At 33.7% G+C, this 60,948-nt stretch overlaps 1 protein-coding gene and 2 long non-coding RNA genes across 3 annotated transcripts; 2 read left to right on the forward strand and 1 right to left on the reverse strand.

Moving 5' to 3' along the window:
* The first annotated feature begins 24,017 nt into the window (after positions 1-24,017).
* Positions 24,018-25,193, forward strand: LOC115993010. The gene is made up of 2 exons (XR_004092746.1): positions 24,018-24,552; positions 24,725-25,193. It is a non-coding gene; the product is annotated as an uncharacterized LOC115993010 (long non-coding RNA).
* A 1,258-nt stretch (positions 25,194-26,451) lies between these two features.
* LOC115991350 lies at positions 26,452-26,820 on the reverse strand. The gene has a single exon (XM_031115053.1). The coding sequence runs from the start codon at positions 26,818-26,820 to the stop codon at positions 26,452-26,454; it is 369 nt and encodes a 122-aa protein (XP_030970913.1).
* Positions 26,821-38,270: 11,450 nt separating this feature from the next.
* On the forward strand, positions 38,271-38,850 carry LOC115989272. Its single transcript, XR_004091858.1, has 3 exons — positions 38,271-38,373; positions 38,541-38,655; positions 38,804-38,850. It is a non-coding gene; the product is annotated as an uncharacterized LOC115989272 (long non-coding RNA).
* The last annotated feature ends 22,098 nt before the right edge of the window (positions 38,851-60,948 follow it).

The raw sequence follows: 60,948 nt of genomic DNA on the forward strand, positions 1-60,948 counted from the left end.
GAAAAACCCAATGGAAATCAGTTAGATCTACTGTCATTGCTGTCGCCAGATCTACCTTGCTGCTGCTGCTGCATCTGCCTTGCTGCCGCCGCCGCATCTGCCTTGCTACCATCGCTAGATCCAACCCAAATGGACTTAGATTGACATGGGTTTGTGTTGAAGTGAAGTTTTTTGGTTTGTTTATGGAGTTTTTATGGTTTATTAATGGAGTTTTCCGATGAAGAAAGGGGCAAAAGAAGAAAACTTGACCGGTGAAGAAAGATGAGAGAAAGAAGAAAAAGAAAGAAAATTCACAGAGAGAGAGAGAGAATAGTGTTCAGAAAAGAAAAGAGAGAAAGTGGGATTGATCATGGAGGATGTTGAAATAATAAAAAAAAAAAGAATATAAAATGATTATTTAAAGAAAATAATGTGTATAATAGACAAACTAATGTGGGTGTTTTATAAAAATGGGAGTGTAAACTAGAAAAAGTAGGTTTTAGATGTGCAAATTTACAAAATTTTTGCATCTACTAATGCGGATACTCTAATTGTACTAATGGAATCCCTCCCCCCCCCCACACACACACACACACACACACACACACACACATACATAAAGTTGAATTAACTTATAAGCCAGATTTTTGCTTTTTAGCTTTTATATACGGCTTTTTTTAAAATCTCAATTTTTCTTACTTTTTTTCACTTTTTCAAAATATAAAATATAATTTAGCACTTTTTCAATAAAAAAATTTTAACAAAAAGTTAAAATGAACTATTTTCAAACAAACACTAAAAACATTCATGTAATGTATAACATAAGTGGTAAATTTTACAAATTTAATTAAAAAAATTATCCTCATCGATCAACTTATATAACTTTGTGTAAATTTGAATTGTTGTTATAGTAACAATATAAATATATGTGGTTACTATTCATATGTAAATCAATTTTCTAATACTTATTTGCTAGCATACTAAAGAGAGAAATGCTTTGAGAGAGTAATAAAAAAATTGAAAAAGAAATAATAATTTAATTAAATAAAGTATAAAATAAATAATATGAAATATGTGTTTAGAAAAGTGATTATATAAAATAAAAAAGTTTAAACAAAATAATGCAAAAAAAAAAAAAAAATTACTGAATTATGTCTTTAAAGAAAAATTTTAAGAAAAAGTGAATAACTTCTTAAATAGAATTTTCAATTTTTCATTTAAAAAATTCTTAAAATTGATGATTAATGTATGCCCTAAATAATTTTCTAATACCATACATTAATCTAACCAAAAAAAATATTAGATCATCTGTTTATCAGTTACACAGCAGGTACGAAACAAATATTGGATCATCTATTTATCAGTTGTTGAATGATCTACCTTTAACGAAAAGGTCTTAATTGAATAAATCTGAAATTTAAAGGACTGAAATGAAAGAAAGTAAAGTTAGAGGACAGAAATGAAATCTAAGAAAAGTTAAATGGTCAATTTTGCATTTTAGCGTAATAATAAATATGTTAGTTAAAAGTAGTTGGCCGAAGATGAATAGATCCAGATGGATGTAAAAGGGCACAAAATCACAAGCTGTTTTTTTTTTTTTTTTTTGGTAAACAAAAAAAGTTTAGATTGGAACAAGTGAAAAGGATTGGAACAATATAAATAATGATATGAAGACACAATAAATTTGTGAGATTTGTTTTAGAATCTCTGCAATGATTTCAGAGCTGAAATACAATTAGGAATTGAAAAACCTGCGACAATTTTTTCAACTTTCAATAAAATTTTTCCAAAAATAATTTATTAACATGTGGCATACATTAAAACCCTATAAATAATGATACGAAGTCTCTGTTTGGATACCAATAAAAAATGAAAATTATTTCAATATTCATCTTATTTTCGCTGCTATTTATAGGCCCACTGCACTTTTTGGTACTATTTGTAGGCTCCACTGTATTATTTCAATTAACTTTTACTTTTATCTACAATACTTTAAACAATAAGTTTTCAGTTTTAGCAAAATAAGCGGTATCTCAACAGACTTGAAGACACAATAAATTTGTGAAATTTGTTTTAGAACCCCTGCAACGATTTCAGAACTGAAGTACAATTGTCAATTGGTTATGTGTCAGTCATCCATTTGTAGCTTTCTTTAATAGCTTGCCATTTTTACATTTTTATCTTCACTGATATCTTACTTTCAGCTTCATTTAATTCACTTGCAGCATATTACTAATACTGATGGAACAAGTGGAAAAACAAAAAAAAAAAAAAAAAAAAAAAAAACAGCCAAGATCACTAAATTTGGATTCTCTTTAATGGGTAGTAAAGTTTTCTGCATAAAATGATGTAATACTTGTTGTCATAACTGTCAGTATCGTACGATACGTGATACGTATCGTATCGTGTACAAAAAGTTTCGTATCGTAAGTACTCATAAATCGTCCGATACATAGGTGTGTATCATATGAATCATATCGTATCAGTGAATCATACGTATTATACGATATATAGACATGTGGGTTTAAAATGGGTTTTTTTGTTAAAATATGTGGTTTTATTTGATTTAAACAAGTTGTTAGACTTTTTTAACACAAATTTATTGGGAAACTTAGTTGATTCTAATTCCCATGAGTTTTTTTTTTTTTTCCTCCCTTCTCTTTCTCCTATAAAATTTAGACTATACTTATAACACTCACTTTCATATATGCAAATATATTTTCTATGCTATTAATAATAAAATGAAAATATAAATTTTTTTTTTTCTTATTATTATGAGTCTAAAAAGTTAGAATGCCAAGAAAAAATAAATAGAATAAATTGTTAGAATAAAAAAACAAAACAAAAATAGTAAATGTTGGTAATAATGAAGAAAATGTCTATGAAAAAATAATTTTGCAAGATACTGAACATGATGATAACATTAACTTAGATGAAGTTGATTAAATAAGATGATGAAAAGATATTATATTTTGGTTCATATATCATATATTTTCACTTCAAAGTTTAATCAATTTGAATGTGCATGTTGCTAATATAAGTTACTTTGATTTATTTAGTTAGCTTTGTTAAATTTTATTGCATAAGTAATGATTAAATTGGTATTTAATTGAATATATTTTGAATTTATAATGAGTATATATATATATATATATATATATAATTATTTTATAATTTCATTAGATGTTTGTGTATCTTATGATACACGATTCGATATGATATATGATACATAAAAATTAAAAATCAATTCACAATACGATTCACGATTTGACAACTATGCTTGTTGTTATTAAAAGTGGCAGAGTGAGATCATGTATTCATGTGTGACCTTAAAGTACTTAAATCAGTTTATTTTTATATGTAATGTAAGGATCTTTTTATCTTACAGTAGTACTTGTCTTGGCTTGTGGAATTTATTAGGTCTTGTCACTGTTTTAACTTTTAACACCAGCATTCACATCCCGTTTTTTATATGCCATATATCGGTATATTTTAGCATCAAAGGCATAAAAACAATCCATTACCCAGTCTTTCACTATTAAATATTTTTACAATTGTACTATAGTATCATCATAAATTTATGATGCTCATCTCTCCGTCTCTCTCTTTCTCCTCTCTTGTTCTGCTCTCTTCTTTCTTCAAAACCACCATGGCCAGACCACCGTCACCACTGAGAAAGTAACAATCACAAGGACCGGGGGGTGGTGCGTGAAACTGATGGGTCAATATCAGAAAGATGTGAATTAAAAGACGAGGAGAGGGTTGGGGGAGCATTTTACTTTCAGCTTCAATTAATTCACTTGCAATCCTACTGAAGGTACACGTGAAAGAAGCCAAACTGCCAAGATCAGTTCTCCCCAACTTTACTATGCTGCAGTGTTCCCAACCACTAGGATTTCCATTCTATTATTACAAAGAGATTCCTAGAGAGGATGTGTCAGAGTACTGAAATAACAACGCAAAAATGGCGAAATACTTTGAACTTTTTGATTCTTTGGCTTTAGAAAATCACCAGTATTAGTTGAACACACCAATTGTCCATTTTGACTTGTAATTAATCCAGTGGACAATGCTCATCTCTCTCCAAAATGGCATAGATGTCAACTAATTTTAAAGCCAAACTTTACGTTTTACTCCTTTCACATTCACAATTCTCAAGCTAGTATGCCTTTTGCTTTTTCTCCTCAATGTTACTGCCATGCCAGCCCACATTGTCTAGTTGTTATCAAATATCAATACAACAAAGCTCATCTCAACACAACCAAACAAAACCCTCGAAATCAGTAAAATATATATATAATTTTTTTTTTCCAATCTGACAATCTCCTTGCTGCTAAAATAGTCAGTGAAGCTGCAACTGTGTGAGGATGTTTTGAGATTTTTGCTTTTTAACTTTTATATCCGGCTTTTTAAAATCTCAAGTTTTCTTACTTTTTAAAATATAAATATATTTTAACATACTTTCAGTAAACAAATTTGAACAAAAAGCCAATTGTAAATTTTATATTATTAAATGAATTATAAATATTTAAGATAGTAATTAATATTTAGCCTACATAATTATACAATCCTCGATAAATATTTATAGATTAATACATATTACTCTTAAATATAGTCACTCTAAGATTTTAATGTGTTCTAATAGTATTTTAGAACTTAACAATTTGATAAGTTATCTCTTTTCAAGAAAAATAAAATAAATAAAAAGTTGAGTTTGAAATGAGTTTGGCCTCATTAATAAATATATATGAAAAAAAAATTGAGATTAAATTGCTAAAATTTAATATAATTTGGAACAAGATTGAGATTTTTTTTTTTTAATAAATTCAAATTTAAAATTGGGTAAATTACAACTTACCAACTTATAGTTTGGTCGAAATTTAAATTACCTACTTGTGGTTTAAAATTTGACACTTTACCCACCTAAGGTTATCGTTATCTTTTTTCTTTTTTCTTTTTTTTTGGTATGGTACTTTATTTTCAAGAAACAAGTATTGAGTAATTATTTTTCACTTTTTTTTTTTTTTGTAAATTTTATATTATTAAGTAGATTATAAATATTTAAGATAGTAATTAATATTTAGCCTACATAATTATAGAATCTTCAACAAATATTTATAGATTAATATATATTAACACATTAAACATCGCATGGAAAACGCTGTAACAAAGTGCAAAAAATTTGATTCGGCTTCAGCTACGTAACTGTGTTCATGAGGAGATGAAAACTAGTTGCAATGGTGCAAAAGTTTTCCCAAAGTTTTATGAAGAAGCTGTAGATTGCCAGGGAAAAGCTCTAACAAATTGCAAAAAACCCTTTCAATATGCTTATTAAATGGATCTGTGTGGTGTCGCATGATCAGCTCTTGCTTCTGCTTGTCCTTGGTGTCGCTGTTAGCCTCTTTAGGGGCTCTTAATGTTTTGAGTGTGGCATTGTTGCCTAACTAGCTAGTGTTGTTTCTCTTTAGGGGCTCTTCTTGTTTTGAGTCTGGCCTTGTTGCCTAACTGTTGTTGCTGCTGCTGCTAGCCTCTTTAGGAGCTCTTCTTGTTTTGAGCTTGGCCTTGCTGCCTAACTGTTGTTGTTGTTTTCAATAAAGGTTTCTTGAGTATTGTTTTTTTGGTAAGACCTACCAAACCAACGAAAATTTATAGTTGCATGAACGTAACCTTCTAATGATCAGTAATGCAGTTGTTGCTACGTTTGTTTTACTATGCTTCTAAAATCACCACTTATGTAAATTGCAATAGGAAAAGGTGATCTTAATTCTTAAAGCACCCGAAATGTTTTATTTTCGTTCAAATATAGCTATATCCATGCTCCTTTCTTTGAATTGAACATATCAGGAAAAAAAAAAAAAACTGTAATGAAGTTTGTGTAATTCGCAACTCTAGCTTTCTGTATGAGACAAGAAGGTTTGTTTTTGTACATGGCCCCGACAGTGCCCGAGGGTTAGTAAATAACTAGAATTTGTAACGAAACAAATTTGTACGGTCTTGGACTGTGCCACGTACTCTCTCTCTCTCTCTCTCTCAAACAATTTTGGCTGATGAGAGTGAGAGACACGCAAAGAGAAACAGAAAGACAACCTTTGTTATAGACTTGTGTTTAGTCAAGCCAACTAGTCACTAGCCAGCCTATGCGAAACAGGTCATTCTGATTTCCACATTTGCCCCTCATGTTGAGGTTAGGTTAGTATCCAAATCTCAAACCATAATTAGCAATTAGAATTTGGTTGGGCTCCTCCCTATTTCAGGGTAAGGCTCTAATTTATTTACTTATTTAGAGAGAAGATTCCAAAAATACTCTCATATAATTTTGACTGACTCTCTTAGCAGGGACGGAGGCCCCCCCTGGATTTTGGGGAAAAAATTTTTATAGGTATATTTAATGTTCAATTAGCCTCAAAAAAATAAAAATTAAACTTGGTCATTATTAGTCTCTTCTTACTCGATGATGAAGATGATAAAAAAAATTTCTCATTAAATGAATAGGAAAAGTACAGCTTTGCTTATACAAGGAACGGAATGAAAAAAAAAAACAAGCCTTTTAATTTTAACCCAAATCAATTTCTCGTACTGCATTTTTTGGATTCTCAATATCAAAATTAGCCTAAATTCTATTTCTTAATGACCAAAATATTAGATAAAAATCCTCCCATCCCCACACGTAGGCTACTCCTCAACTCTGCACAAAGGTTACTCTTATGCTAGATGTTTATTCTTTGACTACCTTGATATTCATTGAATCCATTGATGACCATAGTGGAGGAATGTTAGTTTGTAACATTATCAGTGATGTTTATTGTCTTTATGAGTTACGAAAGTCAATTAATGATATTAGAGAGATTGTAAAGTGGATGGAATTTGTCAAACCAAGTGTCAATAGCATTCAAAAAAAAAAAAAAAAAGTGTCAATTGGGCTTTAAAATGCCTAGCTAATGTGGCAAGAGAAGAGACTATGATAGAACTTGAAGCTAGATAACGTGGTCTTCAAAAACATACCCAATCTCAACAATTCAATTTGAATTGTTGACCCAAATAGATGATAAAATATTAAATTGACCAGAAAATTTTTTTATTCTTGAAGTTGCAATTTTTTTTTTTTTTAAGTACAAACTTTGCCCCCCCAAACCTTTGGCTCTAGCTCTGTTCCTGTCTCTTAGGTTTTTATTTTTAGGCCTAGCAAATGGATTGGGTCAAGTTGAGTTTGGGTCAATTTGATCGAGTTATTTCAGATTATACGTATAATTAAATAAATAAATATATATATATATATATATATATATATTAAATGTTAAAAATAACAAAATAGTGAATACTAAAAAAAAATATTATGTAAATTCTTATGGTTTCACAAGTCAAAATTCATTACCGTAAAATTTAGGTGATTTTATTGTAAAATACTAAAAAATGACGTAATTTTTGGTTTTTCAAAGATTTCTTTGATTAAAAATCAATAAAATTAAAAAATAGATATTTTAAGAAAAAATATATATAAAAAATTATATAGTAGGTTCTCATAACTCTAGCGTCATTATCAAGCAACACCATGGCATTCTCTCAATTCTCATCATCTCAAATACCAAATTTGTTCTACTTAAAGAAACTAATAGAGATGTATGTTCACTTGTAGCATATGAGACTAACAATGGCATTTTATTGCACATTTTGGACCAATGCTTTGAGCTTTTTATCACATCAAAAGATGTAGAGATGTTGTTTTAATTTAATCTACTTGATGCTCTGAAATTTTGCTTTGCAAATGTCATGTGAAGACTCTTAGTGAACGGTTGTGTTCACCTAATTCCTCACTCGACTTTGTTAGAGTAGTTGATGGTTGTCAAAGTTATAACAGTGGATACTTCATTGTTTTCAATTTGTTATGAATTTTGGGGTTATAAATTTGATCATTTTGAAATTATTTTAGGATGTATATAGGAGTCTAATTTTCTCCCTATTAATAAAGTGCATGTTTGGTCAGAGCTTCTTGGGTCAAAATCGCATTGGCAGTTTGAAAATGTGACTGTAAGGCATTTGGTTGACTTTTGAAATTGCGTTTTTTAGTCTTATAAACATAAAAAAAAGTGCATTTTTGTGTTGCATCCTCTGAGCAGGAATTGTAAAACTTTTTCAAAAATCCCAAAATAAAAAAACTGATGAATTGTCAATGCTGAAATATTGTAATGACATTCTGGCTGATTATATTTTTGGCATTTAGTTACGCTATGTTAAATTCTTGAAAGATAGTATACCAAAACCATAGGCTTCAATTTGCTGTCATATAGGCATTAATAACGTTATATGAAAAGTAATGTATCTAAACCTTTGAATTGAGTTCGAGTCATTGCATGCTACACTCCTTTTTGGGATATTTGTATTAATGCATAGTATTTAGTTTATGTTAAGTTCATCATATAGCATTTTGTTGGCATAAACGTACACCATGTGTTAGTTCTATGGTACATAAGGTGTCTTACAACTTTGATCGGCTCACTCATATGAGTTCTCGCATTTTTTTTTGCTAAAGAGTTCTCGCATTTGTAGCTTATGTGACAAGCACATTGTATCCCTTATGTTGGTGTAGCAATTAGAGTTAGTTGACACAAATTTATCTTGCCTTAGATGAGGTAATATGAGTTATGTATTTTGGTAAGACTGTGCATATATATTAGAGAGGCCACAATTCATGTATCTTATGATTACCAAACGTGACACCTTAATTTCGCATTCAACATGACAATAGGCAGCTTTGAATTAGCACTCACGGACAACTACTAGACTGTACCAAGAGTTGAGTGACTGAATAGATTTTTCTGCTTCTTTGGTGTATTAAGCCCATGGATTATTGTTAGCAGCCCAATTTATGCCTTTTTGGTGACTTTTGAGTATGGCAGCCCAATTTATGCCTTTTTGGTGACTTTTGAGTATGGCAGCCCAATTATGCCTATGACACATTATTTTGGTAGCCAGGTCAAGCAAGCTTTTGAGTTGCTATACTTAAAAGGGGGACTAGAGATGATTGATTCATTATGACTTATGATGTTGGTTTAGTAATCCCAATTTTTCTTCATTTTTGTTAGGTGGTCACACAAATTATTTACTAGTATGATTATAAGAGGATGGTTTGAGAGATGTATGGTTAGATCATGACTATTTCGTGTTCATCAAACTGTTCCACAGGATCAAAACGGCCAGTTATTAATGGAATTTCTTGTCGATTTTGTAAAATACTCGTTTGGATGAGAGCTTCCACATATTCTTGTACAATTAAAAGGAGATCGATTCTATCAATTTACCTTATAAAAGGAAGATATTGATGAGCTTTTATGAAATGATTTCGTGGGATTTGACCAATCGCCTTCATTGTGGGATATTATTGAAAAATAGAAATTTTTGTTATCAAAAGATTTCCTATGATTATTTCTAGTATTAGTGGCTCTCTCTCTCTCTCTCTCTCTCTCAATGAAGATAAAAGAAATTTAAGCCAAGTACCCTAGTGACAACACTGGACTCACATTGCACATGAATACTAAGATTTGATATTTATACCACAACGAGCATTGTTACCGCAAAGGAAAATCTGAAATGGGGATCATCGGTTAACTGGCTGGACATGGTGGGTTGGGCTACCAATTATCTTAAAGGAAATGGTGATTTGCAAGCTAGCTTGGTGGGCTGCTGTGTATCCTGATGAATTGTCAATTCTAGTTGTACACTACAATAATGTATGCTCTTCAGGGACTAAACAAAATATTTTGAGATGATTAATATCCTAAATGTGGTTTTGTAGGCATTTTAGTGTATCCAAATGGAAAAGTAAGAACAGAAATCAATACGTAGAGTACTGCCAAAAATCAAATGATGCAGCTAAAACAACATTAACTGGAAAAGATGACCAGAAAAGGGATCCCTGGATTGAAAGATGACTATAAAAATAGCCACACAAAATCTTAGCTTGATCTTCAACCAAGGAAATGAATTTATCGCATGTATCTTAATTCTGAACCCAATAAGGTTTATATACAAGTCAAAGCCAACAATAACAAGATCCACTTGCCTGCACCTTCAGAAATCGGCTCAGACCAAGAGTTGAAGCACGTAAGCTCCTTTTATTGAAGACCCACAGGCAGTAAGATGGAGGCAAAAATTGTGGGGGGGGGGGGGGGGGGGAGGACACATCAAAAGGACTAATCATTTTAATTCAGCCTTTGCCCTTTCTTGATGCAATTTTCAAAAGTTTCACTCCTTGCTATTCCTTTAAGCTGTACTATTCCCAAAATAATGTCATTTCCTTGCTCTATATCAAGCTCAATCATATCTAAAATACAGTCAGGCTCAACAATCTAAACTCAGCCAAAATATTAAAATCCATTGCTTGTTAACAGAATGCAAGTTTCCATGCATACTAGGCTAGCAGCTAAACTTGCAATAACATAAGTATGAAAGAAGAAAATAGTGAAGAGAAAAAGAAAAACTATCTATGTTTTCAACAATAACAAAACAAAGCACCATTTACACATGCCTCAATGTTCTTTGCCTTCAAAACATAGACAGCTCTAAAGCAATACATGGAAGACTATATTAAAATAATTTTGCCAGAAATTTTAAGCTTAAGAAAAGAAATTAAATTTAATTAAGAGCCCATTTAAGAACTAGATAAAATAAATAAAGTTTCATAATAGAGACACCTAACATGTAATTAGTTGAAGATGACAAAAAATCACTAGCTCACCTTATGTTCTGAAATTTTATCTCCAAATCATAACACATTACACCAACATTGTCCTCACAACTAATACGAAAAAAATGAACTGTTCAAATAAAAACATTCAATTTAAGTGGGTCAATCAACATGAATGACCATTCTCTGATATAAATAACATAAAAAGGGGGAAAAATAAAGAAACAATTGCAAAAGTATGCTCACACCACCTTCTAGGTGACTTACACTAAGCTATTACATTGGAGCGCAACATCAGAATTAGCACAACATGCACAACTCTCTGTCCTTAGAGGCCTTAGACCACATACTACTCTTAAGGATCTGCAAATATTAGGCTATGTTGCTTCAGAATTTCCAGGTGGATTGAAAGTCATCATTCTACAACCTCGTAGGTATTGATCTCTAGGTGCAACCATTGTCAGAGCCTACTAAACCTTCAAAAACTTCCTAACCTTTGACTTCTCTCTTAAGACAGATTGAAATAGTTGCATATATTAAGTCTTGGTATGACTATAAATGATAGTGTGGCTACAGGGTTTCCATTCCTAAATACAATTTTGATTACAGATATGCCTAATTTAAGACTTTGAAATGGACTAAGTGAAGGTTATTATCCTAAGTTGCGGGTGATTAGCATTTATGATTGCGTTGAATTCAATATTCTTTTTCAATTCAATTTGTTTATTTTACTTCAGTACTTTAATATAGAAATTTTTTTTTAGCTTGAAATTCTGCCTGAGCTCCCTTACAACTCACCATTAAAGCTGAATTATAAGAGGAGAGGGTTGGTGAGAACATTTTACTTTCAGAAAGATAAATTAATTCACTTGCGATATGAAAGAAGCCAAAATGCCAAGATCAGTTTGTTTGGTTGTGTTCCTTCATTCATTATAAATTACTATGCTGCAGTGTTCCCAACTACTAGGATTTCCACTCTATTGTTATAAAGAGATTCCTAGAGAGGATGGCCCCCCAAAATTTTAAATTTTTTCTATATATAGCATGCAAAGCAGAAGGTATCCTCAAATAAAATAATAGTTGAACCCACCAATTGTCCATTTTGACTTGTAATTAATCCAATAGACAATGCCCATTTCTCTCCAAAGTGGCATAGATGTCAGCCTATTTTAAAACAAAACTTGACGTTTTACTCCTTTCTCATTCACAATTCTGAAGCTAGTATGCCTTTTGCTTTTTCTCCTCAATGTTGCTGACATGCCAGCCCCCATTGCTTAGTTGTTATCAAATATCAACACAACGAAGCTCATCTCAACGCAACCAAACAAAGCCCTCGCAACCAGTAAAAATAGATCTGTCTTTTTTTCATCTGACCATCTCCTTGAACCTGCAACTGTGTGAGGATGTGGGGCTGTGTAGTGTTGGGTGGATAATTCGTTAAAATGAAATTAGTATAAGAAAATCTTAATAACATAAATGATAAGGTGGATGGTGCTTAAAATAATTGTGGATTTCCTTTTTTTAGTGCGGAGTAACATTTATATAAATGAGAAAGCAAATTACTTTTAAGTTCGTTTTAGGTTAATTCTTTGAGTCATATTAAAGCTAAAACAGATATGAGCTAGTCATAAACAATTGGTGTATGCTTTAAGAATAAAGATGCTACTATTGTCAGGCATAAATTTGATGCCAAAAATCTGTTATTCGACAAGATGATTTATTAATCTATATATATAATAATAAGTAAATCAGAAAGAAAATACAATTAAATTTCAAATTGAAATTCAATAAAAGTCTAATTTTGCGTCATGTGTCTTATTTAATCTAAATTTTAGAATTTTGTACCAAGTGAGTCAATTTATTGTAAAAATTGAATTTCAATTAGAGTTTAATTTTTCACCACATGTCCCATTTAATTTAAATTTTTAAATTTTTATGCCAAATCAGTTAATTTAGTGTAAAAAATGAGGCATCTAATATAATAAACCAAAAAAACATAATCATATAACTAAAAAAAATTCAAATTTATAAGTCATCTCTCTCTCTCTCTCTCTCTCTCTCTCTCTCTCTCTCTCTCTCTCTCTCTATATATATATATATATATATTAATAGGTAAAGTTTAAAAAAATTGAATTATAATTTTAAATTATAATCCAGTTTTGTGCCATGTGTCTACTTAAATTTTTTAATCTTTGTGTTAAGTGAGTTAATGAGTGCAAAATACTAAGAATCTAATATTAATGAACTATAAAATAAAAAATAAAAATAAAACAATCACATATACTCAATAAAAATCACCACATGTTTCTCAAAAAATAAATAAAACAAAAATTATCACATAACAAAAATCACCACACGTTTTATCTTATTAAAAATTAGAAAAAAAAAATGATAATAAGTAGTGTAAGAATCAAATTTGAGTCCCGAGCCCAAACTATGAATGGGCCTAGACCCAAAAAGCTCAAAACAATGAATTTGTAGAGAGTGGGTTGGAAAACTAGGTTAAAATGAGTTGGATCATGAATAAAGTGGGCTCAGTAGACAAGAACAGAAACACAGATTGAATTAAATTAGAAAAAATCGTCATCGGCACAGTCTGAAGAGATCAGTTCTTATATATTCCTTACGAGTTTGGTCACAGAGTTGATTCTTAATTGCTTATAGTGTTTCTCTTGTTATCTTCGGGATCCCCTATCCATGGAGGATCTCTTACATTATATAGTTCCCTTTGGACGATCTTGATCATACACTTGTTGATCATTTGAGCCACTACTTAAGTATTTGTCCCATTAAACACCCTCTCTGGCCTTTTGTGAGTTGTGGTAATCTAGGTAACACTGTTCAGGAATCTTCACCACATAAATGCGGCCAGAAAGTTAGCTGTAGGGCATTCAATGCAATGGCAGCAGTTTTTCCTTAGATATTTCCTACCTCCCTTTCTTCTAGTACGTTCATAATGCATGTCCTTCTCAGTGGAATCTCCTGGAAGGTCGCTCTGAGTGGTAGAATATACGTTTGATCTGTGTTTCATTTATCCGAGGGGACAATCCTCCTCGAACCACTTTCCCCAACCTTTCCACTTCCCCCAACCTTTCCACTTGCATGTTACTTATAGGACTCTGAACTTAACACCCTTACTATTGTTTATTCATCCTCAGATCAATCAACACCCTCGGCCAAAGCCCAAAGCCCAATATACAATTTTAGGCCCTTATCTGTACAAGTAGTATTAAATTTAGGTAAGAATTTTAATATGTGACTAATTACGTTTACTTTAAAAAAATAATTTGACTAATTATCTATATTTTATAATAAAAATTATGTTTAATTTTAAATATATCTATATGTATGCATGAATGCATGTGTTACATGTAGGGATGGCAATGGGACGAGACGGGGCCGAAGGATGGGATCTTCGCCCCCGCCCCGCATGGATTTTTCTTGCCCCATCCCCGCCCCGCCCCGTATGACGAGGAAAATTTCTTGCCCCATCCCCGCCCCTTAAGGCCCCGCGAAGACCCGTGAAGCCCCACCCTACACCGTAAAATTTTATTTTTTGTTAATTTTCCCTACAACTATTACCATTTTTTCAAATAAAATGGCATGTTTCAATAATAAAAATATATTTGAAATTATAAATAAATTTATTCTATCGAATCAAACTAATTTTTAGCAAATACTAAATAATATTATCTAAATATTTAACAAGATAATATCACAACAAAAATCTCATAGTATGACACAATAAAATAATCCAAACTCCTAATACATAACAAAATAAAAATTGCCTAGTTCTTCAAAAAGAATCTCCACTTAAATAAAATAAGATGATGATATATATTTTTTTTTAATAGTAGGGTTTTAGGGTATGAAAAAATTACCTTTTAACCCTTATAAATGCGGGGAGGGGCGGGGATGGGACGGGGTGGGTCTAAAAAGTGTAAACCCATCCCCGTCCCGCCCCGTGGTGCGGGTCTAAAATCTCGCCTCATCCTCGCCCTACCACCTTTGCGGGGTGGGGAAAACCCGCATGGGGCGAAGCGGGGAGGGGCGGGGCAAAATTGTCATCCCTAATTACATGCTTTAAAAAAAAATTAATTTGACTAATTATTCATATTTTTATAATAAAAATTTTGTTTAATTTTAAATGCATTCATGCGTTTGCATGGAGTTACATTCTAGTTCTATTAATTAGAAACACACACACACACACACACACACACACATATATATATATATATATTAAAATTGAACTAACTTAACTGGTTATATTAAAATTGATAATTTTGTATTCAACATATTTATGAATTATGATTATTGTATTAATACTATAACTTGGCCTCAAGTGAAAATTCTTGGCTACACCTATACATAATAGTGAACAAGTTGAGGTGTTCAATCTTATATTGAGATTAAGTTTTTATATTGGAAAACGCTAGAGTTACAAACTATTTTATAATATTTTTTGTATTTCTTAATTCTTTTTTGGAAAAAAAAAATAATAATGCCTACAGTAGACAGTAGAAGGACTAATTGATTATTTCTGTCAGCGTCCCAAACATGCTAATATTAGCATTGATAGTACGTAAATATTAACGTGGTGAGTAGTTATTAGTAAGTGAAAAAGTGATATTAGTAGTGGGAGAATCAGTAAGAATTGACCACATCAATATATTACAATCATAAACTATTATACAACATTTTTACTAATTATTGTTGCTGCAGCCAATTCTTACTAGTTCTCATATGTCCTCACCACTAACATCACTTTTTTACTTACCAATAACTACTCACAACATCAGCAGTTTGTAAAAAATATTGTAAAATTATTTGTAACTCTAACATTTTCCTTATATTTAACTTAGTTCATTAATTTTTGGAATGAGGTTCTTGAACCTTTTTGTTAAGTTGATAGATTAGAATAGCTAAAAATTTTACTTAAGAAATCTACTTTGGGAATGCGTATTAGGCATCAAACATTATATATTTAACAATTTACTAATGAATACATTTACAATTTACAATTTTCTAAAAAATTTTGTAGAACATGAGATGAAATAATTTTTTTAATAAATTCTTCACTAACATTTCCACTTTAAAAAAAAGGACAAATTTGGTTACAAATTTCGTTGTAATTTAAAACTACAACTTTACTCAATATTTTTTATTTGGGTGTGAATTTTGAAAAATTTACCGTTAAATTATATTTTCTTTTTATATCATTTATGTTTGCAAAATTTCTAAAGGATTAAAGATCAATAACTATGCCGTTAATCAATAATTTAAATTACAAGTTTTTGAAGTCGAAAATTATGCATAAAAAATAAGTTTATGGATCATATGATATATAATATCCAATAGTACAAAATTTGATATGTGTTAAGAGTATAATATACAATTCAACGGTTAGATTTTCAAATATATGTAGTTATATTAATTTTTTTAACTATAGTTGCAACCAAAATGTCTTAAAAAAAAAAAAAAAAAAAGCTTAGATGAACATCTTAACATATTAAATTTGATCTGTTCACAACTTGTCCTGTTTTAAATCCCTTTTTTAATGAAATTAGGGTGGAATCATTATTTTATGAAATTACACCCATATGTGAGTTTGAAACCATTATTTGAAAAAAAAAAAAAAAAAAAAACCGTAAATGTAAGAATTTTGGGGACGATATACTGTACCCAAAAAAGAAAAAATGTTCCACAGCACCTTTTTTTTTCTTTTTTTCTTTTTTGCTTTTCTTTTTTATAGTGATGATATTATTAGTAAAACTTTGAATTATGTTAAATTAATAATTTATATGTTATATATTACTTATTTTTGAATATTTTGTTATTTTTTCTCTTATCTATATTGAAAGGAACACAAAAACAATACATTATTATTATTATAATATGTGAAAATACAGGTAGACCCGTAATCTAATCTAATACGTCAAGACCCATTTTCCAAATGAGTGGAAGTTCATTGAGTTGGGGGGTTTAGCTCAACAAAAAGTAAGTTTAGCTAAGAGGAAGGTAATTGCAACTTTGGGCAAGAAAGTAAGATATGGTCAAAAAAATTGCATATACTGCTCAAAGAAAAACCCAAGCCCGACTGTAATGGATCAGAAAACATCAAAGGGTTTCGTTTGAACTCCCAACTAGACGATCATATATAATTCCACAAGCAATGCTAATAAATATAATCAATACTCCCACAACCTACAACGAGCTTTATCTCCACAGTCCACACCCTGAAGATCTGAACTCTCTCAAGCTTTTTTTTTTTTTTTTTTTTTAATTTTGAACGAATTTTTTTTCATTTCGAGGGTTGAAAAAAATAAAAATTCAGAAGTAGCATTACAAAGATTTGGGTCCGTTTGGCTTGAGCTTGTTAGCTTAGTTTCTAATTTTTATGTACAGTTTTTTTAACCTTAATAAACATGACACATATTTTTGCACAAAAATATAAAGCCAGAGAAGTGAACTAACTATATCCTCAACATATGCACATGAAGGGAAAATATACCGTGGTCAGTAAATTACAAATTGGTGTGTTTTAAACTAACTTATAGGTTAGATTTTAACTTTTTAGCTTTTATATACAGCTTTTTAAAATCTTTTTTTTCTTATTTTTTATCACTTTTTCAAAGTATAAATATATTTTAGTAAAAAAAATTGAATAAAGAGTTAAAATAAAATATTTCCAAACAAACACTAAAAACACTCACGTAATAGCATAAGAGGTAAATTTTACAAATTTAATTTAAAAAATCATTCTCATCAATTTATGTAAACTTGTGTAAATTTGAATTGTTGTTATAATAACAACGTAAATCTATTTTCTAATGCTTATTTGCTTTCATACTTAAAGTGAGAAATGCTTTTAGAGAATAATAAAAAAATGGAAAAAGTAATAATATTTTAATAAAATAAAGTATAAAATAAATAATATGGTACAAATTTAATTTAAAAAATCATCCTCATCAATTAATGTAAACTTGTGTAAATTTGAATTGTTGTTATGGTATCAACGTAAATCTATTTTCTAATACTTATTTGCTTGCATACTTAAAGTGAGAAATGCTTTTAGAGAATAATAAATAAAAAATGGAAAAAGTAATAATATTTTAATAAAATAAAGTATAAAATAAATAATATGGTATAAGTGTTTTAAAAAGTGATTATATAAAATAAAAATATAAGTAGACTCTAGAAAAAAATTTAAACAAAATAATGCAGATAAAAAAAGAATTTTACTAATATGCCTTTAAAACATACATTAATAAATCATTGAAAAAAACTTTTTATGTGAAAATAAAAAAGTGAATAACTTTTTAAATAACATTGGATCATCTGTTTACCCAATATTTGTTTGTCCAAAAAAAAATTGGATCATCTGTTTATCAGTTACAGAACAAGAACCAAACAAATATTGAATCATCTGTTTATTAGTTGCAGAATGATCTACCTTTAATGATAAATATGTTAGGTTTTTTTTTTTTTTTTGAGAGGAAATAAATTTGTTAGTTAAAACTTAAAAGTAGTTGGCCGAAGATGGATAGATCAAGATGGATGTATTATGTATAGGAAGTAGGCCTCCTATAAGGGCACAATATGACATGCTGCTTTTGCACTTATAAAGTTTAGTTTTCTATTTGCAAGACTATTGTCATTGTGCCTGGACAAGCAAAAAGGATTTTCCTTTTTTGTGTCTCACTTAAAAAAAGAGGAAAAAAAAATTGTCAAAAAAATTATCAAAAAAGATTAAAAAATTGTCAAAAGCTGTCAAAAGTTGTCAAAAAACTAAAAAGCTACTAATAACTATGTTGTTAACGGGCACCTTTCGGTACCCGTTAACACAACCCTATAAATAATGATACGAAGAAACAATAAATTTGTGAGATTTGTTTTAGAAATCAGATATGGTTAACCCTTGCAACGATTTCAGAGGTGAAATACAATTGATTATGTGTCAGCCATTTGTTGCTTTCTTCAACAGCTTGCCATTTTTACACTCTTATCTTTACTGACCCTATAAATAATGATACGAAGAAACAATAAATTTGTGAGATTTGTTTTAGAAATCAGATATGGTTAACCCTTGCAACGATTTCAGAGGTGAAATACAATTGATTATGTGTCAGCCATTTGTTGCTTTCTTCAACAGCTTGCCATTTTTACACTCTTATCTTTACTGACATCTTCCTTTCAGCTTCATTTAACTCACTTGCAACTTATTACTGATGGAACAAGTGAAAAAAAAAAAACTGCCAAGATCAGTAAATTTGGATTCTCTTCAATGGGTAGTAAAGTTTTCTGCATAAAATGATGTAATACTTGTAGTTATTACGAGTGGCAGAGTGAGATCATGTGTGATCGACCTTAAAGTACTTAAATCAGTTTATTTTTAGATGTAATGCAAGGTTCTTTTTCTCCATTTACGACCATAAATACCCTACAGTACTTGTCTTTGCTTGTCGAATTTATTAGGACTTGTCACTGTTTTAACTTTTGACACCACACATTTAAAAGAGCAGATATTTAATAAGATGTTGTGACTCGTAAATTAGAAGAATCAACTAAGTTAGTTTTTTTTCGCCTTAATTAATTATTGTTTGTGGTTTTCATAATATTTTTTATCAGTTTTATTTGAAATAATTTCAATTTCAATTTTTTTTAAAATAAGTCAGATTTTACCTTTTGTTTTATATTATACATATAAGCTATCAGAAGCTAACTTTTTAACTCTTGTGGTCCATATCATGAATTATTAATTGTTGATTATATTGGATTAAGATGTTCCAATTATTCTAAGCTTTTCTAGTTTTTTTATTTTTTATTTTTTAATACAAGATAGAATTCTACTCTAACCTAATCTAAATGTATATGTGTGTTAAGCTCTCTACTACAGACTTGAACCCTGACCCTTGCCCCCCACACTCCACAAGCACTTATATTTGTAGAGTGACCATCGCACCAAGGGTGTGCAGTGATATTGAGATCATTATTTAGTGATTTGTTTTTTTTTTTTTTTTGGTAACCAGGATAAATTCATAAATTAAGAAACATCAATAGAAAAGCATTTACGCTCATACATAGTCCCAATAGCATCAAGATTAATCAAAAAAGAAACATCAGCTGGGGGGAATAGAAAATTACAATATATTGGGAAAGTAAGGCACCTTGCCTGATAAGGGCGTCAACACATTTGTTTGCCTCCCTATAACAATGCTATATTTTAGTGATTTATTGCTATTTTTAGTGATTTATTTTACCTCTTTGATTTCTTGCTATTTCAACAAACATATGGTAACAATTTATGTGTGTGAAGCCTACGCAAGAATTCCAATTAGATTGATAAATGACTATTTCTATTCCAAGTTTAGTAGACTAGATTTCATTTATAAAATAAAATAAAATAAAAATTTTTTAAAAAGGGAGTAGACTTAGATTTAGATTTCACTGTATGGGCAAGGGAAATATAGATCTCATGATAAATACTGGATGTTAGTTTCACCTAACATGTTCTACCTTCTAGAGAGTTTTGAATCTCAGAGAGAGAGAGAGAGAGAGAGATCAGCTTTTTTTTTTTTAATTATTTTTTCTGAAATTGTTTTAAAATATACTTATACTTTAAAAAATAAGAAAAATTAAGTTTTAAAAAACTATACATAAAAAGTAAAAATTAAAAGCTAATCAAATAAGTTGGACACAAATGAGAGAGGAAAAAAAAAAAAAAAAGGAGAGTTTGAATATGTGAGAGAGGATGTGGGGAGGACCCCCGGGGGGGGGGGGGGGGGTTGTGGACAGAGAGAGATTTAATTTCTTTTAACTTTTTAGTTCTTACTTTTAAAGTATTGATTGCCTAGAAACTAACTAGGGGATGAAAAAAACATTATTTTTGAAGATAAGGTGTTGGATTTCCGCCGGTTAAAGGACGACATGTAAAACCTTGTCAACTTTCTTCTTCTTCTTCTTCTTCTTCTTCATTTTTTTTTTTTTTTTGGCTAAACTCTAAATTCATTAAGCATTAAAAGAAGAACAAGCGGCAAAATCTATCTTCTAAGCTTTCCTACAGCAGCTGAGATGAAAGATACATATTACAGCCATAAGGCCTATTAAAAACACCTAAGGAGTATTTAGCCATAGTATGGGCTACATGATTCAATAGTGTTAGAAAACGTACATATTCTTAAGTTCTAGGATTTACAGATAGTGTCAGAAATAGACCAACAACTTAAAATACTTGACTGTGAGTGTGTATTAAAACTTGTCAAGTGTGTACTATTGTTGCTTCTCTTTCAGATTTACTGTGGCTAACCTTGCAAAACAATTGAAAATACCAAATACCCCAAACATTTTTTTTAAAGCTTAATTTGCTCCAAGGACAATTTTTTTTTTTTTTTTTCTTTCCAATCCTAACTAAAACAACTACCAAAAAAAAACAGGTACTTATAGAACCACTCACAAAAACTACATAATTTTTTATTTTACATAGTGCATCATGTACATGCTTGACAGAACTGCCTTACTCAACAAAACTGCCCATTATTCGCACTTTTTGTATAGACTAAAGATGAGATTAAAGAAATTTCTTAATAAATTCTTCAATAAATTTTCAACATTTGTAGTTTTATTTCAATTAAATTAAAATTAAATATGTTTGTACTTATTAAATAAAATAAAATTTCAACATTGAATTGTGGAAGTATTGTTTTCAAGTACTCATAGACAAATATCAAATTGACCTTAATTAGGTTTTTTCTTGGTTTGGTTTTACTAGTCATTGAGCTTCAAACTTCAGCTCAAACTTAGTTCGTTTAGTTAATGAACAAGCTTAGATGAGCATCTATACGTATTAAATTTGATATGTTCACAACTTGTCTTGTTTTACACTCCTAGCTACCAACCAAACATCAAGACTAAATTTGTCCAAAACATGCTCTGAACAAAAAGAAAATCGAGAGGGGATTTATGGAATTCAACTCAAAACTTGTCTCTCTCTCTCTCACACACACACATATATATTCTCAAAAATATAAAGCCATAGAAGTAAACTAACTAGATTCTCAACATATGCACATGAAGGGACCAAAATACAATGTGGTCAATAAATTACACTCATACTACGAGTTTGAAACCATTAATTACTTAAAAAAGAAAACCATAAACATAAGAATTTATGGTGATGATATATTGTACCTTAAAAATTACAATCCACCGCACTTAACGGACCAAATAGATTCAAAGTGGACAAAATGGATCGAATAGGACCAAAGTCGACTGAATGGCCTGAATAGGACTAAAGTGGATCGAAGTGGACAAAATGGACTGATTAGGACTGATGTGAACCGAAATAGGACCAAATAAAACCAAAGTAGACAGAATGGACTAAATACGACCAAAGTGAACAGAATAGGACCAATGTGAACTGAATAGGACTAAATAAAACCAAATTAACCGAATTGGATCGAATAGAACTTTAGTGGATAGAATGGACTAAATAGGACCGAATGGACCAAATAAGACAAACTGGACTAAATAGAATCAATGTGGACCGAATAGGAATTTTGAGTTTTTGATATGGTATAAGAAGACAACTATCCGAAGAGGTACTAATGGTTTACTTTAAAAGATGACCATCTCACAAGTCATAACTAGTTCAATTTGTATGGGCTCATATATATGGGACATTGAGTAGTTGTAGAAAGTTGTGACAATGTGACTGAAAAAAACGAAGTGAGAAGATTCTAAATCTTATGTAGTTCCGCCTTATATAAGTTATAACATATATTCATATGGCGATACCCTAAAAAACTATATTTTCTTATTTTTTGAACATTTTATTTTATTTTATAAATTTGGTAATTACAACAATGGAGAAGAGGAGCTTATAAAAGAGATGATATCATGTCATTGAGCTATAAGACTCTTGAACTCAAATTTTTTATGGGATAATACATTAAAATGGAATATATGTTTATAACATGGATTACTAACAAAAAGACAATGATATTTTGATTTTTAAATTATAGTTTAATTAGTTACATCAATCTCACACCTCTTTTGCCAGCAACTATTCATGTTATTTTATCTTATTTGGCAATCATTAACTTGATTTTTGGTCTTCAATGATATAAAAAGTAAATTATACTTTCCTACATTCCCCTCGAGTTGTACATGGAATTTTTGTGAAATGTGCAACATGCAGCAATTTAATACAATTTTTTCAAAGTATTTCTTTAATCTTCCACGGGAAAGTTGTTTGTACTTCTAGTTCTTAAATTTTTTTTTTTTTTGAAGTACAAGTAAATTATCTCTCTCTCTCTCTCTCTCTCTCTTAAGGAAGGTTCTAGTGAGGGTTTAGAGTTTTACTTTTGCGCAAGTTCAACTCCCATAAAAAATAGGGGTTTTGATTTTGATAAAAATATGGCATGGGCCCAATTCATGAGGTGAAGAAATGATACAAGGTATGAGATCATTACATGATAAGAAAACTATAAGGGTTGTAAGCCTATTTTTGCGAAGTAAAGAGGATTGTGGGCCATGAGCCCAATCTGAAAAGCACTCTAACCCAATAGTACATGTAACTCCAGCCCATTTGATTAAATAGCAACAATAATTATTAGAAAACTCCCACAACATTTTATTATTAAGGTTTATTAGACAAAATTAATTCTCAAATATTATAGTAATTAAATTTTCAGAATTCAAACCCAAGTCAACACATCCAAATTTGCATAAAGCAAAAGGCAACGATTAAGATATTAGATGTAAATACATAATTTAGTAAGTAATCATTAAATAATTTATAACAGTTCATATATACTATTATCCCAACACATGTATAAACTTTAAAGCTACGTAGATGCAAAAATACCAGCTGCTCTTCGAGGCATTTTGCCAAACACCTAACGGATATAACTAATAAATAGAACTTGGTTAATCTACGAGTGTTGAAATAGAAGAAACAAAGTCCTTCAATTGATCGGTTGCCCAATATTAATTGGGCTTCCAAGGTTCATTGGACTTTTGTCTAAAGATGGCCTTTTGAACTTAGTCAACACCCTTGCTTCAAAAAAAGAAAAAACTTAGTCAACACCCTCCATCCATTGTGCAGCTACCTTCGTCTTTAATATTTTTTTTTTTTTTTTTTTTTAAAATGCTACCTTCGTCTTTAACATTAATTAAAAAAAAAAAAAAAAAAAAAAAGGTCCACCGAGACCGACCAATTAAATTAATTTGACCTTGGAATTTCACTCAAATGACAAAAAAAGCCCAACCCAGCCCAATTAAAAAATCCATTTAAAAAGCCCAACCCAAGCAAACCGACTTATATATGATACAATATGAGGGAGAAAGAGAATCGACAGATTAGGGTTTGAAGAGAATCTGAGAGAGAGAGAGAGAGAGAGAGAGAGTGAGAATTGAGAGAAGATGTGGGCGACGCCGATGCCGATGGTGACGGTTGAAGACGAAGGTGGCCACCTGTGGACGACGGCTGACGTGGAAGGTCGCCACATGGGACGACGGCTCACGTCAGAGATCGGCACAGGTGAGAGAAGAATTCAATTAAATTACCTTGTTATTCCAATAATCGAGAGTGCTAGTGGTTTGTAGCCCCAAATGTTCCTTTACCTCCAATCGGATTCTCAAAACATGCCTCCAATATTTTGTGACCTTCGTCGTCAAGATCACAAAATATTGGAGATATGTTTTGGGAATCCGATTGGAGTTAAAGGGACATTTGGGCTACAAACCACCCAAATACACTGTTCTCAATCCACTCTCGATTATTGGAATAACAAGGTAATGTAATTGAATTCTTCTCTCTTTTTCTTTTTGTCCAATGAAGAACTATTCATTTAATTAGCGCTGAGTAATTAATTAGAGCTGTTCTGTTGGTGAGAATTTACATGTTTATTTGTAGAATCTGAATTTATACTTAATTAATTTGTTATATTCTAATTAGTTTAATCAGGTTTGTTTAGTTTTTCTTAGGGTTGCTGTTCTGTTCTGTTGGTTGGTTAATTTATTTATTATGTGTTTCTTAGAACTGCTATTGTTGTTTTGCAGTTTGATTTGTGGAAGTGACATTCTAATGAAAATTGAGTCATGGGCAGTTGAAAAATATGTTAGATTCTTTGTATCTCTACTCTTGTATGTTAGTGTTACTTATCATGTTTATCCTTAAAAGTGTTTCAATTAGTGGCAAGAATTTAATGTTTATATTATTTCACTGAAATGTAGATATAACCAACCTCAGTTCGAACGATTGGCATCAGAATTGCAAGCTCAGCTGGAAGAATTGGTGGAATTTTATGTCCTCTTGTGGCAGTGGGTTCTTGTACATGATTGTCATCAAACAGCATCCATTGTTCTTTTTGAGATTTTCATGTATTTTTGTAGTGCCATTCGCTGTGAATTGAGTGATACTGTATCTAGTCCAAAACATATTGCTGAATCGGCATGAATTAACCACAGAAAATTCACGCTCAGCCCCTCCGATATACAATGGCATTTAACTTTAGCCTTCTGTTGTTTACTGAATGCTTACAATCTAAAAAGTTTTGCAGCCTTATTAGACACATTTATGCATCTGTTTTTTGCTCAAAACACATGAACTAAAGTAAGACTTGCGTGTGTCTGGCTGTCTGCTCACTTAATCACTCATATATGATGATCCACACACTAGACATGAATATTGTTGGTGATTTTCATAGGAATGAATGTATAAGTCATAAAATCTCATATATATATATATATATATATATATTAATTACTTGATAGTTAGGGGGGATTCGAACCTGATTTTCTTAAAGAAGAGCAGACAATGTCATTGAGCTACAAGACCCATGGCTATAAGAGCTTGAGTATGTTGGCTATAAGAGCTTGAGTATGTTTATTGATAGATATGGATTTTTTGTAGAAGGTGCCAGTATTTATACACTCACAGGGCTGTAACAAATACCTTAGATAATCCTCCTTCCTTAACCTAATGTGTGGAAAGAGGGATCTAATTGATGCATAGCATGTCCATTGAAAACACGCCACCCACCCAAAAAAAAAAAAAAAGGATACATGGGTTCAATTGCTAAAATTTTAAAATGTAAAGGTCTTTTGTTACCAAAAAATGATAGTCTGTGCATTGCTTTTAAGGAGGTACAGGGGTTCTTGATACGGTTTGTGATGCTGCAATGTTTTGGATGTTATGGGTTAGGGTTGGTTTTGTGTGTAGGCAGGGTTTAATTTGGTTGTCAAAAAATTGGCCAATGATGCTTTCTTTAAGAAAACTTGCTGCAAGTGAGATGTAAAGACATTTTCTTTTGCACATAATCGTTGGCTTTGATATAGTTTTTGGAATTCAGAGAAGACACTAGAAATGAAATTGCTCCTCTTTTGTATGCATTTCTACAATGGTAAATAGTTTTTAACTTTGCAAAATTATTAAAGTGAATAGGTTTGTTGCTAAAAGAAGCTCCTGACCGTGCTCCTATGACTCGGTGATGACATACAAAGAAAATTCATAATCAACATTTTATCAAGTATTTGTATTATGTGTGATATTTACTTAAATATAGAAAGGTTATTTTCAACCAAAAAAACAAAATTACAGAACGGTTAAACTTTAAAAACCTTATTTACTCTTTAAGTTATGTTAACATTCAAGTATGCCCTCCCAAATATGCTTGGTTGAATGACGCTCCATTTCTTTTCTTTTTTTGAGAATCAACTCGAGAAATTTTTATTACTCTTCTGTCAAGAGTTACATAATCTGTCACATCCCTATGGATGTCTTCTATTCAAATTTGTGGTTCGTACAAGAATTTTGCTAACTTGGCAAGCTTGTCGGCCACTCTATTTCCATTCCGCCTAACATGAGAGAAAGACACTCTTCTCAAACTTATGGCTAAACACCGTGAGTCCTCAATGATGTGACCAAAAGCTGTCATGTAGGTTGAGTCCGAAACAAGGTGGCTGTAAATGATCTCAAAGTCGACCTCAAAGACTACATCTTGAAGACCAAGCTTGATGGAGAAGGAGATAGCTTTCCTGCAAGCCAGAGCTTCCACGTCCTCTACTGTGGATGGAAGCAAAATGCGCTCCAACAGTGCTGCGATCACCATACCTTCAGAGTCTCTTATCACCACTCCAATGCCTGCTATACCCATGTCCTAGAAAATCGCTCCATCACTGTTGGCTTTGAACTGAGTTGGTGGAGGGGATAACCAATGCGCTGGGTGATCCACCATTCTTTACTGCACCAGGATGTCTTGGGCTGCATGGAATTCTTGTAGACGTTCCACATCATTAGTATATATCTTCCCCAAAGGCACCGTGATTGCACCCATTCTCTGTGTATTCCTATTATGCCAAATACCACAGGCGATGTAGGCAAATCTCTGCCAAATGCGGTGAGTTCAAAGCAAGAATACCTTGACACAAGTCACGAAAACATACCAATTTTTCAGTAAAAAATGGTCGACCGCACCAGCTCCCACCATACGTTCTTCACCTCTATGCAGTCCCAAAGTGCGTGGATAGTATCCTCTGTTTCATAGCCACAGCGGTCACATAGAGAGTTTGCTATGATGTTCCTATTCATTAAATTCAGTTTTGTTGGAAGAAAATCAATTGCTGCCCGCCAAAGGAAGTGCCTTATTTTGTTTGTCAAATTTAGGGCCCAAATATCCAACCAAAACTTCTTGTTGTCCGCTGAGTTTGAAGGACCCGGTGCTTTCACTTCTGCTTCTTTTGAGAGGAGCTGATATGCTGACTTGGTTGAATAAACTCCATTGCTCATTGCTGACCAGATGAGTCGTTCTTCAGCATGCATGGAACTCAATGGTAGGCCAAGAATTGCAGCTGCTTCATGGGGCACAAATTCATTCTGTATTCGGTCTTCAATCCATCTCCCATTTTCTTCATCAATGAGGGCACACACCCAAGCATTATTGGGCAGGTTTTTTTGTGGTGAAACCACCCAACTTGAGTGCAAATCCGGCAGCCATTTATCACCACGAATCAAGACTGACCTCCCATCCCCTATTCTCCATCTCGCCCCCAACCTCACAACCCTACAAGCTTTGAGAATGCTTTGCCAAGCATAGGAGCCCTTCACTTTCACTTCCTCATCTAGGATAGAGCAATTGGGAAAGTACTTTGATTTAAAGACCATATAGAAGAAAGAGTCTTTTTTATGAAGCAATCGCCATACTTGTTTCCCCAACATTACTAAATTGAAATTTTCAATATCCTTAAAACCTAGCCCCCCTTGGCACTTCGACTTACACAAATTCTTCCAAGCCACCCAATGTGTTTTCCGACCCTCCCCTTTATAGCCCCACCAAAACTTCCTAATTAGAGACTCAATATCTTTACATAAACTCTTTGGGAGTTTGAAACATGCCATGGTGTAAGTGGGCATCGCTTGGAGGACCGCTTTGATGAGTACTTCCCTTCCCCCTTGTGATAAGAGACGTTCTTTCCATCCTTGCATTTTGTGCCAAATCCTTTTTTGAATGTAGCTGAAACTTTGCTTCTTTGCTCTACCCACCAAGGAATGTAATCCAAGGTATTCTTCATAATTTGTGGTGACTCCTACTCCAAGTAGATTTTTAATTTCTTGCTGCACATGGGGATCGATGTTTGAGCTGAAAAATAGTTGAGATTTTCCTTGGTTAATTTTCTGCCCCGAAGAAACTACATATTTGTTCAGAATATCAAGTATGGTGCTCCTTTTCTTGTTCCATTATTAAAGACACGAAAACAAAACCAAAAAAAAAGGTGATGGGCTTCAGCCGAACCACATAGCCCAACAGAGAGAATGCCGGCACCACCAACATATATTAGCATTATTGTGTGCAAGTTTTTGGGGCCTTCCTATTCTTTTATAGGAAAGGATACACTTATGCTGTGTTTGGATACCGCTTATTTTGCTGAAAACTGAAAATAATGTAGCAAAATAATTTTTAAATGTGTAAATAGTGTCGTGAGACCCATTTTTAATGAAAGTTTTATTGAAAAAAGATGTTTGTGGGTCCCGTGAACAGTGCACGGGACCCACTGGAAAAACAAAAAAAGGCCAGTGCACATTCTCAAAAAAAAAAAAAAAAAAAAAAAGAAAAATGCTGAAATGCAAACGCTGGGTCTATTTCAGCTATACCCAAATGGGTACTTATTATATTTGAATATAGACGTGCCAATGTTTTTTTTTTTTTTTTTTTTTTTGGTGAGAAGGAGCTTCATTAAAGAAAAGAGCTATAGCGCCAGTAAAGGCATAGTATTGGTATAGCGCCTTACATAGTACACACCATTGGCATCATTAGATACAAAAAAAAGAAATATTATGTGATGGGGGGTTGTTAAACAACATAAAAGTTTCCTGCTATAGGCATCCCTCTTAGCCATTGCATCCGCACAACTATTTGCTTCTCGAAAAATATGGTTCACTTGCACCTACTGGAACCTGGTGAGTAGGGACCTGCAATCATTTAGAAGGGATGAGTAAGCTCTGTTAGGCATCGAGCTAGACTGAACAATATTCACAACAGATCTTGCATCAAGTTCAACTTCTAAATAGGGGATCCCTATCTGGATTGCCAATGCCAAGCCATCTCTAAGGGCCTAAAACTCAGTTATTACACTTGTAGTAAAGCCAATGCCTCCACTGAAACCTTTCAACCATGCTCCCTTGTGATCACGAATTAATCCTCCCCTCCTCCCCCACCCCCCCCCCCCCCAGCTTTCCCTTAGTTCCCTAGAGAAGCACCATCCTTATTTAGCTTACACCATCCCTCCCAGGGCTTACTCCACTTAGCTTGCATTGTCCTAAATCTTCTGGTTCTCAAAGATTTTTCAGTATAGAAGAAATAGTCAATTGCTTGCCTTTTGCTTATACTATGAAGGTTGGCATTAAGAGTAGTGTTTTCAAAGACTACCTTGTTTTTGTGTTTCCATAAAGCCTAGATGGTGAAAGTGAACACAATTTTCCATGGAAAATTAGAGAGAAAACACAAATTGTAATTATTTGGTACAAGGAAAAGGGAGGGGAATATTGGTGGTTCGGGCTATTTTTCACCCGGGCTCACCAAAAATAAACCTCCCAATTCGGATAGAAAATACAAGTGTAAACTGACCGTGTTTTTGGCGATTTCAAAATGTCATTTTTGCCCATTATTTGTCTCTTAAACTTTCACGTAAGCATCACATCTTTCTTTCAAATTGTTTTTTCTTAAATGGTCAGTACCTACTCAAACACCGTCATACTTCATCATACTCACCGTTTCAAGCAACTAATTTTTTTTTTTAAAAAAAAATTGTGCAAATAAAAACTCTTTATAAGAATAAATAGCTTTCAAAATAAAAATATTATACATCTTTATTAGAATAAATGGCTTTTCCAAATTAAATTATTATACAATTAAATAACCATATATTTCATGCACCATAAATGATTAAGATCATAGAAATTACAGCCTTAGCTCATCTTGAAAACCAAAAAGGAAAATTTCTATACAGAAAAAGAAAGAAGAAGTCATGGATGGAAATTATATGAAGAGAGTTGCAAAGATAACAATGTCCATTCTGATTGTCTTAGTTGTAGTGCAAGCTGATGATGATCCCCTTGTTCAAGTTCAACTTTCTCCTGATGAACATTATAAATATTGCAGAGGAAAAGCTTTAACAAAGTGCAAAAAATTGCCATGGCTTCAGCGAATTAACTGTGATGATGCGGAGACGAGAAGTTGCATTAAAGGTGAAAGAATGTTCTCAAAGCTTTTTGATGAAACTGTAGATTGCAAGATAGAAGCTCGAACAAAGTGCAAAAAATTGCCATGGCTTCAGCGAGCTTCACATTGGGTATTGTATATGCCATATGTTGGTAATATTTAGCATTAGTGCCTCAAAGCCCCCCATTATCCAGTTTTGCAAAGTCTTGTAATTGCAAAAAAATTTCAATTGTGCTACAATGCTATCCTATTTTTATGATGGCACTGTAACAACTTGTATACATTTTTATATTGTTTTTTTCCTAGTGATGATGAGTGGATATTTTTATTTTTATTTTTTATGAAGAGGGAGAGAGAGAGAGAGAGTTGGTGAAATTAATATTTTAATGAATAGATGAGATAAATAAAAAATGAGATGTTGGGTGTATAGTAAAATACTATGATATAATTGAAAATATAGTTTATGAAATGGTAAAATAAAATAATTCGAAGATTCGGAATGTGAATACTCTTAATGATGCGGAGACGAGAAGTTGCACTAAAGGTGAAAGAATGTTTTCAAAGCTTTTTGATGAAACTGTAGATTGTAAGATAGAAGTTGCACTAAAGGTTTTTTTTTTTTTTTGAGAATCCGAAATATGATGCATTAAAATTAAGGAATACCAGCTAAATCAGCATGGTAAAAAGACATTACATCAGATGGAACATCTATACATTGAACTTGTTTTATTTTCACATCAGGATCAGGATATATATGTGTAAGGATGCGATTCGTGGCGGACCGTAACAGTGTCGGGTTCGCGCGTGAAAAGGCCCCTAACAATATCATTTGTAGAGCGTGGGTTTGGAAGGCTAGGCCTTGGTTGACAGGCGGTGGGCTTTTCGTGGTGTACATACAAGTTTCGGTTTTCCTTCACCCCTGGAGTCTTTCTCCTGGAGGTGGGTTGGGAGGCTCTGGTTTCTGGCCATTTTTCCCAACCCCCTCCTTAGGTTCCTTCTTTTTCCTTTTATATTCGCCTGTGTTCATTGTCCTTCGTCCACGTATAGGGTCAATCTTTCCAAAATTGATACTTGTCCCATCAACCCATATTCAAAGTCGTTGGGGGTGGTTGTAAAAGCTAAAGACTGCGGCTCTATCAGGTTCAGAGCATTAAATGATAATAACAGCAGCTTTCCCCGGATATTTTAGATCTTTTTTCCGAGTTTCAGTTTTATACCGTTTTTACCCTTTTTTACGAGGGGGAGCTTTGGGTCTGCCGAGGACTGAACTACCCTCGGCGGTACCCAAAGTCTATTTTGTTGAACTTGGGTCATAATCCTCCTCGGCTTGGCCCATAAGTCATTTACGCCCTACATTAGCCCCTCAAAACCCGGCTGTCCAACCTCTGGGCTGGACAGGGGGGTTTTGGTGACGCCAAACCTCTTCCTGTGGCCCAATCCACTCGGCCTATTTAAACACGCTGGCGGTTCCTCATATGCCCAAGAGATTCACCGGTCTACGAGATAGTTTTTAATTTCGCGCTTGAAGCGTTCTCATTGCTTGGGGCATCCAAAACGAGCTTTGAATAATCACTATTTACGAGACTACTTTTAATTCGACGGTTTATTTTGATGGGGTGGGGAAATGGAACCGGCGTGTTTGGGTTTGCTGATTCCTTTGGAGATCTGAACCCATTAAATGCCCCCCGCTCCGCCCTCTGTATAAATAGGACAGGAGGAGGTTATTGTTTTTACCAAAAATCCCTTTTCATCCCCCTGTGACTCTGGAATACTTAGTCTCCCTTAGGATTCGGTTTACTCGCTGGTTTATACACCTAACCGTAAAATACTTTACCATAACAACAAGAGATGCAGAAGCCCCACCCCTCCCAAAAACGCCACGTTCCGATAAAGCTTATCATGGCTCGATCGGGACACGGATGGCGAAGACTCAAAATCAACCTCATCCTTCTTTCAGTCAAAATCCGAAGCAGGGACTCGTCACGTCAAACTTTCGACGTGACTGAGTCGAGAACACCCAAGATCGTTACCATCCGGCTCCTCACGAGCGTACCTAATATGGCACCGGCGTGTTAGGAGTCAGGGCTGAGACAGGGGCTAAGTGCTTCTGTTTCTCCCTCTTTTGCTCCTTGGTGCCCTCCTCCGCCTTCCTCTTATAGTCTTCCCAGCACCAGTTCCGCCCTGATGCTGCTTCTTTTCTATCTTTTGTTCCTCCCTTTGTCTCTTCATTTCTCTCTCCTCTTCTCCTCCTTCTTTACTCATGTCCTCCATCTTCTTTATTCATTTTCTTTTTTAAAGTGAGTCCCTCTCTCAGTATGAGCATCAATGAGGCAGAGATTGGAGAAACTTTGAAGACGAGTTTAAAAGACGCTTGACAGTTTACTTTTCTGTACTACAGATGTAATGGTTGCTTAGGCAGTTCACATTTTGTATAGGCTCGTTTGAGCCCCTTTTTGTATGTTGTAGCAATTTTTCATATTAATAAAGGTTGTTGTCTACCTTATTTCGCATATTTTGTTCCTATATTTTTTTTTTAGATCTACAAATACTGCTTGACACGATTATATAGCATCTAAATCAATGTCGACTAAGACCAAAAGACTTGATAAAAAAAAGACGTCGCCATAACTTTAATAGAAATGTCTGGCCTAATAAGGCCGACCAACGAAGAGTAATACTTACCCCATGCTAGCCGAGGTGAAAAACGAAGGCTTGATGCCGTGTGAGAAATAACCGTCCGAGGACATATCCCCCGCCAAATGAATAGCCCTCTTACACGATTAAATGCTGAGGCGTCCCACCATCTTCCTTACCCCTTTATTGGCCTTAACCTTTTATGGTGTTAAGCCGTAGACGAAGTGACTTAACGTTTTTATCAAGTAGCCTATCTTACGAAATTCAAATCTTTACTTACCCAAGTAGTTGGTTTCCCCATAGGCTTGAGTCCGAGGACCACGCAAGACCTAGGCTCTGTCTAAAACCTGTAATTTTTATAATTCTTTGTACTTGGTTTCCCCACAGGCTTGAGTCCGAGGACCATGCAAGGCCTTGGTTCTGTCCAAAAACTTGTAATTTTTATAATTCTTTGTACTTGGTTTCCCCACAGGCTTGAATCCGAGGACCATGCAAGGCCTTGGTTCTGTCCAAAAATTTGTAATTTTTATAATTCTTTGTACTTGGTTTCCCCACAGGCTTGAGTCCGAGGACCATGCAAGGCCTTGGTTCTGTCCCTGGGCCCACAAATTAAGAGGTGTTACCATACCCTTTGACCACGCGGTACCTTTTGGCGTCCCAATGTTCGAGGTGCACCTTCCCGAGACTCTTTTAATCTCAGGGTTGCAGACGACGTTAGAAATCGAGCCAGAGACGTTTTGTCTGTAGCGTTCCTTGGGACGCTGCGCGAATTAAATGCCACCGGTTTACTTCTGGGTATAAATGGGCTAGGGGATCACCTCACTTGCACATGAACTCTCCCTTTCCCTTCAGAACTATATTTCTTCGATATCCGCGATCCCTCTCCCTAGTGCCACTGCCCCAAAGCAAGATGTCTGAGGCTTGGATAGGGATGAAAGGTCTCCGCGCGCTCCAGAGGCACCGAATCCTCAAGGTGATATGGTATGGACAAGGATGGCACAGATTCAAGCCAGTCCTCCGTCTTGATGGAGGGAAGATGGTACTCCTCCCTCTTTTAGTCAAAATCCGAAGCAGGTTCTGGTCATGCCCGATTTTTGGTATGTCAGAAAAAGGGATTTCCACCATCACCACTGTCTACTTTGTGGCAGGCAGATTTTCGCGGGGGCTTCCCAACTTCCGGCTCCCTGCACCTTTTCTGTAGATGGTGTTAGCCTGAGGTCAGGTTCTTTTGCTGCCTGAGTTACGGGCGTGCAAAAGCATGGAGGAATGATTTCCTTAGACAATAACTCGGCGCAGTAGCCAACCTCTCCTCTGAGCTGTCCCCACGGCTTTCTCTCCACTTGCCTGTATTTTCCTTTACTTATGCAGTCAGCTTTAGTGTAAGCTTGTTTCAGCTTTTTATTGTACACTGTACTGTTCCTTTGTCTTAATAAAATATGTGTCTACTTCTCCATACATATCTTTCTTCTCCATAACAACTACTTTATGCATGAACATTAAATGCAAGCCTACCCTTAAGGATATTCCAGGCAGAAAAAATGCTTTAACACAGGTTCCTACTAATTTAAACTCACAAATATTATCAAGTACAGCAATGGTAACTTCCAATAAGTTAAATTCTTGGAACTAACCGGGATAAGCGCTGAGTACTACGTGATGCATGCTAGACCAATGTCCGAGAACGATAACCTCTAAATAATTCGTCTAAAAGGGTAAGTAGGTAGCGAGGGACTTTGGTTGTGCTTTTGGGGTAATATGTTGCACCGTATCGCACCAACCCCTTTGATACTGGGGGTCCGAGGGTAGGCCGAGGAATCCGCGCAATCAAGGTATTAACCCGTCTGCTAACGCGGAGTTCTCTTCGGAGGGATTTCGAGGTTTACAGGCCATAGTTTTTTCTTTAAATAGTTGATTCCTCATCCAAGTACATCCAGGTAGTTGGTTTCCCCTGAGGCTTGGGTCCGAGGACCATGCAATGCCTTGGTTCTGTCCAAAACCTAGTTTTCCACATCCAGGTAGTTGGTTTCCCCTGAGGCTTGGGTCCGAGGACCATGCAATGCCTTGGTTCTGTCCAAAACCTAGTTTTCCACATCCAGGTAGTTGGTTTCCCCTGAGGCTTGGGTCCGAGGACCATGCAATGCCTTGGTTCTGTCCAAAACCTAGTTTTCCACATCCAGGTAGTCCAGGACCATGCAATGCCTTGGTTCTGTCCAAAACCTAGTTTCCACATCCAGGTAGTTGGTTTCCCCTGAGGCTTGGGTCCGAGGACCATGCAATGCCTTGGTTCTGTCCAAAACCTAGTTTTCCACATCCAGGTAGTTGGTTTCCCCTGAGGCTTGGGTCTGAGGACCATGCAATGCATTGGTTCTGTCCAAAACCTAGTTTTCCACATCCAGGTAGTTGGTTTCCCCTGAGGCTTGGGTCTGAGGACCATACAATGCCTTGGTTCTGTCCAAAAACCTAGTTTTCCACATCCAGGTAGTTGGTTTCCCCTGAGGCTTGGGTCTGAGGACCATACAATGCCTTGGTTCTGTCCAAAAACCTAGTTTTCTCTTTGTGCGGGATCTTGGCCTTAGGGGAGTTAGCTCCTCAGCCAAGCCCCTAGGGTTTATCCATACAGTTAACGTTACAAAGTGCCTAGTTTGCTCTTTATGGGGGACCTTGGCCTTAAGGGAGTTAGCTTCTCAACCAAGCCCCTAATCAAGAAACGTAGTTCCTAACGGAACTTTATACTAGAATTTTATAACTAACGGTTAGATATAACGAAGAAACTCTACCGACCCACTTCCTATACCAACACACAAGCCTTTCCCACAGACGGCGCCAATTGTAAGGACGCGATTCGTGGCGGACCGTAACAGTGTCGGGTTCGCGCGTGAAAAGGCCCCTAACAATATCATTTGTAGAGCGTGGGTTTGGAAGGCTAGGCCTTGGTTGACAGGCGGTGGGCTTTTCGTGGTGTACATACAAGTTTCGGTTTTCCTTCACCCCTGGAGTCTTTCTCCTGGAGGTGGGTTGGGAGGCTCTGGTTTCTGGCCATTTTTCCCAACCCCCTCCTTAGGTTCCTTCTTTTTCCTTTTATATTCGCCTGTGTTCATTGTCCTTCGTCCACGTATAGGGTCAATCTTTCCAAAATTGATACTTGTCCCATCAACCCATATTCAAAGTCGTTGGGGGTGGTTGTAAAAGCTAAAGACTGCGGCTCTATCAGGTTCAGAGCATTAAATGATAATAACAGCAGCTTTCCCCGGATATTTTAGATCTTTTTTCCGAGTTTCAGTTTTATACCGTTTTTACCCTTTTTTACGAGGGGGAGCTTTGGGTCTGCCGAGGACTGAACTACCCTCGGCGGTACCCAAAGTCTATTTTGTTGAACTTGGGCCATAATCCTCCTCGGCTTGGCCCATAAGTCATTTACGCCCTACAATATGTATATGTGTGTGTGTTTTGTTTAATTAATTGTTTAGATCCATGCATGCATGCTTTCACAATTTGAGGAGGATGTGCTACTCTATAGGACCACGAGCATGATCACAATCTCTCTCTCTCTGCCCCTAGTTTTTTTTTTTGATAGATACAAGAATTGGATTCGAAATTTATGACATCTGCTTCATTAGGATTTCTTTTTATCTCTAGGCTAACACAGCAACTGGTTACCCTTTTTTTGTAGGCAGGAATTAAACCCATGTCCCTTATTCCATGACAAGAGACCTAAAAAAAAAAGAGGAGACTTTACTAGTTTAGCTAATTGGAACCCCTTTACTCCTACTTTCTTTCTACTCTATCAAATAGGCTTTTTTCTTTTATTAGAACGAACCACTCTTTCCTTTGGTCTATCTTGTACTTGCTTTTGCTTCTGCTTGCCTGTATCAAAAATCACATAGCTGGTGGTGGGTAAAGAAGGTTTGTGAATTTTGTTAATGATCTGATTAATTGACTACTTTGAATATTGGTGTTCCCCTAGGGAAGTGTATAAATGATTTTTAGGGATCACTGATATATACATGCAGTAATGTTGCTCTATATCAAAGCACCAATCACACAGTTAGCGCCCACAATGACAACTTCAACATTTTTTTTTTCTGCATACAATAAATCTTCCCACTCTTGATAGTTCAGTTTGTATAGCTCTTGTTTTCTCTCTATTGTTGTTATGTCATCATTTCAGTGGTTGCTCTTTTGTTGCATGTAACTTGAATGGCTAGAAAGTAGAAGCAGTGGAATTGATAATAAGTTTTTATCCCAGATGGAAGTGTTAAGGCATTGCATTATGTGTTCTATGCTTGTTTCTGTCTTTGGAAACAAGTTAAAGGATCCTGGTATGCAAATAAAAGTTGGAATCAACTTTGGTTATCCAAAACCAACGTTTTGGTGTTTAGATGATTTCAGAAATAGCAGTTTTTTTGTAACCAAATAAACATATAAGAATAACCACTTTGATGTTAAAAGCGCAGTGTAAATATGTAGGGGCCACATTCCTTTGTGATGGTATTTGTATTAAGTGATTTTAGATCCTTTATGTCTTGTCTTCTGGTATAAGGTTGGTAGAAATTATTTCATATCGGTTTCTTCATGTTGCCTTACTGTGAGACCATTCAACTGGTTAAAACCTCGTATTATTCTCCTAATTCTCTCCATTGTTGCCATTGGTGATTCAATATAGTGCACCAATGTGTGAGGAATTTCATATTGCCAATGGCCTCTGGTCAACTGGCACATCTAGTGGGTGAGGTCTTGGTTCAAGTCCCATTGAGTGCATGACCAATGTGTGAGGAATTTCATATTGCCAATGGCCTCTGGTCAACTGGCACATCTGGTGGGTGAGGTCTTGGTTCAAGTCCCATTGAGTGCATGACCAATGTGTGAGGAATTTCATATTGCCAATGGCCTCTGGTCAACTGGCACATCTGGTGGGTGAGGTCCTGGTTCAAGTCCCGTTGAGTGCATGAGTTACTTACCAGTTGAAAAAACTTTACTGTTAGGTTTTTTCATGTTATTATATTCCAAAATTTAATCTAGAAGATATGTAAGCAATATGCAAGAAAGTTCTGATTCATAGTTTATGCATTACTTCAATTGTTTTATTGGCAATTCTCTATTCTTACAATTTTTTATATTTTATATTTTGTAGAAACCATATTATATAGATAGTTCTGATTACTTTTTTAATTAATAGCTCATGTGTTATCAGTTAGTTGAGATTTACTGCTTTTTTGATGAAAGTTGCAATTATGGTGATCAGATTACAGAGTCTCTTGAGCAAAGGTGTTACAAGGAATTGAGAAATGAGAATTTTCAATCTGCAAAAATTGTCATGTGCATTTACAGGAAGTTATTAATTTATTGTAAGGAGCAAATGTGAGTTTATCCTTCTTCCATGCTTATACTTTTGTTTATGTGTTTTGAAGCAGGAAAGTTATATTGGCCTGCTTTAGTTGGAAGAAATTTATAAATTGAAGTCCTAACTTTTGGAAGCTACAAGACCACCTTAAAAGTCTACTAACCCTAGGTTGACAATTTCACAGGCCTCTATTTGCGAGTAGCTTACTAAGCATTATCCACACTCTGCTGGATCAAATACGGCAAGATGAAATGCAAATTACAGGATGCCAAACACTTTTTGACTTTGTAAATAATCAGGTCGGTTCCCTGGGTGGTGCTTAGTTATGATCTTTAAAATGTATTCTTCAAATGCAGGATATTCAGCTTCAGTTATAATTCATTTCCAGCTCTTCCTTTTTCTCCCTACAGAAACTTCAAACTGATTTCATTGTATTGAATTTGGCAGAGTGATGGAATGTATATGTTTAACTTAGAAGCCTTTATTCCAAAACTTCAAACTGGTTTGGTTTTACTAGTCATTGAACTTCAAACTTGAGCTCAAACTTAGTTCATTTAGTTAATGAACAAGCTTAGATGAGCATCTATACATATTAAATTTGATATGTTCACAACTTGTCTTCTTTTACACCCCCAGCTACCAACCAAATATAGAGACTAAATTTGTCCAAAACATGCTTTGAACAAAAAGAAAATCGAGAGGGGATTTATGGAATTCAACTCAAAACTTGTCATGTATATATATATATATATGCACAAAAATATAAAGCCATAGAAGTAAACTAACCAAATCCTCAACATATGCACATGAAGGGACCAAAATACACTCATACGACGAGTTTTGAACCATTAATTACTTAAAAAAAGAAAAACATAAACATAAGATTTTATGGTGATGATAAACATGATCCACTGTGCTTAATGGACTGAATAGAATCAAAGTGGACAAAATGGACCGAATAGGACCAAAGTTGACTAAATGGCCCGAATACGACTGAAGTGGATCAAAGTGGATAGAATGGACCGAATAGGACTGAAGTGAATAGAATAGGACCAGTGTAAACCGAATAGGGCCAATGTGGACTAAATGGACCGAATAGGACTAAATAAAACCGAATGAACTGAATTGGACCGAATAGAACTTTAGTGGACAGAATGGACTAAATAGAACTGAATAAGACAAATTGGACCGAATAAGAATTTTGAGTGTCAATGGAGAAGAGGAACTTATAAAAGAGATGATATCAAGTCATTGAGTTATAAGACTCTTGACCTCAAATTTTTTATGTGATAATACATTAAAATGGAGTATATGTTTATAACGTGGGTTACTAACAAAAGACAATTATATTTTGATTTTTAAATTATAGTTTAAATAGTTACTTCAATCTCACAACTCTTTTTCCAGCAACTATTCATATTATTTTATCTTATTTTGCAATCATTAACTTGATTTTTGGTCTTCAATGATATAAAAAGTAAATTATAATTTCCTACATTCCCCTTAAGTTGTACATAGAATTTTTTATGAAATGTGCGACATGCAGAAATTTAATACAATTTTTAAAGTATTTCTTTAATCTTCCACCGGAAAACCACCGGAAAAGTTTTTTGTAATTTTGAAGTACAAGTAAATTTTATATATATATTTATAGAGGAGGACCTCTGGTGAGTAAGGTTCTAGCGAGGGTTGGGAGTTTTACTTTTGCACAAATTCAACTCCCATAAAAAATAGGGGAGTTGGAAGGTTGAGAAAAGAAGAAGAGGGAAGTTACATTTGATTTGAGAGGAGAGAGCAAGTCGAATAGATGATAGGATTTTCGTATTTTAGATTATGAATAAAAAGAAATTCATTGGGCAGCTACCTTCATCTTTTAAAAATTTTAAAAAAAAAATCCACCAAGACGGACCAATTAAATTAATTTCTTCTATCTCTTTGTATGTATTAAAATACTTAGTATCTTAAAAAAAATAAAAATAAATAATTGACCAGCATATTGCACTCCCAAAATAAATAAAAAACCCAACCCGGCCCAATTAAAAAATTCATTTTGAAAAGACTAAAGCCCAACCCAACCCAATCGACTTTTTTTTTTTTTTTTAATATTTATAGGAACCGAACCGACTTTTATAATTTTATTTCCGCGATATCATAGGGTCTGTTTAGATAGAATTTATTTTACTGAAATTAAAAACTGAAAACTGAAAATACTGTAGGAAAATAATTTTTAAATGTGTAAATAGTGCTGTAGGATCTATTTTTAATGAAAAAGTTGATAAAAAATAAAATTTATGGCTCCATAAACAGTGCACAGATGTACTATTCACGCAAAAGACCAATCAAATGTTACGGTTACTGTTTATATACAGTACATAAACAGTAACCGCGTTGGGGTAAACGCGTGCTCAAAAAAAAAAAAAAAAAAAGCAGCAGCTAAAACGCAGCAAACAAAACGCCGTATCCAAACTCCCTCTATATATATGTATATATAAACAGAAACAGATGCAATATTAGGGAGAATCGAATCGACAGATTAGGGTTTTAAGAGAGAGGAAGATGTGGTTCTATCCACTCTCGATGCCGATGGTGACGGTTGAAGACGAAGGCCGTCATGGAAGGTCGCGACATGTGGACGACGGCTCACGTGGAAGGTCGGCACTTGTGGGCGACGCCGATGGTGACGGTTGAAGACGAAGGTGGCCACCTGTAGACATTTGGGGCTACAAACCACCCAAATACTCGAAAAGTGGCTCAATCCTATCTCGATTATTGGAATAACAAGGTAAGCATTTCCCGCATCAAGGACTAATTTATTTGCTCGTTTCTTTTTTTTTTTTTTTGGTTTAGCTCTATCCATTTATTCGCTTAACCCAAAATTTCATTTTATTTTTTTTCGTCAAGAATTTAAACAAAGTTTTGAACCGATCCGCTAAGAATAAAATATTCTCAGAATTCCACATTGATACGACATGCTGCTTTTTCCATTCATTCCTTTGAGGATCAGTCGCGGTCTTACAAGATCTAGAGATAGTATCGACGAAGACGTTGCTTCATACAAATGTGTAAAAATTGCCAGTCGCACTTAAAAGCCGAGTACTCTACCGTTGAGTTAGCACCCCCAAAAAAAATAAAATGTGTAGATCCAATCGGAATAAAAAATTAGATTTAATTGCACACCGAAATTAAAATAGTAAAATAGCAAAAATATTGAGTAATGAATTCTTCTTTCTTCTCTTTTTCTTTTTCGCCAATGAAGAATTATTCATTTAATTAGCGCTAAGTCTCAATTATTTATTTATTTCTTTTGTGTAGAGTAATTAATTAGAGCTGTACTATTGGTGAGAGTTTACATGTTTGTGTGTAGAATCTGAATTTATATTTAATTAATTTGTTATATTCTAATGAGTTTAATCAGGTTTATTTTTTAATTAATATATAAATTTGCTGTGTAGAATCTGAATTTTAATATATATATATATATATATATATATTTATTAATTTCTTTGATTCTAGTAGGGTTGCTGTTCTGTTCTGTTGGTTGGTTAATTTTATTTATTATGCGTTTCTTAGAAATATTATTGTTGTTTTGCAGTTTGATTTGTCTTACAAACTTGTGAGGGTTTGGCACCACTTGGACTTTCCTTAGCCCTTTCTGGAGCAAGTATCTTATTTCCATGGAAATAGCAAAATCTGAAGACTTACGAGCTAACGAAATCTTTCATTGCACTAAACTGCTCTTCCAACACGAAACACGAAAGAAATTTTCTTCAGCTTTAGCCTTTCATAATCTATTTCTTCCACATCCACCTCGATCCGAATTGATCCCGCCTTCAATGATCCCTTCTCCTCCAAAGATTTCACTAGATCCCTCCTCCTTCAAAGATTTCACTAGCTCCTTTGGCAGGGCTTTCTCCAATGCGTCATTCATGTACGAGTGAAAAGTCAAGTCAAAAGTCTCCATCCACTCTCCATGATGCGGCTTAGGTGTTCTCAAAACATAAGTATCCCAAGGCACGCAAATGTGGAACTTGAGTTCGTTAGAGTCGGCTCCCAAACAAAATACTTTGTGAGGACTTACGAGCGTTTTGTAATGGGAGCCGACTCTAACGAACTCAAGTTCCACATTTGCGTGCCTTGGGATACTTATGTTTTGAGAACACCTAAGCCGCATCATGGAGAGTGGATGGAGACTTTTGACTTGACTTTTCTCTCGTACGTGAATGACGCATTGGAGAAAGCCCTGCCTGAGGGGTAGTGAAATCTTTGAAGGAGGAGGGATCTAGTGAAATCTTTGGAGGAGGAGGGATCATTGAAGGCGGGATCAATCCGGGTCGAGGTGGATGTGGAAGAAATAGATTATGAAAGGCTAAAGCTGAAGAAAATTTCTTTCGTGTTGGAAGAGCAGGTTAGTGCAATGAAAGATTTTAAGGGGAAGAGAGGATTGTATTTGGAGGGATCAATCATCTGGGTATATATGGAATAGGTGGATCTAGAAGAAGTAGATTATGAAGGGCTAAAGCAGAAAATTTCTTTGGTGTTGAAAGAGCGGATTATAACAATGAAAGATTTGAAGGAGCAGAGAGCAAGGGAGCTACGTCCAGAAGCAATAGCTCGGAAAGAGTTACGGGAGAAATGCTCTCGCATGTTTGCAGAATTCCAAGAGAAGACGGAGACAAATACCTGCTAGTGGTTGGATGACATTAACCTGCAAAACCAGATAAATGTGTACAATCTGCTTTAAGTTTAAATTGATTGCTTTTGGTCCCTTAAATAACTTGGTCAAACTAAAAACTAACATGTTACCGCTTCATTAGGACTAAATTACGTCAATTTAAGTTAGGTGGTGACTAAAATCGATCACTTGGGGTCTTAGAATTAGTTTTAATTTCAGGGACTAAATAAAATCGCTCAATGAGCCAAAGTTTAGGAACTAACTTTGAAGTTGAATTACCATCTTTGTTTTTGTTGGTAGTGGTCTTATACATTCATCCAGATGCTTTAAGGTCTTTACAACTTTTTAGCTTTTAATTTGTCTTATCTCATTGTTTTAACCTATGGAAGTGACATTCTTATGAAAATTGAGTCATGGGCAGTTGAAAAATATGTTAGATTCTTTGTATCTTTACTCTTGTTTATCAGTGTTACTTATCATGTTTATCCTTGAAAGTGTTTCAATTAGTCGCAAGAATTTAATGTTTATATTATTTCACTGAAATCTAGATATACCCAACCTCAGTTTGAACGACAGGCATCAGAATTGCAAGCTCAGGTGGAAGAATTGGTGGAATGTTATGTCCTCTTGTGGCAGTGGATTTTTGTACATGATTGTCATCAAACAGCACCCATTGTTCTTTTTGAGATTTTAATCTTTTCATGTATTTGTGTAGTGCCATTCCCTTTTGAAACTAAGTGCTGTGAATTGAGTGATACTGTATCTAGTCCAAAACATATTGCTGAATCGGCAATAATTAACCACAGAAAATTTTCATGCTCAGCCACTCTGTTATACAATGACATTTAACTTTAGCCTTCTGTTGTTTACTGAATGCTTACGATCTAAAAAGTTTTGCAGCTTTATTAGTCGCATTTATGCATCTGTTTTTTGCTCAAAACACATGAACTAAAGTAAGACTTTGCGAGTGTCTACTCACTTAATCACATCACATATGATGATCCACACACTAGACATGAATATTGTTGGTGATTTTCAAAGGAATGAATGTATAAGTTATAAAATCTCAAATATATATATATATATATATATATATATATTAATTACTTGATAGTTAGGGGGGGATTCGAACTTGATTCTCTTAAAGAAGAGCCAATGTCATTGAGCTACAAGACTCTTGACTATAAAAGCTTGAGTATGTTTATTGATAGATATGGATTTTTTGTAGAAGGTGCCAGTATTTATACACTCTTTAGGGCTGTAAGAAAGACCTTAGATAATCTTCCTTCCTTAATTTAATGTGTGGAGAGAGGGATCTAACTGATGCATAGCATGTCCATTGAAAACACCCCACCCATCACAAAAAAAAGGAAGGATACATAGTTTCAATTGCTAAAATTTTAAAATGTAAAGGTCTTTTGTTACCAAAAATTGATAGTCTGGTGCATTGCGTTTAAGGAGGTACATAGGTTCTTGATACACTTTGTGATGCTGCAATGTTCTGGATGTTATGGGTTAGGTTGGTTCTGTGTGTAGGCAGGGTTCAATTTGGTTGTCAAAAAATTGGCCAATGATGCTTTCTTTAAGAAAACTTGCTGCAAGTGAGATGCAAAGACATTTTCTTTTGCACATAATCGTTGGCTTTGATATAGCTTTTGGAATTCAGAGAAGACACTAGAAGTGAAATTGCTTCTCATTCGTATGATATTTCTACAATGGTAAATAGTTTTTAACTTTGCAAAATTATTAAAGTGAATAGGTCTGTTGCTAAAAGAAGCTCCTGACTGTGCTCCTAAAGCTTTGTTAAATGTTGCACAGTTAACATGTTTTGATAAATGACTTGGTGATTACATACAACGAAAATTCATAACCAACATTTTATCAAGTTTTGTATTATGTGTCTGATATTCACTTAAATATAAAAAGGTTATTTTCAACCAAAATAAAAAATAAAAAAATTCAGAAGGGTTAAACTTTAAAACCCTTATTTACTCTTTAAGTTATGTTAACATTCAAGTATGCCCTCTCATTGACCCTTGTGGCCGTTCACAACTTCTAATTTCTATTCTTGGTCCTAATAATAAAATACATACGTCAATTTACACTTATTATATTTGAATAGACGTACTAGTTTTTTTTTTTTTTTTGGGTGAAAAGGAGCTTCATTAAAGAATAGAGCTACAGGCTACAGCACCAGTAAAGGCATAGTATTGGCATAGCACCTTACATAGTACACACCATTGGCATCGTTAGATACAAAAGAAGAAATATCAGGCAATGGGAGGTTGTTAAACAACACACAAGTTTCCTGCTGCAAGCATCCCTTCTTAGCTAACGCATCCGTGCAACTATTCGCTTCCCCAAAAATATGGTTCACTTGCACCTGCTGGAATCTGGTGAGTAGGGACCTACAATCATTTAAAAGGGGTGAGTAAGCTCTGTTAGGCATTGAGCTAGACTAAACAATATTCACAACAGATCTTGCATCAAGTTCAACTTCTAAATAGAGGATCCCCATCTAGACTGCCAATAGCAAGCCATCTCTAAAGGCCCGAAACTCAACCTTACACTTGTAGTAAAGCCAATGCCTCAACTGAAACCTCTCAACCATGCTCCCCTGTGATCACAAAATAATCCTCCTCCCCCAACTTTCCCTGGGTTCCCTAGAGAAGCACCATCCCTCACTGGGCTTACTCCACTTAACCTGCATTTGTCCTAAATCTTCTGGTTCTCAGAGATTTTTCAGTATAGAGGAAATAGTGAATTGCTTGCCTTGTGCTTATACTATGAAGGTTGGCATTAAGAGTAGTGTTTTCAAAGAGTACCCTGTTTATGTGTTTCCATAGAGCCTAGATGGTGAAAGCGAACACAGTTTTCCGTGGAATTCCATTAAAAATCAAATCATGAGTGCTTTTTTTTGAGGAACCACAACATGAGTGCGTTAGAATAGGTTTCAAATATAATTTATTTCAATGCCACTTTTTTAAAATTAAAACTAAGATCACATTTTTACCTTACTAGTATCCAAAAATGCATTTAAGTAGCAAAAACTTTTGTCAAATGTAAAATAGTAATTGTGACAGTATGCCTTACAAAAACTCATTATACCTAAGTATGTGTTTGGTTCATTGGTTGGAGGTGAAAAGAGGGTGAAGCGAAAAGGAGATGGGAAAATTAGAGAGAAAACATAAATTGTAATTATTATTATTTTTTTTTTTCTTTTTCCATAGTGTTTCTTCAAAATTTTCAACCAGACACTAATCACTATTCGCGACAGGTGAGTCCATAGAGGGGTAAATCGTTGGCCCAGTGAGTTTTTTTTTTAGTGCTGGTACCTGAACTTGAACTAGAGAGTTTCTAATCAAACCCAAGACAGTCACTTTGAGACCGAGTGTCCCACCACTCAGCCAACCCACTGGGTTAAATTGTAATTATTTGGTACAGAGAAAAGGGAGGGGAATATTGGTGGTCTGGGCTATTTTTCACCCGGACCCACCAAAAAAACCTCTCCAATTCGAGAAGAAAATACAAATGTAAACTGACCTTGTCTTTGGCAATTTCAAAATGTCATTTTTGTCCATTATTTCTCTTTCATACTTTCCCGTAAGCATCACATCTTTCTTTCAAATTGTTTTTTCTTAAATGGTCCAGTACCAACTCAAACACCGTCATACTTCATCATACTCGCCATTTCAAGCAACTAATTTTTTTTTTTAATTGTGCAAATAAAAACTCTTTATAAGAATAAATAGCTTTCAAAATTAAAATATTATACATCTTTATAAGAATAAATGGCTTTTCCAAATTAAATTATTACACATTTAAATAACCATATATTTCATGCACCATAAATGATTAAGATCTAAGAAATGACAGCCTTAGCTCATCTTGAAAACCAATTAAATTAATTTATTCTATCTCTTCATGTGTATTAAAATACTTAGTATCTTAAAGAAAATAAAAATAAATAATTTGACCATCGTATTGCACTAAAAAAAAAAAAAAAAAAAAAAAACCCCAACCCAACCGACTCTTTTTTTTTTTAATAGGAACTGAACCGACTTTTATTCCCGCGACATCATAGACTCTATATATATAAAGAGAAACAGATGCAATGTTAGGGAGAATCGAATCGACAGATTAGAGTTTTAAGAGAGAGAATCGGAGAAAGAGAGAGAGAGAGAGAGGAAGATGTGGCGCTATCCACTCTCGGTGCCGATGGTGATGGTTGAAGACGAAGGTGGCCACCTGTGGACGACGGCTGACGTCGAAGGTCGCGACACCTGGACGACGGCTCACGTGGAAGGTCGGCACTTGTGGGCGACGCCGATGGAGACGGTTGACGACGAAGGTCACCAAATTTTGGAGGCAACTTTTGGGAACCCAATTGAAGGCAAACAGACATTTGGGGCTACAAACCACCCAAATACTCGAAAAGTGGCTCAATCCTCTCTCGATTATTGGAATAACAAGTTTGATTTGTCTTACAAACTTGTGAGGGTTGTTGGCGCCACTTGGACTTTCCTTAGCCCTTTCTGGAGCAAGTATCTTATTTCCATGGAAATAGCAAAATCTGAAGAAGACGAAGATAAGCCCACGAAATACTTTGTGAGGACTTACGAGCGTTTTGTAATGGGAGCCGACTCTAACGAACTCAAGTTTCTCATTTGTGTGCCTTGGGATACTTATGTTTTGAGAACACCTAAGCCGCGTCATGGAGAGTGGATGGAGACTGTTGACTTGACTTTTCACTCGTACGTGAATGACACATTGGAGAAAGCCCTGCCAGAGGAGCTAGTGAAATCTTTGAAGGAGGAGGGATCATTGAAGGCGGGATCCATCCAGGTCGAGGTGGATGTGGAAGAGCTGGATCTAGAAGAAATAGATTACGAAAAGCTAAAGCTGAAGAAAATTTCTTTCGTGTTGGAAGAGCAGGTTAGTGCAATGAAAGATTTTAAGGGGAAGAGAGGATTGGATTTGGAGGGATCAATCATCTGGGTAGATATGGAAGAGGTGGATCTAGAAGAAGTGGATTATGAAGGGCTAAAGCGGAAAATTTCTTTGGTGTTGAAAGAGCGGATTATAACAATGAAAGATTTGAAGGAGCAGAGAGCAAGGGAGCTACATCCAAGAGCAATAGCTCGGAAAGAGCTACGGGAGAAATGCTCTCGCATGTTTGCAGAATTCCAAGAGAAGATGGAGACAAATACCAGATAAATGAGTACAATCTGCTTTTAAGTTTAAATTGATAGCTTTTGGTCCTTAAATAACTTGGTCAAACTAAAAACTAACATGTTACCGCTTCATTAGGACTAAATTACGTCAATTTCAGTTAGGTAGGGACTAAAATCGATCACTTCGGGTCTTAGAATTAATTTTAATTTCAGGGACTAAATAAAATCGCTCAATGAGCCAAAGTTTAGGAGCTAACTTTGAAGTTGAATTACCATCTTTGTTTTTGTTGGTAGTGGTCTTATACATTCATCCAGATGCTTTAAGGTCTTTACAACTTTTTAGCCTTTAATTTGTCTTATCTCATTGTTTTAACCTATGGAAGTGACATTCTTATGAAAATTGAGTCATGGGCAGTTGAAAAATATGTTAGATTCTTTGTATCTTTACCCTTGTTTATTAGTGCTACTTATCATGTTTATCCTTGAAAGTGTTTCAATTAGTCGCAAGAATTTAATGTTTATATTATTTCACCGAAATGTAGATATACCCAACCTCAGTTTGAACGACAGGCATCAGAATTGCAAGCTCAGGTGGAAGAATTGGTGGAATGTTGTGTCCTCTTGTGGCAGTGGGTTTTTGTACATGATTGTCATCAAACAGCACCCATTGTTCTTTTTGAGATTTTAATCTTTTCATGTATTTGTGTAGTGCCATTCCCTTTTGAAACGAAGGGCTGTGAATTGAGTGATACTGTATCTAGTCCAAAACATATTGCTGAATCGGCATGAATTAACCACAGTAAATTTTCATGCTCAGCCACTCTGTTATACAATGGCATTTAACTTTAGCCTTCTGTTGTTTACTGAATGCTTACGATCTAAAAAGCTTTGCAGCTTTATTAGACACATTTATGCATCTGTTTTTTTGCCCAAAACACATGAACTAAAGTAAGACTTTGCGTGTGTCTGCTCACTTAATCACGTCACATATGATGATCCACACACTAGACATGAATATTGTTGGTGATTTTCATAAGAATGAATGTATAAGTTATAAAATCTCAAATATATATATATATATATATATATATTAATTACTTGATAGGGGAGATTCGAACTTGATTCTCTTAAAGAAGAGCCAATGTCATTGAGCTACAAGACTCTTGGCTATAAAAAGTTGAGTATATTTATTGATAGACATGGATTTTTTGTAGAAGGTGCCAGTATTTATACACTCTTAGGGCTGTAACAAAGACCTTAGATAATCTTCCTTCCTTAATTTAATGTGCGGAGAGAGGGATCTAACTGATGAATAGCATGTCCATTGAAAACACCCCACCCACCACCCAAAAAAAAAAGAAAAGGGAAGGATACATAGGTTCAATTGCTAAAATTTTAAAATGTAAAGGTCTTTTGTTACCAAAAATTGATAGTCTGGTGCATTGCGTTTAAGGAGGTACATGGATTCTTGACACACTTTGTGATGCTGCAATGTTCTGGATGTTATGGGTTAGGTTGGTTCTCTGTGTAGGCAGGGTTCAATTTGGTTGTCAAAAAATTGGTCAATGATGCTTTCTTTAAGAAAACTTGCTGCAAGTGAGATGCAAAGACATTTTCTTTTGCACATAATCGTTGGCTTTGATATAGCTTTTGGAATTCAGAGAAGACACTAGAAGTGAAGTTGCTTCTCTTTTGTATGATATTTCTACAATGGTAAATAGTTTTTAACTTTGCAAAATTATTAAAGTGAATAGGTCTGTTGCTAAAAGAAGCTCCTGACTGTGCTCCTAAAGCTTTGTTAAATGTTGCACAGTCAACATGTTTTGATAAATGACTTGGTGATTACATACAACGAAAATTCATAACCAACATTTTATCAAGTTTTGTATTATGTGTCTGATATTCACTTAAATATAAAAAGGTTATTTTCAACCAAAAAAAAAAAAAAAAAATCAGAAGGGTTAAACTTTAAAAACCTTATTTACTCTTTAAGTTATGTTAACATTCAAGTATGCCCTCCCATTGACCCTTGTGGCCGTTCACAACTTCTAATTTCTATTCTTGGTCCTAATAATAAAATACATACGTCAATTTACACTTATTATATTTGAATAGACGTACTAGTTTTTTTTTTTTTTTTTGGGTGAAAAGGAGCTTCATTAAAGAAAAGAGCTACAGGCTACAGCACCAGTAAAGGCATAGTATTGGCATAGCACCTTACATAGTACAAACCATTGGCATCATTAGATACAAAAGAAGAAATATCAGGCGAAGGGAGGTTGTTAAACAACACAAAAGTTTCTTGCTGCAAGCATCCCTTCTTAGCTAACGCATCCGTGCAACTATTCGCTTCCCCAAAATATGGTTCACTTGCACCTGCTGGAATCTGGTGAGTAGGGACCTACAATCATTTAAAAGGGGTGAGTAAGCTCTGTTAGGCATCGAGCTAGACTAAACAATATTCACAACAGATCTTGCATCAAGTTCAACTTCTAAATAGAGGATCCCCATCTAGACTGCCAATAGCAAGCCATCTCTAAAGGCCCAAAACTCAACCTTACACTTGTAGTAAAGCCAATGCCTCAACTGAAACCTCTCAACCATGCTCCCCTGTGATCACAAATTAATCCTCCTCCCCCAACTTTCCTTGGGTTCCCTAGAGAAGCACCATCCCTCCCTGGGCTTACTCCACTTAACCTGCATTTGTCCTAAATCTTCTGGTTCTCAGAGATTTTTCAGTATAGAGGAAATAGTGAATTGCTTGCCTTGTGCTTATACTATGAAGTTTGGCATTAAGAGTAGTGTTTTCAAAGACTACCCTGTTTATGTGTTTCCATAGAGCCTAGATGGTGAAAGCGAACACAGTTTTCCGTGGAATTCCATTAAAAATCAAATCATGAGTGCTTTTTTTTGAGGAACCACAACATGAGTGCGTTAGAATAGGTTTCAAATATAATTTATTTCAATGCCACTTTTTTAAAATTAAAACTAAGATCACATTTTTACCTTACTAGTATCCAAAAATGCATTTAAGTAGCAAAAACTTTTGTCAAATGTAAAATAGTAATTGTGACAGTATGCCTTACAAAAACTCATTATACCTAAGTATGTGTTTGGTTCATTGGTTGGAGGTGAAAAGAGGGTGAAGCGAAAAGGAGATGGGAAAATTAGAGAGAAAACACAAATTGTAATTATTATTATTATTATTATTTTTTTTTTTTTTTTTGTTTCCATAGTGTTTCTTCAAAATTTTCAATCAGAGACTAATCACTATTCGCGACAGGTGGGTCCATAGAGAGGTAAATCGTTGGTTCAGTGAGTTTTTTTTTTAGTGCTGGTACCTAGGGGTGTGCATGGGTCGGGTCGGGTCGGGTCGGGTTGAGGGAATTTTTTGACCCAACCCACCATGGTGGGTCAAAAAAAACCCAACCCAACCCAACCCATCACATAAGTCCAACCCAACCCAACCCAACCCACATGGGTCGGGTTGGGTCGGGTTGAACCCATGGGTTTGAATTTTTTTTTTTATTATTAAATTAAGTAGAAAAAAAATATTAAAATATTAGAAAAACCTAAAGATTAGTATCAATGTAACTCCTTAAAGGCAAACAACATTAATGACTAAACAACAATAGTAATTTATTAGGATTTGTGTGAACTAATTGGCTTTTATATAGGATAGGAAGAACTGGCTATTTAAAAAAATTTATTAATTATATAATATATTTTATATATATATATATATATATTAAATTAGTATTAGTAGGAGAAACTAAGGAAATGCTGCTCTACAACTGTTTTTTTTTAATTATTAAATATAATATATATATATATATATATGTGGGGCCCAAACGATCCATGGGCCAGGCCCATCTACCCAGGGAGAATCCGGAGGCCCAAGCCAAGGAGGGCTATGGCCCAAGCTCGACCAAACAGCCTTTGGATACCGCCGAGGACAGCTCAATCCTCGGCAGACCCAAAGTCCCCCCAAAGAAGAAATAAGGGTAAAAACGGTATAGGACTGAAACTTGGAAGAAAGATCTAAAATATCAAGAGAAAGCTGCTGTTACTGCCATTTAATGCTCTGAACCTGACAGAGCCGTATTCTTTGGCTTTTACAACCATCCCTAACGACTTTGAGTATGGACTGATGGGACAAGTATCAACCTTGGAAAGTTTAACCCTACGCGTGGACGAAGGACAGTGGACGCGAGCTAGTATAAAAGGAAAAGTAAGCAATCTATAGAGGGGGTTGGGAAAAATGGCCAGAAACCAGAGCCTCCCAGCCCACCTCCAGGAGAAAGACTCCAGGGGTGAAGGAAAACCGAAACTTGTATGAATACCACGAAAAGCCCACCGCTTGTCAACCAAGGCCTAGCCTTCCAAACCCACGCTCTACAAATGATATTGTTAGGGGCCTTTTCACGCGCGAACCCGACACTGTTACGGTCCGCCACGAAACGCGTCCTTACAATATATATATATATAAAAGTGTCCTACAATTGATTTAAAAAAAATTATTAAATATAAAAATATATTTTAAATATATATTAAATATGGGTGGGTCGGGTTAGGTTTGGCGGGTTTGTAATTTGATGACCCAAACCCAACCCAACCCGCCATAAAATTTTTTTTTGTAACCCAACCCAACCCACCAAGCCTTAAAAACCGACCCAACCCGGCGGGTCGGGTTGGGTTGGGTCGGGTTTGACGGGTCGGTGGGTTTTCTGCACACCCCTACTGGTACCTGAACTTGAACTAGAGAGTTCCTGGTCAAATCCAAGACAGTCACTTTGAGACCGAGTGTCCCACCACTCGGCCAACCCACTGGATTAAATTGTAATTATTTATTACAGAGAAAAGGGAGGGGAATATTGGTGGTCTGGGCTATTTTTCACCCGGGCCCACCAAAAAAACCTCTCCAATTCGAGAAGAAAATACAAATGTAAACTGACCTTGTCTTTGGCGATTTCAAAATGTCATTTTTGTCCATTATTTCTCTTTCATGCTTTCCCGTAAGCATCACATCTTTCTTTCAAATTGTTTTTTCTTAAATGGTCCAGTACCAACTCAAACACCGTCATACTTCATCATACTCGCCATTTCAAGCAACTAATTTTTTTTTTTAATTGTGCAAATAAAAACTCTTTATAAGAATAAATAGCTTTCAAAATTAAAATATTATACATCTTCATAAGAATAAATGGCTTTTCCAAATTAAATTATTACACATTTAAATAACCATATATTTCATGCACCGTAAATGATTAAGATCTAAGAAATGACAGCCTTAGCTCATCTTGAAAACCAAAAAGGAAAATTTCTATACAGGAAAAAAAAAAATGTCATGGATGGAAATTATATGAAGAGAGTTGCGATGATAACAATGTCCATTCTGATTGTCTTAGTTGTAGCGCGCGCAAGCTGATGATGATCCCCGTGTTCAAGTTCAAACCTCTGCTGATGAACATTTTAAATATTGCGAAGGCAGAAATTTGCTTTTTCAAAGCAATCTTTTAAATGGATGTGTCATGTGTGGTGTCTCAGCTCTTGTTTTCAATAAAGGCTTCTTTCTTGCAAATGTTACTGAGAAGGAGAAGCCCTAGAATTTCCTTTTGTTTTATATTTGTGTTTTAATAAAGTCTTTTCTCAGTTAATTATCAAAAAAATGAAAAAATTAAAGGCTTCTTGAGTTTTTTGTTTTCTGTGTTTTTTGCTAAGACACACTAAACAATAATTTGTAATTGCATAAATGTTACCTTCTAATGATCAGTAGTGCAGTTGTTGCTACCTTTGTAATACTCAGTAATCATTATAGATGTAATTAATATGAGTCATGCATGTTAGGACAATTATTAATAAACCATTTAAAGAAAGTTTTGGTATCATTTTAATGAGAAATAAAAAAAAACTATCAAAACATTAATTACTTTTTCTCTTTTCTCATAAAAAATGCCTTTAGCTCATCCATAACTTTTCTCAAATAATATATAAAGTCAAATAATGCACTCTTTAAAGCATTTTTAGTTTCATGGAACACTTGATACCATACTGAATATAAATTTTACTATTTTTAGAAAATAATTGATGCATTAATTTTTAAAATTGAAAACGAAAATAATTCATAAATCTATTTATCATGTTATAAATGTTTTTTTTTTTTTTTGAGAAGGATGTTATAAATGTGATAACATCATATTTAATGTCATATCAAATTGTAGATGTTGATTAAATTATATCTCCCCAAAACTAAAATACATGAGATGCAAATTTCAAAAACCATGTAGCTTAATTGATACATCCAAATGTTTTTAACAGAGACATATAGATATCAAGTTCAAATCCCCTTACCTCAAATTATTAAATTAAAAAAAAAAAAAAAAAAAAAAAAACACAACCTATATAATGCAAAAGTTCTAGTATCTCTCATTCTAGGCCAAAGTTCAAATTGCACACAATCTAAATTCGGGGTGATTTAGTAATTTTGTTTTTCTTCTAATGCCATGCACTGCAAAGGTAATGCCACCATACCAAGCCAAACCCCAACAAGCCAATATATATACCCACCAAATTCTCCAAAGAGCACCACAAAAAAACCGCTCCCACAAATCTAGCGACCCATCACCAAATAGAAATCCTCTTTATTCCTTAGTAACACTACGCTCTGTTTGTTTCAGCATTAACGTTTTCTAGAAAATGGTTCATTTTCCAAAGATCATTTTGTAGAAAACTATCTCATTTTCCAGTGTTTGGTAACGACTTTGAAAATGAGCTTAAGAATGTTTTCTAGTATTTGGTATGCAATTTTTTTTTAAATATTTCTTGTATAATTTAAAACGTGTATATTATGTAAACCAACTAATGTAATCATTATAAATAAATAAAAAACCAAAAATGAATTTGGTTTTCGTACTAAAATTTTGATAATAGATACAATCAAAATTAATTAGTTGTTAAATTTTTATGATCTCTACCACTCATTTGCTCATATATAAATACAATAACGTACAGACGCACATACACACACACATATACATCAACCATTTGTTTATATATATTTAACAAGGAAATACATTTTCAATAAGTATAAATAATAATAACTTTTAATTGTCTACTCTTTTTGTTGGTATACTAATTGTCTATTATGGTTAACCACAAGTCTTCAATATTACTCTAAATTATGTATTTACATAATGTACTGCATAATATATCATCACTGCATAGTATCTGCATAAAGTATCTTCTATCAAAAAAAGTATTTGCCAACAAATGCAATTCCCCTAAACAATTATCATTTATTACATAACAATATTATTAATCCAAGGTAAAGATTGTCCCATGTAAAAGCAATTTAGAGCAATATAGGTACTATGTTTAAAATTTTCATCTTTTACTTTATTCTTCTTCTTCTTCTTCTTTTTCTTTTTTTTTTTTTTTTCCTTTTTTGCACTTTATGTACGAAAAAGAAGTAACTTCTGCCTGGAATCCATCAAACGGAAAATTTCTTAGAGAAAAAAGAAAATCAAGCTTGAAGTTCAAGGCAAAGAATTGGGATTTTGGTAGAGAGGAATGAAATAATTACCATTGCAAATTTGTTTTCCTTTGCAAGTCTAAGCTATTGACCGATCAGTGAAGGAAAAAAAAAATCTAATAAGAGAATTTGTGTTATAGAGGGGAAAAGAAACATGGAGAAAAGAGAGAAGAGAGAAAAATCTATGGGAAGAGAAGACACCAAAGTTAGTGACAGTGAGGGTGTGAGGAGAGAAAAAGTAAAGGGGAGAGAGAAAAAGTGAGAAATCTTATCATGAGAGACAGAAGGCACCAAAAAATTATGTTTATCATGGCTACAAACAAAGATAATATTTATAGGAGATGCAATGTGTGAGAGAGAGATTGTTTTCCAAAAAAAATTTTTGGAAAACAACCTATAGAAAATAAGCCTTATTTTTGTTAGGGTTTTCCGTTGACCAAATATAGTTTTCCATTGACCAGTTTTTTTTGTGCTACCAAACACTGGAAAATGTGGAAAACTATCTTTGCAGAAGGTTTTCCAGTGAAACAAATAGAGCATTAATAGTAAAATGCTAGAAATGCAATTGTTTTTACAAAAAAATTTACAAACTGCTAATATAGTAAGTGATTATTGGTAAGTGAAAAAAATCATGTTTAACAATTTTGTGAAGATAGGCCCAATGCCTCCAAAAAAGCCCATTAAAATGGACTAAAGGATTTGAATTCATCTTTGATCCAAGAAGAAATCAAAGAACTCCCCAAATGGGCTCTAGATTAGGTTCCACATATTGCCAATTGAGTAATTTACATAAATTTTCCTTTAAAAAATTGGTATTTCAATTATATAAATTTTAAGGGTATGTTTGGTATGCTGTAATAGCTCCTGTAATGAAATAGTTATTCATATGTAATAACAATTTGGTCATTTGGTTACATTTTTATTACATGGAATAATTATTACATTGGAATAACTATTCTTTAAATTGAAGAATAGATATTCCCCTTTAAAATGGATGTAATAGTTATTAAATGTTAAAAGTATTTGGCATCAGATTGGTTGCTTTCAGCTATTGATCAATGCATGAATTAAAATTATTTTGTGTGAGTGCGTATTTGTATGAAATAAATTGTATTACCAAAACAACTCGATCTCACTCCCAAATTAATAAATTTAAGAGTGAGACCAAAATACCCCTAGGATGAAAAAAAATTACCACATGACCTTGAAATTGACCAAAATGACATAGAAACAAAGAAAATGACTAAAATGACCTGGTAACCTAAAAAGTGACTGAAATACTCTTAGGACCTAAAAAATGACTTAAATATTTATAATCCACTTAATAATATAAAATTTAAAAAAAAAAGTGAAAAAAAAATTGCCAATTACTTGATTTCTTGAAAGTAAAGTACCATACAAAAAGAAAAAGAAAAAAAAAAGATAAATCACTCCACAGTCTATACTCTAAATACTAATTACTATCTTAAATATTTATAATTAATTTAATAATATAAAATTTACAAATGAAAAAAAAAAATTTACCCAATATTTGATTTCTTAAACATAAAGTACCATACAAAAAGAAAGAAAGAAAAAGATAAATCACTCCACAATCTACAATCTAAATATTAATTACTATCTTAAATATTTATAATCCACTTAATAATATAAAATTTACAAAAGAAAAAAAAAAGTGAAAAAAATTTACCCAGTACTTGATTTCTTGAAAATAAAGTACCATACAAAAAGAAAAGAAAAAAGATAAATCACTTCACAGTTCATAATCTAAATACTAATTACTATCTTAAATATTTATAATTCACTTAATAATATAAAATTTACAAAAGAACAAAAAAAGTGAAAAAAAAAGTACCCAATACTTTATTTCTTGAAAATAAAGTACTGTGGGGATCGTTCGATTGATAGGCCCAGAGGATTCAGAATTAGTTCAGGATTGTTGGGCCAGTGGCCCATCCGAGGCCGTATACCCGTCCGAGGACATCATGCTCCTCGGCAGTACGCGTCCAAGGACGATCAGGACGTGGTCTCGCTGCGATCAGATCTCATCTCAAAGGGTAGAGTAGCCGACTAAAGATAAAAGAGATAAGGCAAATAAATATCTGAAAACTACAGCTGCCTCCGCATTAATGACCTCTCAACCAACTCTCTGGCCACATTAATGTAGAGGTGATACCTGAACAGTAGGGAAGCAGCCTTACAGCTGCCCATAGGAAGTTACAGGAGGTGCCAGATGGGACAGAAAGAAATCCCTCGGACACAACCTACACGTGTTCGGCGAGGATGGAGCACAAAGGGGAGTATATAAACTAAAAGAAGAACATGAAGAGGGGGATCGGAGAAAAGAAAAAGGAAGAAAAATAATAGAGATAAACTGGAGAGAAGAAAGTAAAAGGAGAGAGAGAGAGAGTTGCACTAGTGACGAAAGAAAAACGTTCATTATACCAACTAAAAAAACCTTGAACGGGCTTGAGAGAAAATCTTGGAGGTAGATATCACAGTTAACCTAGTTCTTTACACCCACGCTCTACAAATCATATTGTTTGGGCCTTTTTACGTACGAACCCAACACCGTTACGGTTCGTTACGAATCGTGTCCTTACAAGTACCATACAAAAAGAAAAAGAAAAAAAAAGAATAAAGATAAATCACTTTACATTCCACACTCTAAATACTAATTACTATTTTAAATATTTATAATCCACTTGATAATATAAAATTTACAAAAGAAAAAAAAAGTGGAAAAAAAATTACCCAATATTTGTTTTCTTAAAAGTAAAGTACCATAAAAAAAAAAAAAAAGATAAAGATAAATCACTCCACAGTCTACAATCTACATACTCATTACTATTATAAATATTTATAATCCACTTGATAATATAAAATTTACAAAAGAAAAAAAAATTAAAAAAAAAAATACCCAGTACTTGATTCCTTAAAAGTAAAGTTCTATATAAAAAGAAAAAGATAAAGATAAAGATAAATCACTTCACAATCTACAATCTAAATACTAATTATTATCTTAAATATTTATAATCCACTTAATAATATAAATTTACAAAGGAAAAAAAAGTAGAAAAAAATTACCCAGTACTTGATTTCTTGAAAGTAAAGTACCATACTAAAAGAAAAAGAAAAGGAAAAGATAAATCACTCTGCAGTTCGCACTCTAAATAGTAATTACTATTTTAAATATTTATAATCCACTTAATAATATAAAATTTACAAAAGAAAAAAAAAGTGAAAAAAAAAATTTACCCTGCAGTTTAAATTCTGGAAAGTAAAGTACCATACAAACAGAAAAAGAAAGAAAAAAAAAGGATAAAGATAAATCACTACATGGTCCATTCTCTAAATACTAATTATTATTTCAGATATTTATAATCTACAAATAATATAAAAATTTACAAAAGAAAAGAAAAAGTGAAAAATAAAATTTACCCAATACTTGAGTTTTCGAAATTAAAGTACTATACAAAAAGAAAAAAAAAATGATAAAGATAAATCACTCCATATTCCACACTTTAAATACTAATTACTATTTGAAACATTTATAATCCACTTAATAATATAAATTTTACAAAATAAATAAATAAATAAATAACAAAATTTATCCAGTACTTGATTTCTTGAAAGTAAATTACCATACAAATAAATAAATCACATCACAATCCATAATATAAATACTAATTACTATCTTAAATATGAGTAATTTTTCTGTACACTTTTTTTTGTACAGTACCCACTAGTAAGCAACTTGTTATACCAGGTTATAAAAACATCACATTTAATGGTTTCATCCTCATATTGTGTAGTTCCAATATCATATTTGACAATCCTTTTGTCACATTTGATGGTTCCCTTATTTTTTTTCTCACATTTGACGGTTTCATCCTCATATTGTGTAGTTCCAACATCATATATGACAATTTTTTTCTCACATTTGAATCACATTGCTAATTTCTTACTTAGGATCGTAATATTCTAAAATTAATGTCTTATTTAATTAATGGTAAAAAAAGTAAGCACCTTAAAAATCAAATGATTTATAGATTTGGTTTGTCATACTTTAATTAGTTATTATCACTTAAAATGCAAGCATGTACGGCCATGCACATGTAGCCCAAGTGCCCAACTTAGTAATTATAAATAAATATATAAAGTCAAATTCTGCACTCTATAAAGCCTTTTTAGTTTTAATCGGACACTTGATAGTTGATACTATATCAACTATAAATTTTACTATTTTTAGAAAAGAATTAATGTGTTAACTTTTAAATATAATGTGAAAATAATTCATAAACCTATTATTTCATATACATATACATTTAGATTAGATTAGAATAGAATTTCTATCTTGTATAAAAAAATAAAATTTATCTCCCAAAAAAAGAAATACCTATGATAAAAAAGTTCCAATGTCTTTCTTTGTAAATCAAAGTTCAAATTGTACGACACAAATTTGGGGAAATTATCTTCTTTTTTTTTTGAACTGTTACCAATATGATCCTTCACTCTGTTACGATTAATTGAAAATTATAAAATTTTGGCCAAAATACACTATTGGCTCCTAAAGTTTGCCTACTGAGTGGTTAAATGCTAGTAGTCCATCAAATTTCAAGTGAGTACTATTAGTTCCTTATGTTTAAAAAATAAGCATAATTAGTCATTTTGTTAACCGTCATTAGTCCTAATAATGACATTGCATCAATTTAATTTAAAAAAATTTAATCTGAACCCTCAAGTTCAAAATTTTTTAAATACTATATGTAAAAAAAAAAAATAATAATAAATAAAAATTTCCAAGGCAGAGGGGTCATTTGAACCCCTTGGATAGAATGTGGTGCTGCCACTGTGTATGTGATAAGAGATACTTGAGTATTCCCTTTGTAATATCCCCTAGTTGTATTGTTATTCCTGGATTTTATGTATGGTTCTTTCGAAATAATATAAATACATTGTATTGAGTTAATTTTTACCTATTCCAAGATTTATCTATTTTTATATCAAATGAAGGATTAAATAATTTTCATAGCCTTTGAAACCTTGTATGATTAGGTATGATTTATGAAATTTTAAAATAAAAGGCATGATTTAGATAGTAATTTTATTTTATATATTTTCCTTTGATAATGATATTAGACGGGTTGCTAGACAAAAAGGATTAAACGAGATGTACTTTAGTAATTAAGTCCAAAACCCTATTAAAATTTTC

Source organism: Quercus lobata, chromosome 5, assembly GCF_001633185.2.
Source record: "Quercus lobata isolate SW786 chromosome 5, ValleyOak3.0 Primary Assembly, whole genome shotgun sequence".
Lineage (NCBI taxonomy): Eukaryota > Viridiplantae > Streptophyta > Magnoliopsida > Fagales > Fagaceae > Quercus > Quercus lobata.

Excerpts from the sequence above, each read along its gene's own strand:
- LOC115991350 (XM_031115053.1), bottom strand. The coding sequence starts at position 26,820 with ATGGGTATAGCAGGCATTGGAGTGGTGATAAGAGACTCTGAAGGTATG.